The 60,732-nt window shown below is 39.4% G+C and overlaps 4 protein-coding genes and 2 long non-coding RNA genes across 7 annotated transcripts; 2 read left to right on the top strand and 4 right to left on the bottom strand.

Annotated features, from left to right (window-relative positions):
• Positions 1-6,815: 6,815 nt before the first annotated feature.
• Positions 6,816-17,764, bottom strand: samd7 (sterile alpha motif domain containing 7). 2 transcript variants are annotated; one of them, XM_047367571.1, is made up of 9 exons: positions 17,466-17,764; positions 12,602-12,738; positions 12,319-12,442; positions 10,830-10,954; positions 10,648-10,729; positions 9,809-10,485; positions 9,609-9,724; positions 9,408-9,518; positions 6,816-7,474 (listed from the first exon to the last, which is right to left on the bottom strand). In XM_047367571.1, the coding sequence occupies exons 2-9, from the start codon at positions 12,702-12,704 to the stop codon at positions 7,238-7,240; spliced, it is 1,575 nt and encodes a 524-aa protein (XP_047223527.1). In that variant the 5' UTR covers positions 12,705-12,738; positions 17,466-17,764; the 3' UTR covers positions 6,816-7,237. The 2 variants fall into 2 exon arrangements, with proteins under 2 accessions (XP_047223527.1, XP_047223526.1); XM_047367570.1 differs by having other exon boundaries at positions 12,602-12,718.
• A 10,145-nt stretch (positions 17,765-27,909) lies between these two features.
• On the top strand, positions 27,910-29,033 carry LOC124869551 (apolipoprotein D-like). Its single transcript, XM_047367469.1, has 5 exons — positions 27,910-28,030; positions 28,146-28,270; positions 28,388-28,509; positions 28,596-28,681; positions 28,775-29,033. Exons 2-5 carry the CDS (start codon positions 28,151-28,153, stop codon positions 29,014-29,016), a joined length of 570 nt encoding a protein of 189 aa, XP_047223425.1. The 5' UTR covers positions 27,910-28,030; positions 28,146-28,150; the 3' UTR covers positions 29,017-29,033.
• Positions 29,034-30,558: 1,525 nt separating this feature from the next.
• Positions 30,559-32,010, bottom strand: apoda.2 (apolipoprotein Da, duplicate 2). Its single transcript, XM_047367468.1, has 5 exons — positions 31,878-32,010; positions 31,663-31,796; positions 31,417-31,538; positions 31,224-31,312; positions 30,559-31,131 (listed from the first exon to the last, which is right to left on the bottom strand). Exons 2-5 carry the CDS (start codon positions 31,780-31,782, stop codon positions 30,890-30,892), a joined length of 573 nt encoding a protein of 190 aa, XP_047223424.1. The 5' UTR covers positions 31,783-31,796; positions 31,878-32,010; the 3' UTR covers positions 30,559-30,889.
• Positions 32,011-39,325: 7,315 nt separating this feature from the next.
• Positions 39,326-44,842, top strand: apoda.1 (apolipoprotein Da, duplicate 1). Its single transcript, XM_047367412.1, has 5 exons — positions 39,326-39,402; positions 39,533-39,670; positions 40,570-40,691; positions 40,795-40,880; positions 40,968-44,842. Exons 2-5 carry the CDS (start codon positions 39,554-39,556, stop codon positions 41,201-41,203), a joined length of 561 nt encoding a protein of 186 aa, XP_047223368.1. The 5' UTR covers positions 39,326-39,402; positions 39,533-39,553; the 3' UTR covers positions 41,204-44,842.
• Positions 44,843-50,700: 5,858 nt separating this feature from the next.
• LOC124870406 lies at positions 50,701-51,707 on the bottom strand. Its single transcript, XR_007038763.1, has 2 exons — positions 51,345-51,707; positions 50,701-50,770 (listed from the first exon to the last, which is right to left on the bottom strand). It is a non-coding gene; the product is annotated as an uncharacterized LOC124870406 (long non-coding RNA).
• Positions 51,708-54,548: 2,841 nt separating this feature from the next.
• Positions 54,549-57,532, bottom strand: LOC124870526. The gene is made up of 2 exons (XR_007038796.1): positions 57,283-57,532; positions 54,549-55,148 (listed from the first exon to the last, which is right to left on the bottom strand). It is a non-coding gene; the product is annotated as an uncharacterized LOC124870526 (long non-coding RNA).
• Positions 57,533-60,732: the final 3,200 nt, after the last annotated feature.

Raw genomic sequence — 60,732 nt, 5'->3', positions numbered from 1 at the left:
AAGAGACGAGAGTCTAGCTTATTATTCTGGTAAATCGCATTCTAATGTAAAATATGACAAAATACCGGATTCATGAAAGATATTTCTAGTAGCTAATTTTTGATCAGGAATGATTTGTCTAAAATAATCAACTCTAGCAGATATATTATTTAAGTACTTTACATATTCCTATATCAAACATACTGTCCCTGTCGTATGAGAACATATTTCCATTTCCTCTCTTTTAAAAAGAGGGAAACATTTTTTATAGGAACATCAAAGGGGAACAGAATATTCCAACCAGACGCTCACACCTCGTAATGTTTTGTTACCCCATGGGACAGGGATTAACCAATCACCTTATGTTTTGGGTCGATCATTCCTCACATCATACACAACCAGATTTACAGGGGGAAACAGAATATTTCAGCCCTCTGAAATAATCAGTTCCCCCTCTATAACATGGGATCAAATTATTTTTCAATAAGTCCTTCACTGTGGTCATTCCTCTCATCATGGAAAATAAGTCCTGTGAAGTTTGACACATTTCCTCTTTATTTGCCAGAGTTACAGGGGCTGTGAAGCTTTTCTTAAAGGTTCATCAATCATATTTGCTGCTTCTCTCAGAAGCTCTGGACATGATTTTGAAACCTCGCTCATTGTGCCCAGGTGGGGTAAGAGTAAGGAATTTCTCCGAACGCTTACGCTGACAAGCTTTTGTTGCCTATATTCCAAATTTGTGGTAAATAGCGCCACCTACAGAATTGGAGGGTTTAGCAGGTTCTGTGTCAACCCATTTTCTGGCATCGATTACTCTGGCCTTGCTGTGCAGTTTAACCAATTGAAAGTTAGGGCGTGTTGAAGAGTAACAAGACAGTTTAAATTAATTCATGATGTGCTTCCAACACAGGAACATGAAATAATTTATTAAATCATGAAATAATTACTTATGCTTTTTTAAGTGAAATCAATATATTTATTTGAGACACATATAATTAATTCTATGTTTAATAAATTATTAGTGTATTTATTTCCAGTTTTATTAAATTAATGACACATTTAAATAATTATTTTATGACTTATTTATTTATTGTAATTTGGCACTCTGAACCCTCCATACTAATGTCTTCTGTTTGACTCATATTTTTTTTTATTGCAAATGCGGCCAAATGAGCTGGTTAACATTACAATTCATACACTACAAAAATACCTTTAATAAAGTTCAGTAAATGTGGGGCATGTAGGCTAAGTTGTATTTTCTACTTCTGTGTGTGTAAAAATTATGATGTGATCAGAGTATTTTAATTTCTAAATAGCAGACATCTTATCAGTTCTCAGGACTTGTAATCGCAAACATTTTTATTCTATAAGAATAATTTCTGTCATATATCACACTGGCTACATGCAGAAGTATAGATGATTCTTCTTATGATCATATTCTCTGATGTTGGTTTCAGTTTGACTATAAAGATTTTATAACTCATTTTCTGGGTATAGTTGATTCACACTGTAGAATGGTCACTGGTTACTCACATTTCTGAAGATAACTCATTTAGTGTGACCAACTGGGTAAATTTGGCAGTGTAACCTGCTTTGCTACAACATCAGGTTATTTGGTGCAGAAGACATTTTGTGATAAAAGTACAGAGTGATATAGTCAAGACAAACACGTTGTGCTCAGTGTGTAAAAAGAAAAAAAAAGATGGATAACGTAAGTTTCAAGTTTGACTCAGGAAGTTCAGGTTAAAGGCTTGTTGTGAGTCAGAAATCGAACTTTAAATCAATTTACAGGGGTTGGACAATGAAACTGAAACACCGGTCATTTTAGTGTGGGAGGTTTCAAGGCTAAATTGGACCAGCCTGGTAGCCAGTCTTTATGACAGGGGGACACATCCCCTCCGTCCCCCCCCAGGATTTCCGCCTATGGTCACAATGTACGAATGTCGCAGAATTAGGTTTCTGCTTATAGACGGATGAAAATAAGCTTTATTTCTACGTCTCTTTGAGACAGTAATGTAGTTTTAAAAATGTTATTTTAAATATAAAAAGAAAATCAAACCAAATGTTAAAAGTGTTCCTCATTTTTTGGAAAAAAAAAACCTACTCGTATTTCAATTACATATTTTATACTTTATACTTGCTTTATACTTGCTTTTAAAGGTAGAAAACTGGACATGTTTGGGAAACAAAACTGCCAAAACTTTTCTTTTCCTACATCTAAAAAGAGCAAAAATAATTGCAAATAAAGAATTATACCCCTCCTTGTACCGCCACCTTAATGTGGTGGAGGGGTTTGAGTGCTCGAATGATCCTAGAGGCTATGTTGTCTGGGGCTTAAATGCCCCTGGTAGGGTCTCCCATGGCAAAAAGGCTCTAGGTGACGGGTCAGATAGAGAGCGGTCGAAGACACCTTCATGAGGACCATAAAATCGAGGTACGTGACATTGCCTGGTACAGCGGAGCCGGGGTCCCACCCTGGAGCCAGGCCTGTGGTCGGGATTGGTCAGAGAGCGCCTGGTGGCTGGGTTGCTCGTCGATCCAGCCAGGCCCAGCCCGAATGAGAGACGCAAGGCCATCCCCCAGTGGACCCACCACCTGCAGGGGGAACCATGAGGGACCGGCGCAAAGAAGATTGGTCGGCAGACGAAGGTGGAGACCTTGGCAGCCCGATCTCCGAAAGCTTAGGCTGGCTCTGGGGATGTGGAATGTCACCTCACTGGGGGAGAAGGAGCCTGAGCTTGTGCGGGAGGTCGAGAGATATCGACTAGAAATAGTCGGGCTCGTCTCCATGCGCAGCGTGGGCTCTGGAACCCATTTCCTCGAGAGGGGCTGGACTCTCTTTTACTCTGGAGTGGCCCACAGGGAGTGGAAGCGGGCTGGGGTGGGTTTGCTTGTTGCCCCCTAGCTCAGCTGTCTTGTGTTGGGGTTTACCCCAGTGAATGAGAGGGTCGAATCCCTGCGCCTTCGGGTTGGGGACAGGTCTCTGACGGTCGTTTTGGCCAACGGGCTGAGTGGTAGTGTGGAGTACCCAGCCTTCTTGGTGTCTCTGTCGGGCATGCTGGATAGTGCCTCTCTCAGGGAGTCCATTATTCAACTCCCACGTGGGAAACAACAGTGACACCTGGACAGGCGTGATCTGGAGGAATGGCCTCCCGGATCTGAATCCGAGTGGTGTTTCGTTATTGGACAAGCATAAGGGTGTTCATCAGTGCCCTTGGCACCAGGACACCCTTGGCAGGAGGTCGATGATCGACTTTGTTGTCTTGTCATCAGAACTTCAGCCGCATGTTTTGGACACTCGGGTGAAGAGAGTGGCTGAGCTGTCCACTGATCACCTGATGGTGAGTTGGATCACCTGGAAGAGGAGAAAGCCAGACAGACTTGGCAGGCCCAAGCTCACAGTGAGAGTCTGCTGGGAACGTCTGGCGGAGCCCTTGGCCAGGGATGTATTCAACTCTCACGTCCGGGAGAGCTTTGACCAGATTACGGGGGATGTTGGAGACATAGAGTCCGAGTAGACCATGTTCTCTGCATCTATTGTTGATGCTGCTGCCTGTAGCTGCGGCCGTAAGGTCTGTGGTGCCTGTCGCGGCAGCAATCCACGAACCCGGTGGTGGACACCGGCAGTAAGGGACGCTGTCAAGCTGAAGAAGGAGTCCTATTTGCTGTGGTTGGCTTGTGGGACTCCTGAGGCGGCTGACGGGTACCGTGAGGCCAAGCATGTCGCGGCCTGGGCTGTGACAGAGGCAAAAACTCGGGCCTGGGAGGAGTTCGGTGAGGCCATGGAGAAGGACTCCTGGATGGCCTCGAAGCGATTCGGGCAAACCGTCCGGCGCCTCAGGAGGGGGAAGCAGTGCTTCGCCAACACTGTTTACAGTGGGGGTGGGGAGCTGCTGACCTCAACTGGGGACATTATCAGGCAGTGGAAGGAGTACTTCAAGGATCTCCTCAATCCTGCCATCACGCATTCTGTGGTGGAAACAGAGGCTGGGGACTCGGGGTCAGACTTTTCACCACCCAGGCTGAAGTCACTGAGGTGGTTAAAAAGCTCCGCAGTGGCAGGGCCTCAGGGGTGGATGTACCTCAAGTCTCTGGATATTATGGGGCTGTCATGGTTGACCTCTTCAACATTGCGTGGCAGTCGGGAACGTGCCTCTGGACTGGCAGACTGGGGGGGGTGGTCCCCCTTTATAAGAAGGGTGACCGGAGGGTGTGTTCCAACTACAGGGGGATCACACTCCACAGCCTCCCTGGTAGGGCCTACGCCAGGCTATTGGAGAGGAGAGTCCGGCCGATAGTCGAACCTCAGCTTCAGGAGGAGCAGTGTGGTTTTCGTCCCGGCCGTGGAACACTGGACCGGCTCTATACCCTCTACAGGGTACTCGAGGGTTCATGGGAGTTTGCCCAACCGGTCCACATGTGTTTTGTGGACCTAAGGAAGGCATTCAACTGTGTCCCTCGTGATGTCCTGTGGGGGTGCTCCAGGAGTATGGAATCGGGGGACCTTTATTAGGGGCCATCCGGTCTCTGTACAAGCGGAGCAGGAGTTTGGTTCGCATTGCTGGCACTAAGTCGGACCTGTTCCCGGTGCATGTTGGACTCCAGCAGGGCTGCCCTTTGTCATTGGTCCTGTTTATAACTTTTATGGACAGGATTCTAGGTGCAGCCAAGGGCCAAAGAGGGTCTGGTTTGCGGACCAGTGGCTTTTGTCTCTTCTTCTTGCAGATGACATGGTCCTGCTGGCCCCATCTAGCCAAGACCTACACCATGCACTGGGGCAGTTAACAGCCGAGTGTGAAGAGGCTGGGATGAAGATCGGCTCTTCCAAGTCCGAGGCCATGGTTCTCGACCGGAAAAGGGTGGCTTGTCCTCTTCAGGTTGGAGGGCAGTTCCTGCCTCAAGTGGAGGAGTTCAGGTATCTCGGGGTCTTGTTCACGAGTGAGGGAAGAATGGAGCGGGAGATCGACAGACGAACCCAGAGGAGCTCGAGGAGGAGTCTGGGGAGAGGGATGTCTGGGTGTCTCTGCTGAGTCTGCTGCCCCCCGCAACCCGGTCCTGGATAAAGCGGAAGACGATGAGTACGACGACGAGTACGATAAAGAATTATAATTATAGAGTCAACAAATGCAGTTTTTGCCAAGTTATACATAACATTTCAGGACTTTGTATATATTAAAACAAGCAAAATTATTACTTATTAACTGCAAATATTCAAAAGATGGTTAAAAAAGAGAGATAATATTTATACAATCAAAGGTTAATTTAAGTTCAAAATCCTCCAGCATTGATTAATGTTAATCAACACTGTTTCACTTAGAGGTTTGAACCTGTAGAACAGTTTCAGTAATTACATGAAAGAATGCAAAAGATGACAAAGGTTTATATTTTTAAAAGCAATGCCATTACTGCAATAAACACATAGGAGTGTGGACAGGGAAAGATTTTAACAGATAAACTGAAAGAGAATCAGAGCTTCTATCTGATGTTTATTTTCAGAATCAGGTTTGATTGTCTGTTGTTACATCGACGAGGAATTTTATTTTGGTAATTACTGCAGGGGACAACAAGCTAGTAACGGACAGAATATATGTTTTCAACTGCTGTACAGATGCTGTAGAGACACTTTATATTTATTTATGCTGTTATTTCATTGTTTACTGTCATTATTAATGTTTGATCTTCATCTGATTTTAATGAATTAATAATTCTGTTGTTTAGTACTTTTTCAGACTGCATAGATACTCTGACTACAGCAGTGGCGATTGCTCCAAGACTGCAAGGGAAGCTCAACTTCCCCTAAAATGTCAAAAACTAAGTGATCAAATATATACTGTTGTGTGTACATGTCATTGACTAAATATGCGCAACAATGCGCTCAACTTTTGTTCAGAATCAGCTTCTTATCACTGGTAACGACGCGGCTTTCCTCTCACTCATTCCTGCAGCTTCACAGTGCTTTAAACAGTGAGTTCAATAGCGAAGCATAAATGCTGGGATTTGTCCCGCCTATCGGACGTTCAGCGTCTCTGGGGGTCTCTGGGGCAGTGGGTTGGCCTCGGCTGGCCCGGACGCTCAGCTTCTGCATGATGATTGGATGATCTGTCCGAGGCTGAATCCCTTTTTGATTGACAACGAGAATGAGCGAATCAGTGATCTTGAAATTGAGCTTCCCCTCCTTGAAAGGCCAGCATCTGCTACTGGACTAGATGTGGATTTATCCAGCTCCTCGTTCAATCTCATAAAATAAAAAATTGGATTTTTAGCGTGCTGCACAGTGGAGCAGCCTGGCACTGTTGCCTCGCAACAAGAAGGTTTTGGGTTCGAATAACAGCCCGGGGTCTTTTAGCATAGAGTTTGCATGTTCTCCCTATGCATGCGTGGGTTCTCTCCAGGTACTCTGGCTTCCTCCCACACTCCAAAAACATGACTGTTACTGTAGGTATGAGTGTATATGTGTGTGTGTGTGAATGGTTGTTTGTCCTGTGTATCTCTTATTGCCCTGTAATGGATCTATCCAGGATGTATATCACCTCTCCCAGTGTCCGCTGGAGATAGGCACCAGCCCCCCATGACCATGCATGGATAAGCGATGTTGGATGGAGGGATTTTTAGCCATTTCTCTACATCAGATGGTAATCACTTAGACAAAAGTGTAACTTCTGTAACTCAGTAGCTTGGTCTGCTGTTCCATGTACATTAGTTTAGAGCAGTTACAGCAGTGTTGGAGAGTTAAACCAGTGAAATTGTGTGTAACCTGTGATTCAGCTCTATCCAATTGCATTCAGTGGTTTATTTTGACTAATTAATTTGCCCGTTAAGACAGATTCTACTGCAGATTCCTTTGTAAAAAAGATTTTATTCTTAATAAAATAAATTCAAAAAAGTACCAAAGAGATTAAAAATGCACAAGTTATCCATTCTCGGTTTGTTAACTTGGTGTGTTAAATGTTTACCATATGCTTTCTACTGTTCTTAGCTCAGCTGAACAAAGAGAGAATTAGCAGCTTAAGAAAACAATTAGAACCTACAATCGGGGACTATAAGGTATAAAATAAAAGAGACCAATGGTAAAATATTGTATTACCTCATATCTCAAAATAAACACATTTTTACTATGTACATACATGGGCATATTAAATAGAAAATATAACTGCTAACCCATTAATTCATAATGTAAACAAATCCACCGCCGTGGCAGGAACAGCTCATCAGGCCAGGACCTGGTTCAGTTTATATTTGTCCCTAGAGTCTGCTGAGATCAGACCATCTCACTGCTGGCTGAGGGAGGGGAACTGTGTTCTGCCTCATGAAGATGCTCTGTGGATTTGATGACCTCAGGGTCTCTCGGGCTGGCCACCATGTCCTCGCTGTTGCAGTTGACGGGGGAGCCCATTTCTGGCGAGCGGTCCCCGGGCTTTTCGGAGGCCGTCTGCAGGGGGGTGCTGGAGAGAGGCAGGTTTAGCATGTACATTAGGCTCCCCATCCTTCTGGATACCTGCAAGGGTGCGAGCAAAGTAGACATACGTTAGTTACAGAGCGCTGCATATGAAGATGTTAATAATCAGCATCACTTTCCTCCAAAGAGGGAAAATCCATTTCTAAGTTTAGGTTTCAATGGTTCTGGCTCAGAGGCAAGTACTGCATCAAAACTGTTGCAGTTTTTTAGACAAAACTAAATTCCTTTATTGGGTCAAAATTTTGTTTTTAAGAATACATGTGTGCTTCTTTTACAATACTAATTAATGCAGTTAATATATTTTTTAAATTAAATACAGGACCATTCAGAAGTATTGTAATTTTTATAAGATATATAGTTGTTGTGGAGAGTTGGTGACCCCAAGATGCTTCTTTGCTTTAACAGTGAACACTGCAGATTTATCTCCCTCCCTAAACATCCTCCTCACTGTGTGTTGGTGCAAGGTGAACCTGCTTATTGTCCTGTCTTGTTTGTCTCAGTTCCACTTATTTTAAACTTTTAAATCATTGCCTTGACTGTAGATGTGGATGACTTTAAGCGAGTAGCTCTTTTCTCGTTGCCATTTCTTGACTTATGAAGATTAGCAGACACTTTTACCAAAAGGTTGCCTTGGTGGCAAAACTTGTAACACTTGCTTAAAAGGCACGTTCTCTAGTCTTTCCTCTGTTTCATCTTATATTCATAGTCCAGGCAATCAGAAAGTAATTACTTATTAAAAAAACGCATTAAAGCACTGTGCTTTCCTAAATCAAGTTTGACAGTTGAGGGATCAGTAAAGTAAGCAAAAACTTAAAACTTTTCTTATTGGTCTGATGTAATATTCTAATCTTAAATTAGCATTAAGCAGAAAAACCTTCATAATTAACAGAAATAAAAGCTTGACAGCATCAGTATGTGTGTGTGTAATAAATATATATAATATGTTTCACTTAGGGAATTGGTTTATTCAAATAAATGAACCTGTAAATTATATTCTAATTTATTAAATGGGTCTGTAAATGTACATTTAAGCGACATTTACTGAAGAGGCTTAGTCACAAGCAAAGTTTCTATGTCACACCTAATAGAAAAACACATATTTTAAAATATGATCATACACAGGTCTAAATATAAACATAGAACTACACCACTGCTAAAAAGTCATCATCTTGGTGACACTGCAGAAAAGTAAAAAACCTCACATTGAATAACAGTATAAAGTAAAACAAAACGCTTAAGTTATAATTTTTTGCGTAATTGTTAGGTGTGCTACTAATTGTGTCACCAGTGATTTTGTTAAAAATATTTATTTTTTACATTTGATTATTTTCCCCCACTGAATAAAATATACGTATTAGCAGTAGCATAATCTGAGAAAAAATATTTCTGAGATCATGCACTGCAGTAAAAAATGTATTTAAATTAAAGCGTTTAACACATGTTTACCAGGAGAACCAGGGATTGTCGCATATTTCTTGCTTATGAAGCATTACGCAGCCAAATCAGTTTGAGTTAAAATGTATAAAAATAAAAAACAGGAGGAGACTGGTTTAAGTAATACGGATTAAAGAGCTTGCTTTGACTGATCTTGACTGACATCTGAGCTAAATGTTTTTTGGTGTTAGATGTAAGACAAAACACATACAGTAACAATCTGATCAGCTTGTCTCTGTCGAGTCTAACAACAACTTAAGTTTAATCCACTCCGTCAAAAGCAGGAAGACATTTTAAAATGCTATGCAAAACAAAACAATTTATTGTATTGTTGTATGTATTTGTATTCTTTTACAGGAAATTTCTGTACTTTTGGGTCTTCGAAAATTGTCTAGTTTAGCCTTTTTTGTTCATAATCTTTAGCTTTGCAGATAATAACTGAATGTATAAGACAAAAAATTAGCCAGGCTTATTCATGAACATTCATTTCTGCTGAGGTCTTCTTTTGATAGATGATATATTTTTCGGGCCTGTAAACCTGTGAGCGTATTTTCAGAGCTGGTCCTAGCTTGAGCCCCAGTGTGTCCAGTAGGTGCTCCTCTGAAAGAAGTGGCAGCGTTTCTCCGTCAATCATGTGGTCCTTGAACATCTGGACAAATAATTTCAAGTCAGATTGATTAAGGTGTAAGGAAAAGAAAAAAGAGAGGAAACATGGATAGAGATGGATCTCATGACCAACCTGAGCATATTCTGAACATGTTGGTATACTGCTGATGAAGTTGTAAACATCGTTCACCGTCCACTTCCTTATGTCCTCTGGTACTTCCTCGCCGTTTAGAAAGAGACTCGGTGGACCTGGATACCGAAAGTGCATATTAGTAAAGTCATCCCGTAGGTTTAAACAAAGTTATCATTCTCATATTTCCTTCATAGACTTACCAGTTGGAAGGAAGCCGTTTCCTGCAACAGGGAACACGTAAGGCATCCCTGTAAGAGGTCCGCCAGTGGAAGGATAAATGAATTTTTCCTGGAAAGCAGAACACTGACTGGGTATGTCTTTATCATTTGAAGCACTGTTGGTCATATTTGAACACCCATCCTGAGTGGTGGCACAGGTCTTACGCAGGCTGGCTTCTCCCTCCTTGTAGCTCTTCCTGTTTCCTGTGGTCAGCTCAGACTCTGTTTTCACCTGATGGTGTGTCTTACTTGTGCCACACTCCTCTCCCACGTCCCCCTTTGCCTCCAACTCTTTCTCCTCTCCAGACGTGGCCTCTGGACTCTGCTCTACACTTTTGTCTTCAGTTTGACACTTCAGGTTTGGTGCCTGGTTCTCTGTGCTCTTGTGAACGGCGGGCCTCCTTCCAGCCCTCCGACCTCTCTCTCTGTGCAGTGAGCTGATAGGTGGGTAGGGGCTGGCTGACATGAGTATGCTGTTGGAATGCAGCTCATCCAGGGAGGGACGGTGGACAAAGACGTCGTGGCTGTCTGGCATGCGCTGGCGGCCTCTGAAGAGCATGGGATTGGAAGGGTACGACATAGGATTCTCGATCCCCATCAGTCCTTTTTGGTGTGCATTCTCCATCTCTTTCTGGTGCAGGATGGCATTCATCTCCATCCTGAAATTCAGTTAACACAAACATTTGGTGCAACAGCAAGAACAGACTTTCTGCATCATAGAGAACTGAATTAAACCTGAGTTTTATTTAGCAAAATGTTATCCAACCAAAGTGCAGGTGGAATATGTTTGTTAGGTGCTTATGTTGTTCTGGATGCTCTACCTTGCTATGTTTTGCTTGTGTATGAGCTCCTGTCGCCGGGCGACTGTTTCCATTGGTTCTGAGGGCAGGAAGCCATAGCCAGCTGGGAAGACGGAAGATCAGAAAAAAAAAGAGAGCAGGCTGTTAAAGCTAATCCTAATGCCAGATTGTGAAATTCTCTCAGGTAGGATAGTTGCACTCACCTGGTCCTGGGAATGCTCTGCCAGGCATGACATTGGCATGGGGTGGAAGAGGTGGGCCGAGGTGAGGGCCCAAATGCATCTGCCTCGCCTCGGATGTTACCATCTCTGTTTGAGGGACCAACTCCCTGATGAGATAAAAGCAACAGGATGAGATGTGCAGCAGCACCATATTTACAGCCAGCTGACGGTAATTGCTAAGATGTATTCTAGCCTTGGCTGCAAAAACAGATCTTTCATATGTTTCCAACTGTCTATTTCATGGTGCAGAAAAATCCCTGAAGTTTTTTTTTACATTTATATGCATTTCAGGGTTTGAGACATTCTTAAAAACTGTAAAAGTACTTAAGTTATCCAAACTTTAGGGCTCTAGGGCCTTTTTGTTGAATAAGACTGGTCATCTCTACATTGTTTACAAATTTTCAGAAATAAGCACTCTTGTCATCCCTCCTGTGGTTTCTTGTTCATTTCCATTTTGAATTTATTGCTTAGTTTTAAATTCTTGCAGGGTTTGTTCCAAGGACTGACAACCTTTACAATCCACAGAGCCATGTTTGTCCTCAGTCCAACTAAATAGAATTTGTTTAAAGCAGCCAAAGCTAAAAGCTAAAAAAAACAACATAATACATTATAAAACCAATTTTTAGAAATACAACTACAATATTATTGATATTTTTAGGTTTTGGAATAAAGAAAACACCACATTTTTACATGAAGAGAATTAATGCTTTTTTTTCAGAGCAAGATTTATTATTTGAGGAAAATTACCTTAAAGAACCAGTTTGTTTGTAACATAATGACACGCATTTTTATGTTCATTCTGTTTTGGAAATTCCATACAAATATTGCATGGAAATTCGTATGTTTCAATTTTATATTTAAAAACATTGCTTAATTCTTTTAAAAAGTTATCAGTCACTGTGGACTGTCTAAAGAGCCATTTTATGCTCCGGATCTGCAGGTTGCAATCCCCTAATAAAGTATCACTGATGGTTACATGGGCACTCAGACAATAAACTTCAGTATCAACTATTACAAGGTAAATGCTAAGCCATTTAACCACCATAAACTGAATTGTGGTGCAGAGTTACAGTCATGGTAAAAAGAAGAGCTTTCACTACCTGTCAAGCAGCGGCAGCCATATTGGATTTGGAGGCCAGGGTCGAACCTACTCTTACAAAATTATGAATCCAGGAGCCTTCCTATCTATTTTTCCAACTTTAAAGTTGGGAATTCCAAATCCTTTGTGCCATCAAATGGATAAGAACATTATTTACTTTTTTAGTTAAAGGACAAAAGCGCTAAACTGAAAACTATTGTACTACTCTTTTAAAATGTATCTTTGTAGTGCTACTATAAAAACGTAGTATTTACTAATGCAGTAGTTGTGAAAAAGAAAGGTTTCTGAAAAGTTATGCTTGAAACATGCTTGAATTTAACTTTTGGGATGGTGTTGGAACCCTACATTTCGTGGGTAAATTCAGGTACAGACCTCTCCATAAAGCGGGGTTCGAACTGCGCTGGGACCCCATGTAACCTCTGTTGGCCCTGGGCGAGGATCTGTGGAGCCATGGCCATCTGGTTCCTCATTATCAGCTCCTGCCTGTGCCTTAACTCTGCAAGAGCAGAGAAAATAGCAGCACAGGCCAGTGAGATCAGTCTTGAAACATGATCTGACTGTGAATGATTGCCTACAATCTGCCAAAATCAGCATATGATACATGACACAGAGTCATATAATTGGTTTTACTTGAAGTCCAGATTTAGATACTCACCACCAGCTGAAATGCCGTTGACCAGCCGATACCAGTGCTTCTCATCCAGAGTCCCCTGTTCACCCATCGCTGTCATCTTCCTCAGCTGCTCCCGTGGGGTCATCACAAACACACCACCTTCAACCGCCAAAGGAATGCTGTTCATAAACAGAATCAAATCAAAACAAGTTTGTCTTAACAGCTAATGACTTGCTGCTTAACCAGCAAAGTTAATCTCAATAGTAATTGTTTTAGAATGTGTGGAGTTTGCTTTGTGTTGAGTACATCTGTGGTCTCTTCTTCTTGCCACTAGAGGGTAGCAGTTATCTTATTTAAATGCAGGCGCACCTACAAATTAATGGAAATTTAGTGAATCACTAAATACTCAATTTAAAGCTAAATTCTACTGTTTACTATCACAATTAATAAAAAGTAATGTTTATATCAAAAACAAATATCTGAATCAAGTAGGTAGCAATAAATAGGAAATATGAAGTCACTTTCAGCCTTAACATGAAAAGAAATCTGAAAATAAACCTCATCATCTTAGTGTTATGTAAAATAAAAACTATTTTTTTGTGTTTTACTACATACAAATTTGTGTATAGCACCATTTTAACCTTTCACCCTTAATCTCACCTTTTCAACCCAACTAAGCAATCTTAAATCCACCTTGGCTGTAACCTTCATCACAAAATTAATCTGTAAATCCAAATCCTTTACTTATGCAAAGGCTAGCAAATATGCTCTCTTACTGATGATTTTGTCTCCTTTGCTATCCTTGTAAGTACATTTAATCAAGATTTAAGTATAGCAACAATGTAGAGACAAGGATTAAATTGTTTTTTGCTCTGTGAACAGCTTGCAAACATAAATTAGCCTCCTCTTATTAGCCTTCTGTGTTGCCTAAATCCCATTACAAATTATGATACTGTAAACGACTCAATAATCCAGTTCTGCTAATCCATGGCCGGCCTGCGATATGCATCTGGATACATGAATATGAACCATTCTAAAATGTCACTGACCACCCCTTCAAATGAATCTTCTTATGCAGATTGATATGTTTGCCAGTGTAGGAGGAATGTGCTAACTGTGCACTTTTATCATTTCTAAAGTCCTGTTCCTCCTAGACAAATGCTGCCATGAAAAATGCCTCGAGGCATCATGCATTATCCACAGTCCCTCAAGTTCCCCCTGAAAGCCGTGTAATCTGAGGGCTGTAATCCTCCTGTTAGTCCTGCAACAGTCTGCTGCCTACATCTGTTGACCTTCCTGGCCAGTTCCACTCCCCCATCCCCACCTTCCCAGGCCCCTGCTACCCCCAGGATCCTATTAGCTAAGTCCTGGCTATACAGCACTTTAAAGGGATGTGTTAGAGGTAATCCGCACGTTTAGAGTTTTACCCTCAGCAAACCTTGCCAGTAAGCATCCCGGACAATACACCTCTAAGTGCTAAGCCTATTAGTGTCCATTAGCTCCTAGGATGTCCCAAAAACACCTTGGGGATAAATCTGGGGAAGCAATCGGTTTATGTGTAGCTATGTAGCGCGAATACACGCACCAACCAGCTCCTTCCTTATCCGTGTCACAACCACTAACATCAGCAAATCAAAGCAAAGGAGTTTTTTTTTACATTTTATCTCTAAAACCAGAGTAGGAACTATGAGCCCCAGGCTTTAGGCTTCATTTTATTATCGCCTTCACATTCACACACAGAATTGAGGGACATTTGTTGTTTTAGATGTGTAAAATAAGTAGATATGAAGCTGACATATGAAACAATTCTGTCTTAGTAAAGAAAGACAGTTCACATGTCAGCTTTATGTCATTTTAATCAAAATTGTAGATGAAAGAGTGCTCAATCTGTCTTTAATAGAAAAAGTACTGAATCTGAAGAGCTTTAAGATTCCAGCTTTACATCAAACATCAACAAACGAATGAATCTGCAACTCTAAAGGAACAAGAAGCTTACAGTAGAGCTTTCTAAAATAATTTTTGGTATCCCAAGTAACTCCTTTAAACATCTGTGAGCAAAGTTCTTATGGGGTCAAATATAGACTGATCCAGGTCTTGGTTGATTTGACACAACAGGGTTTTACCCAGCTCACCTGGTTAGGTTTTCAATAGCAAAAAACAAGTGTTTGTATTGTAGCTAATATTTTTACGTTAAAGTTACCCATTCATCCATCCATCTAGTCTATCAAATGTAACACAGGACAAACAACTACTCTGGCTGGGGGTGTAACAACACATCCAATTCATGAGGCAATACTCGGTTCGTGAGAATGAGATTAGAAAAGATTTTAGCTATGTTTTTAAAAATAAAAATTCTGTTTTGATTTACGAGCAAAGTAAAACTTTACAAATGTCGAGCTGGGTTTCAAAGAATCTATCTTCAGCTTGCAAGGATCTAATGCAAGTGTGATAATTGCATTTTTTAAGTATAAATGTTACCTTTCAGACTCCAGTGAAAACAGTGAAACAATCCTGTAGAATAGTGTGGAAAGCTCTGAAGCAGATGTCCACTTTAGGCTTGTTACTTGCAAAAAATTAATGTCCTGTCTGTCAGTTTGTCTTTTTATGACCAAAAGTTGAATTGTATTGTAAATTAAAGATGCAGAAATAGTTTTACTATGAACTTTTACATTTTATTTTCACCCACTCAACAATAAACAAAATGCACAATATTTTAAGGAAATTAACAAAGTAGCTTGTTATTTCATTGTAAAGAGATAAAAAAAAAAAAGCGTCTCACACGTTTTGCTCATTAAAAGAAAGACATACAATTTCTAACATTTTTGAGCAGTGTTTTATTTTGTTGTTCTAACAAAAATGTTGACGTATTTTAGTGTGTGCCTTAAAAACATTGGTGCAGATTTTGCCCTAAAAATAATTTTCAAAATTGAATTCTGCTGGTGGGATACATTTGTGGCCAGACGTGGCCTGCAGGCCATCCTTAGGAACTCCTCCTGGTTTAAAAGATGTGAAGGCTTTTTCAATGCTTTTGTGATAAAGTGTTGCCAGTCAGCCTTAACAACGCCTTTATTGGCTGACCTAGCAGTGGCTCAAGATCTACTTCCTGTTATACTTAAATACAAGACTATCAAACACAGATACAGTGTGTTTGTTTTGGAAGACAAATCTCTCTTCGACAAGAAATATTGTTTCTTTAATATTACAAGATCTCCTGCGACCACTAATGCACACGCAAACACATTCACACTCAAGGCCAATTTAGAGTGGCCAATTAACCCAACATGCCATGTTTTTGAAATGTGGCAGGAAGCCAGAGTACCTATAGAAGAACATACAAAATGCCAAATAGAAAGCTTTTAACTGGAATTCTAATGTTTAAGTGAACAAGCGTGAATAATAATTACATCACTTTGCAGAATTCAGCATTCAGTGATCAATGATATTGTTTTTTTAGTCTTTTCCTGATACTTCTTTATTATTTTGACATTATGGGCAATTCTTTGGTCAAAGTGTGAATGTTGAACAAAGCTATTGTTAAATACTTAGCAGCCAATCAAGCTATAGCTAGCTTAATGGATCAAGTATTTAAATTTTTCTAATATTGCCTGTCTATATTGACTTTCTAACAAATCTTTGGGTTGAAAGTGTGACTCTTGAACACAGCTAGCCCTACTTAGCTGGTAAAAGGCTCTTAAGAATACAAAAACTGTTCCAGCACAAAAACTCAGGATTTGGGTTAAAGAATCAATCCGACAATTGTTTACAGTGTAACTACAGTAAACCACAAGCCTAAGCTTTGGAAAATGCTCCTTAAAACAGAGAACATGTTTACGTGTTTGACAGTCCCAATAAACGTTATGTAATTTAGGTAAAATCATCATATAAATACAAGCTAAGCAAGCCAGCAAAGTTCAATGAGTTATGGTTTAGTGATATAGTCATTTAACGTTTTACAGCAGTTTTTCTCTTTACTTTTAAAAAACTCAATGTAATGACCAAATTGCAAACACAACACATCATAGGCAAAACATGAGGACCGACTTGCAGCATTTTACAGTTTAGATGTATCCAGTGAAACTTTAAACTTCACCTCACTCTCCTTATGTAAGCAAATCTCACATTTTAAGCATATTCTAGTTTTGTGTGAGTGAAACTGTCACAAAAGGTGAGCTGCATAGAAAAAAAGCAACCTCTGCCATATTTCCTTTAGCGAGCAGAGGCCACACCGCAGCTGCCAAATCCAGGGATTGGACTCTTTGGATTTGCAGTTGCCTGGTTAATCTCATTACAAGCATGAATTAAAGGGAAAAATTGCTGACAACTTAGATGGAGTCCTGAGGAGGTCATATCAGACAAGACAGAAGCGATGTCTAGTCCTTCCTAATCCCTCAACACAACACACACAGGTTGAAGCCATGTAAATTCTGTCAACTGCATGAGGCAGACTGGATTTCTTGAGACTTCTGTATATTGTGACTAGGATTTCCATTAAAACATGCTTGATTAACTTGTTGTTTTTCATTTTTCTAACGATTATTGCAAATGCCATTTGAAGAAACTGAGCTAATTACTGTATTTGATTAATTATTAGGATTTTAAGCTCTTATCTAATCACATTGGCCTTTAGATTAATTACTTACAACACTATCAGTAGCTTTTTTAAGGTTTCTTGCTGATTTAATACAATTTTTCACGTGAAAGTTCAAACGATCTGCAAAATTACAATCATTATTTTTAGTTTCTTGGATAATATGAATCCGTGTTGTTGTTTTGAGCAGCATGTACTTTTACATATTGCAGCAATAGGTAAAGAGACAAAAACCTATTAAAAAGACGAAGAATGTGAAAAATGAAAGAACAACCACAAAATGAACAATAACAAAATGAGATGTTTTAATTGACTTACCTTCAGGTTAGCAGAGCTTGCAGCTGATGTTGTTGCAATTCAGGTGAAAATAAAAAAAAGCATAAAATGTGCCCAAAATGACCTGAAAGATTTCAAATCTTTAAGAATTTATCTCTTCTCTGTTTCTCCTTCAGCATCCAACTGGGCAGCGGACTGGAGTGAGCACAATCTGCTGCCAGCAAAGTGCCTTAACTAAAAGAGACCTTTTAAATACCGATTCATTTCATCTCCATTAGCTGGCCTTATCTCCTGCGGTAAGCCCTCCCTGTCCTGACATCACTATGATCTCCCATCCAACCGCCCGCTGCACCTTGCAACTGATGTGTAATTACTGAAGCAGCACTGGTCCTTAAGCATGGAGTGCTAAACCTCTTTCAACGTTTACCTCACTAATCCCGTGTTAGCACTTTAGGCCACAGTTAAGACACCTAAATGCTTAGCTTCCTTTTCCAGTGGCAAAATGGCCAGCCCCCTCCTTCGCTGCTTAGTGGCACCATGCAGAGAAACTGCACGCTGCTGTTTGTAGACCTCAACAGCTACACTGATCAGTCTTGTAATCTTTTTTTTTTTTTTTTTTTTTCACATGTCTAGTTTGGGTGTCAGGAGTATTGTGCTCCCCAGGGTGCAAAAGGGCTGACCCAAACATGCTTGGTGGTAATTTGTCAGAAATCCAACTGAATGTTGGACGGATCATCCTCTCAGACCTCCTAATCTGACAGTTTGTGCTAACCAAGCTTAAAGAAGTGGGCTGCACTCTGAATGATGTTTTCTTTAATGCCTGGTGAGGAGCAAGGTGTGGACAGTTGGTGGGCTGGAAAGAAAATTAGCCAAACGGCAGACACAATATTGAAAGGGTGGGGTGGAGGGGGCAACATGGTGTTTCTGCACCTCTCCTTTCAATCTGCAGGCAGTGGACCCTCCTTTCAGAATGTGTACTATCTTGATTGGTCTGCAGCTCACTATGTTGAACTATTATATTTGATGAAAAGCTGCATTTCTGTTAATGGTACAAAAATGTTGCATACATGAATCTTTTATTGTCTTAAACTTTGAAAACTTTATTATGAATGCCTGGATCATCTTCAGGACACTTTGCCCCCTTGTTTCACTTTAAATTAACTGTGAACAAACACGTGATTGTTGTCAGGTCTCTAAAATCAGGAAATCACTTTCCAGGTTCACAAAAGAACCTGCCTGACAACATGAAGTAGGGTGAAAGAAAATTCTGCAAAGAAAAAATCCTCAAAAGTAATGTAAAAGACTTGCCGCCAATTTCCACAAACAGTTGATGGCAACTATTTCTGCCAAGGGTGGAGCAGGCAGTCATTAGATTAGGTCAGTTACTTTCTCACATAAGGCCAGATTGGGTTGGAAAGCTTATTCCCCTCAACAAATGAAATTATCACGAGAAAACTGTATTTTGCATTTACTCTGGTTATTGTGGTCTGATCTTAAAAATCGTTCCACAATCTGAACACATAAGTTTACAGAAATGCAAAAATAGATGAATAACGGGGCAAATACTTTATCAAAGTTTACTTGTCACCTTTGGTGTCAGTGGCATTTGCTTTGGAGTTGGTATAATAACAAACAGTGATTTGTTTTACCCCTTCTTCATTGCTTCCAATGTGTCAGATTTTTTGTAGTTATTTAAAGTAATATTAAGTAAAATTTCTTTAGGCCCTTTCTCTTTCGAAAAGTAGTTTTCGAAAAGTATTTGTGGGAAGGCTAAGAATCAGTTCCTTTAAGCCTGATGCCACGGTTCTCAAAGGGAAAGAGGTAGACTGCTGTATTGGTGTCTTAGTGATGGTAGGACGGAGACAAGACATTGGCCTTTTCTTCAGTAATGCAGGAGCGGCTCTGGCCTGTTGTTGTGAAGAATGAGCTGAGCCTATAAGCAAAGCTCTTGTTTCAACCCTCACTTGTGGTCATGAGATATGCAGTATAACTGAAAGAACAACATCCCACTTACAACCAAATGAAAAGAGCTTCCTAAACTGGCCTGCTCAGCCTTGGAGATAGGGTGAGGAGTTCTATCTTCCAATGAGAGTCTCCATGATCTTGAACAGGGGGGTTTCATGACAGGTGTCAGTGGTAGGAGACCCCAAGGCAGATTCAAAAGTTGCTTAGGGGACTATTTATCCCTCTTGGCATGGTAATGCTTTGGGATACCCTAGAATAAACCGGGGAGTGCCAGGGTCGAGGAGGATGTCTGTGTTTCCATGTTGAATTTGTTACCTTTTGACAATAGATAAATGAATCAATGAGGAAACCATTCAAGTTGGAGAGGTTGCTGTGAATGGTAATAGACAAAAATTAATTAAATAAATGAATAACTAAAAAAACTAATACGTAAACAAGGCAATATGGTGGTACAGGGGTTAGCACTATTGTGTTGCAACAAAAAGGGTTTCAGGTTGCTAAACTCTTTCTGCATGGAGTTTGTATGTTCTCCTCGAGCATGCATGGGTTCTCTTCGGGTCCACTGGCTTCCTCCCACAGTACTAAAACATGACTCTTAGATTAACTGGTTAATCTGAATTGCCCTTAGGTATGAGTGTGTGCATGCATAGTTGTTTGTCCTGTGTGTCTCTGTGTTGCCCTGTGATGGACTGGCGACCTCTCCAGGGTGTACCATGCCTCTCGCCCAATAACCACTGGAAGTTGGCACCAGCCCCCTTTGACCCAGTAAGGATAAGTGGGTATAGATCATGGATGTATGTATGGATGGATAAATAATAAAACTGATTGGTTGCAGGAAAACCCTAAAACATCTCTGTTTCACATTTATAGTAAATATTTTATTATTCTTTGTCACAAAGCACTTTATTATTCTGAACATGTGAAAAGTGCTATATAAATACATTTCCCTAACCTAATTTACTTAAGTAAATTTATAACACTGCACAGTTTTTGGTACTGTACAATAGATTAATTTAACAGTAAATGTAACCAATATTTTTTTTTTCATTCATGCCAGTAAAAAGCATTTTTTTGTCCTACCATCACAAACAGAAACATGAGTTTGGTGAACTCCACTGGGACTGTTTACTGGAACTGTGCACTTTGGTTGGATGAGACTAAGATTGAGCTTTTCGGCAACAAACACCAGACACAAAATAAATGTTTTGCCACAGCCATCTTAGTCTTGCAGAAAACCTGTAGGTGGAGCTGTGGAGAGAAGAGACCCAGGGCTATTGACGCGGTGTGCAAAGAGTAGTTTATTAAAGATTCCTCTAATCATAATCTAAAGCCTTTTGAAAGATTGTAGATACCTGAGTGATGTCATACTGTGCAAAGAATCAACAGCAGCAAAACCAATAACTGTGCCGCTGTGGTGTAAGTGTATTGAAGATTTGAATTTTCTAACATGTTAAGGGCTGGATTTCGCTGCTGCAATAGGATTTAGTTTTTGTCTTTTCTCTTAGGGAGCTGTATCCCCACCAAATCTATTACACAGTCTCCATTTTTAATCAAAAATGGATCACACCATTCACTAAAAACAACAGTGATGGGTTGATTTCTGAAGACAGGGAAGAAGAAACTGGAGTCAGCATTTTCCAAACCATAATGTGAATCAGAGAAGAAGCTTAACAATAATCTGGTTCATTGTGAGCATCAAGTTTACTTTAAGACTCAAATATGTAATGAAATCAGTCATCACTCCACTACAGCACCTTGCTGATTTCTGAAGAACAGTTAGTTTAAATTGACGCATTTAAACTGTCAAAATGAGGTGAGATCCTTCCATGTATCCATGCAGAAATTAATTCAATTCAATTCAATTCAGTTTATTCATATTACGCCAATTCACAACACATGTCGTCTCAAGGCACTTCACAAAAGTCAGGTACATACATTCCAATTAATCCTAACCATTGAACAGTGCAGTCAGAGTTAGTTATTTATTCAAATTGGATAAAAAAAATTTCTGTATAAGGAATTAAAGCCTCACAATTAGATCAATGACATATACAGCAGTAACTGTTCATATTTTAAAGCTATGAAGTCTGGGGGGCCCATTTGGTGTATGTTTTAATTCTTCTTTCTTTTACAGAAGTGTATCACTATGATTGAGGATGCCCAGGATGCCCATCCATGTCCAGTTCATGGGAACTGGGCATGGATGGACGGTCAATGAGCAAGCTTAAGCCATAACAAGCATGGGAGCGAGAAACGAGAAGCTAAGTGCACACTGTTTTTCATCAGTCCGAAGTTTGAAAAACAGGCAAAAGTCATAGCACAAGGACGGGAGCGGGAGTCGTGAAGGCCGAAAAACAGACGGAAGTCATAACACAGGGAGCCAGCTGCGGGCTGTTTACGACTCTGTCTACGGAGGCTGGGAGACAGCACCGAAAAGTTACGGCAACCGCGTAACTCAATGATGGGAAAGCTTGCCCGGCAACAGGGGATGAGCAGTGAGGCTATCTGCAATATAAAAACTGTGCCAACGAAAGAAACGGGGTTGTTTCCTCACAGAAGACCAGTGAACAAGATCGGACGGAGAAAGAATCTACAGATGAATCAGAAGACCGAAGATGCAGCCCCACTGACAATTCTGCATTATAAAGAGGATCAACCCGTGTGCCCTGAGAAGAGCTGCAACTCAAAATTGAGAATCTGAATTTCATCTGTTGCATTTTTACCAAGACAACTGAAGTGAACTTGGTCAGTGAACAACTGATTGCTCTAAGTTTCAGACTTCTGGAAGTCCTGAACCAACCTCAATTACACCTCAACGGTTTCCTTCAACTATTCAGCCTCTGGAAGCTACCGACTTTTGAAACACAACAAAGTTTCTGTTTTTTAAATTTTTAAAATTTTTGTTTTTTTTCCAACATGACCATCGAAACCCCGAGCATCAGCGCCTGTCCACTTAGAGGAAGAAAACTGAAGATTTGCCTTTCACCCAAGAAGACAATCACTCATTGCCTTCTGAAGAAATCATTCCATTCGGATCCATGTTGGGCCTCCATCTCCAAAGCCTCTTCAGCCTTACCAGTTTCAGCATTAGAGAAAGATAGGTTAAGTTGATTGATTTATTTCTATTATTCAAATTATTAAGTTTTGCTGATTTTTAAGCTGTTACTGACCCCTGCAAAAGCATTACTAATTAAAGAAAGCATATAAAATTCTAGATTTATTGTGGACAGTCAATTATTTGTGTCACCTTATTTTTGGGTTTTTTGTTGGTGGTAAAAAGTCTTGTTGCCTGGTTCCAAATGATTTTAGGAGGTTTTTATAGGTTGCCTTAAGCCAAACCAGTTAAAACAGTGCCCTTGGGGCTGGTGCCGAGCCACTTAAATCAACCTAACCCATATACCAATTGCAAGTTGTAAAATAGGCAATGAGCAGCCGTTAACAGAAGTGACTGTCGAGGTGTGGATAACTGCTGTGGACTACTCAGTTGTCCAAGCCACCAGTTGAAGAAAGGCAAGACTTCTGGAAAAGATAGGATGTTAGAGGTTAGGAGAGTCATTTCCCGACACCAGCTTAAACAGATTTTCCAGTAAACCTGCTTAGTAAGACGTTCTAGGTTTAGGGAAGTCCGGACCCGTTGGATGGAGAGCTGGATTGAGCAATCCCCCTAGAAATAGGGAAGTAGAAGGGAGGGGTTAGCTCATCGGACAACGAAAAGACTTAGCCCTTGGCATGAACAAATATCCATGCAGTCTTAATGTATTCTGTAGATTCATATATTATTATGAACATTGGATGTTTCACACAAAGGACACATGGAGCAGTCATACATGCGTTAACTTTGACAAGTTACGTTTAAAAGTTTGTTTGCTCTCCTATTACATCTGACTACTAAGAATGCTGAGAACAACTATGGTCCAGAACAACTAGAAATAGTTACTGTACTTTATACATTACTTTATTTATCTGTATAACAGATCAGTTTTGTTCACAAGGAAGTATCCTCACTGAAATGAATGTTTCCATACAGCTACAAAAGCCTTTTTTTACTCCTGAGCATGGACAAAGAAAACATGCTGATGCTTCTGTATTACAACTTAATGTGAAACTGTGTATTGAAGAACAGTATGTATGACAACCTTCTTTAAAGTACATACAGTCATATTCTTTTTTTTCTACTTATTTGTGGCACTAGAGGCCTTTATTTTTCATTGTTTGATAGTAGGTAAACAGGAAAAAGGGGCCAAGAGAGGGGGAAACATTTGGCAAAGGTCACTAGGTCCGGGACTTAAACCCTGGACAGCCGCACCGAGGACTATAGCCTCTTCACATGGTTGCACACTTAACCCCTTCACCACCAGCGCCATGCCCCACATGCAGTCATGTTCAATACATTAGGATATTTTTGGAAGGAAACAGGAAGGATATTGGTTTGAATATAATTAAATATATCACTTATTGGTATACAGGGTATGGGTTTGCTGTTTTGACATCCAGGGTTAATGGGTGTGGGAATGCTGGAATCGGCCTGGTACTGTTCCTGGGTGGGGACCAATAGGGTTTGGGGTTTTGGGTTAAGGGTTAAGGGTTTCGGGTTATGCCCGGCTGGACAGATGGGTTTGTAGGCTGGGTGCACCTGCCAGGGCCTGCGTGTTGGGGGGACTACCATCCTAGGTGTGGTTGTTTGTGTGACCTCTCTGACCACATCCCGGGATGGTCTCCTGTTGGTTTAGCCAATGGCCTCCGGGAATGTGTCGGGCCGACCGTGGGCCGCAGAGACGATGCTACGGTATGGTGGGCATCTCTATTTCTTGACCTCCCAGTGGGTAGCTCACAAGGTGGGATGGTAATGTGCCCTCCCTACCCTGGTGCTTCACAGTCCCGGCTGCCAAGGTGGGCAGTTGTCTGCCAGGTGTGTTGGGGACTCTGGGGGGGTCTCTCATGCAAGGTGCTGCGCGATCCTGCTGCGGGGGTCGGTCCGGGGTGTTGACTGGGTCCTGGACTTGCCCTGCATGGCTTGAGTTGGCGGTGTGGCTGGGTTGGGGGGTTTGGTGCCCACTAGCTTCAGTTTCCCAAAACACAGCAAGAGAAAAAACATGTTTATGATACTTTGACAGTGAGATTCTTCGGTATCTGAACTCTCTGTATTTTTTGTATGTTTAGCTAATGTGAGACATTTTATGGCCTTTCAACAGGTCTTGGCTCTGTCTGGACTAGGTTTTTGTCAGGTTTATCATGGAATTAAGCATTTACTGATATACTTCTTGGACTGATTATTAAAAGCAAATCATACATCAGACGAATTTTGCAGCAGGTTACTTCTGCGTAATTGAAACAATATGGTGCGCATACTTAAATTTAAAGAAACCTAATTCTTTTTCTGCAATTAGGTTGAATGAAAATATAAAAATGATTTAGATCTGTTGCAGTTTCAGAAGTAAAAACTATATCAGTATTACAAACAGAAGGGATTTAAATGTCTAAACATGTCAGAAGTTATCCCCTTTAAGCAGAGAGTCACAATCCACAAGGATGGTAAGTCACAAGAGGTCATTGCCAAAGATGGTGGCTGTTGATAGAGTGCTGTATCCAAGCATGTTAAGGGAAAGTTGAGTGGAAGGATAAAATGTTGATGTCTATATATCACTGTGTGTAATAAATCTAGATAATAAATGAGTTTCACATTTTGAACTGAATTACAGAAATAAATAAACTTTTTAATAATGTTCTAATTTACTGAGATGCGCCTGCATGTTAGCATACAGAAGTAAAGTGGATTTTTCCGGAAAAAAGCAGAGCAGAAACCACAAATAACAGACTTAGGAATTAGGAGAACAGGGTCTTAGGACATCTAAACCGCTAATTTAAGAATCTCCCAGGTGTAAGCTTTTTATAAGGGATTTCTGTCCGTGTTGTTTGCACCCAGCATTATGGAGTCACAGTGAGGCGAAGGGATCAGAGCCGGTTTAACCTCAACAAACAACCACGGCTATAAATTCTCTCAGTGAAGAGGAGACAACGTCCATCTTGTAAATACAGTAAAAGTCTGGAGTCCGGATCAACTGCATTTCCTGCCACTGTCAAATGACAACCTGTACCTGAGCTGTAATCCCTCTAATTTGGAAGCCTTATGTCTTTCACGCCTTAGGGGAAAATCTTGTTTGGCAGCTGATTATTGTGACAATATGAAGTGCCATGTAGTTTTCTGTTTAGACATTAGTCTATTTCATCACAAAAGGAAGCAATCTTTCTTTTTATCAAAGGGAACCCCTGTAGCTTAATATCTGACAATGTAAAGGATATTTTCAAAAGAAAAATGAATAATAACTAGGCATGGTATACTATTATGTAAAGCGGTCCTTACATTTATTAACAGGCTTGTTTCTCAGAAAATGTTCTCGTAAACCACTTATTAGTATACCTGTCAGTATTATATGTACTAGGTATTTTAATTGTAAAATAAAGCTCTGTGGTAAAGATGGGGTAAAAATCCCTAAATAAAGAAAAAAATACACTTTCAAATGCTTGTCTTTAACAAAATTACTATTGCCACTGTTATCAGCATCCCTGCTTTGTAAAGCCAGCTTTTGTCAGGATCACATCACTTAGTCTTCTTCTGTAACATTTCAGAAAGTTGGAGTATTCAGAGAGACGGATCTGAGTCCGTTCCTCTTTGCACAAAGTCCAGAGTCCAGGGTCATCTCTTCTCTTCACCTCCTTTCACAGTTTTTTTTTTTACAGGACTTAGATCTGTAGACTGAGATGCTTGTGGAAGAAGCTGGATTTTCTGGCGGCAAACCATTTCTGTGTTGATTTGGCCATATTCTTTGGATTGCTATCCTACTGAAACATCCGATGATGATCCATTTACTGGTGGAGGCCATCATACATCTAGTAAACACCTGGCCGGATTTATAATTTGTTTCCATCAACCCTAAAGGCCGTATGCATCTCGGTTCCAGATGTTTTAAACTTCTTAATTGCTTTGAGTGCACATATGGGCAAATTTAGGCAAGCAGCCCTTTATGTTTTTCACTTCCTCAGTAATAAAGATGAACACTCATCTACTGTATTTGAAAGTTCAACTATCTTTCCTGTTGTTACATCATATTTTTGTTCCAGTTAAACAAAAAAACAAGGATTGCTAATTAAAAGTTTCTAGACACCCTAAAAATGTATTTAAAAGTAAAGTAAAAATGCCTTCAGTTACATTCATTTTATAAGAATTGTTAGGGGTGCCAACAAGTGGGGCACTGGTGATTTGTTAATTACAAAATGTTTCTTAATGTGGGATTTTTTTTTCTCCCTTGAATAAATGAGCTAAAATTGAAGGCTGAATTTTTCTAAAACATCCACTCTGTGTTTTAATACTACACCAAACCATTCATGAAATTTCAGTGTTTACCTGCACTTTAAATGGATGTGTAAATATAAATATTAGTAAATTTCTATAATCTTTTGAAAGTTATTTTTCCTCTAATGACTCTACAAGTATTCATATCTTGCCTTAGGACTGGTAAAAAACCATCTATCCATCCATGTTCTATACCAGCTTCTTCCGTACAGGGTCACAGAGGAGCTGGTGCCCATCTCCAGTGGTCTATGAGGGAGATGGGGTACACCCTGGACAGGTCACCAGTCCATTGCAGCTGGTGAAAAACATAAAAGCCAAATCCCAAATAATCTTGTGGACTCAAAAACTAGAACAATTTAATTAGATATATAAAGCTACTCTAAAGTCTGAAAAATGGAATAAAAGTTGTAATTAGCCTCTAGTAATAAAGGCTTGATCACGTTTCAGATTTTTAATTCTGAAAGATTTTATGAAAGTGATATTTATATTTAGTATTGACCAACTGTTATTCATTTTAACAGAATTCTGTTACAAAATAAAGAATTTTATTATTTTAACCCTTTTGGAAATAGGATTGTACTCATCAAAATTAGCTCCTAAACCCTTTCTTGCAAATGTTCTCATTGGGGTTCCTTGCATATTATCTATGTTCTTACAGATTTATTTCTTAAAAATAAGTTTTGTGAGTGTGGCAGTGCCGCAGGGGTAAAATGTGTGACCCATTTTCAGAGGTTTGGTCCTAAACGCAGCCTGTGGTGGCTTCAACTCCTGGCCCAGGCGACCTTTGCTGCATGTCTTTTCCCTCTTTCCTGTCAGCTTACTGTTGAAAAACTGAGAAAAATAAAGGCCACTGATGCTGCAAAAGAAAATATAAAAAAAGAAAACTTTGTTTACCTTTCGGTAATTTTTAAATATCTGTTTATATAATTTACTTTAAATATTTTACTTCTTCCAAAGCTATCATTTAAAATAACAGTTAAAATAACAGTAGAAGGACAGTAAAAGCTATTACATAGTACACACTGTCACACACTTGGCCTCACAAATAATTTCTGTTATCTATACCTCCCAGTTACCTAATGTATTGTGACCATTAGTTCAAAACATATTTGTTCAGCCGCCAAGGTCCGTGTTTAGTGAGAGTCTGTATATCTTCACATGAACAGGTGCCAAAAATCTCACACGTTTCTAAAGAAAACGTTACTTGGAAATCAGATCAAGGGGCAGCAGCAGATTTCCACTATAAATGCATCAGGACAACGCTGAAAGTCACTGCTACCCAGCAAAACAGGTAGGAAAAGAACTGTGATCTAATCCTGCGTTTTTTGTTATGGCATAGCTTAATTTGTGCAGATTTAGAAAAAGTATTTAAGAAAATGGAATAACTTTGTTCTACTTTTTTCTAGAGAAAATGAGTTTCATCCAGGTGTTCTCCTTCACTCTGCTGTCTGTTCTGGCAGCCAACGCTCAGGTCGTCATGCCTGACAGATGTCCCAATGCTGCAGTTCAGGAGAAGTTTGATGCTGCAAGGGTGAATATTAAAGTGCAACATAAGAAATCATTTAGATTAAGAATGCTTGTCCAGTAAGCATAGAGCAGCAGAACATGATGCGGCTTTCTGTTAACTGTGAATACACTTGTTTTGCAGTATCTTGGTAAATGGTATGAAATCCAGAGGATGCCCCACATGTTTCAGGAAGGCCAGTGCAGCACTGCCACCTACAGTCTACAGAGTCCTGGTGTTGTTGGAGTCCTCAACAGGGAGCTGCTGTAAAATTTATTTATTCTCATTTGATCAGCTTTATTTATAAAGACTGATTTAACTCACAGGTTAAAGCTTTTTGTTTATGTTTTAGTGCGAATGGGACTGTTGATGAAATCACCGGTATTGCCAAACCCGACCCCGCTGAGCCTGCCAAGCTGCTGGTCTACTTCTTTGAGGGTACAGACCCTCATTTAGTTTTCACACTTATTGACTGTTTTAAACCTTATTTCAGTTGTGTATTTAATCGTGCTGTGTCTTTTTACTTTCTAGACTCTCCTCCTGCTCCTTACTGGGTTCTGTCCACAGACTACGACAACTACGCTCTGGTCTACAGCTGTACCGACCTCAGTGTGCTCCATGCTGACTTTGTTTGGATCCTGAGCAGGCGGCCCACTCTGCCCGACGAGACCGTCGAGGAGCTGCACAGCATCCTGCTGTCCATCGGAGTCAGTGTGGACAAGCTGCTGACCACCAACCAGGATGTAGATTACTGTAGTGTCATGAACCATTAAATTAATGCTAAACAGGTTGTGCTTTTGATGAAGAATGTTTAATTTATGCTTATTTTAATAAGCACATTACTTAAAACAAACAACGAGGTGTCGGTTGTGTAGTTCTGCATATTCTTGTGAGGGTTGTATGTAATAAGTGATTTTCTAATGGAAATGATTCTGCCACAGTGTCACGTCAGTAAATATTTAATGATAAACTACCATTTACAGCCTTAAAAATACATACATTCACCTAAATCCTTAAATAACAGACACTATAAGATGTGAAATGCCTTTTATCTTGACAAGACTTTTTTAACATATCCTCAGAACAATGGAAAAGGACAAGGAATTCAACGAATGTTGATAAATTACACAAGCTTGGAAAGCATTTCAGATTTCTAAACAGATTCCAAGACCATCAGTTCAAACAATTAAAGTAAATTATTCGTACTTCCAGCAGATTTTGGTTTAAAATAATATTCTCTAAACCAAGAAGTTTGTTTCTGAGAGGACTGAAGTCGGGACTCTGGCTACACTACAACAAAATGTCAATATTACTTCCAGTCGGAAGAAACACACAGGTAAAGTTAAAGATGTCTTCAAACAAAAAAGTTATGGCGTTGTATGTGGAAACTGGTTGTCTTTCAATCTGAAAGTTGTTGGTTCAATTCCAGCTTCCTACTGTCACAAACCCAAAGTTCCCTACCAATCTGCCTATTGGTGTATAAATGTGTGTGACTAGGTGAATGTGGCTCTAGTTTAAAGTGCTTAGAGCGGTTGGTATGACTAGAAAAGAGCTATTTAAATCCAGTCCATTTACAACTTATATGTATTATAAGTTAGCCCATGTGTCACAACCAACCTCTAAAATCAGACTCATACTATCACCCTCAGATGGTAGGAAATTGGTTATGGTTTTTAAGAACAACCCAGAAACCACCAAGGTTCAAACTTTTCCTAAACTGGGCGCTGCTGGAGCACCAGAGTTTAACATCACTATAGACGGAGTGGGTGCTGACCAAAAAAAAAAGCACGTTCAAGTTTGCCTTACATTTGGAGCTGCTCATGTGCACAAGCTAAATGCCTTCTGGAGGGAGGTTTCATGGTCAGGAGAGACAAAGATCGGTGTTTGATTTGGAGAAGGCATCTTGCTGTGATTTTGGTTTATTTTGTGGCACTTTTGTGACCTTTGTTTCACAATATATGGAGAGAAAGAGAAGGTTGGAAGACATGCAACAAATGTCCCAGAGTCAAAAATTGAACCCCGGAGGTCTGCGTCTTGGACTCATAGCCTCTGTTTATGGTGTGCGCGCTCTGCCTCTGAGGTACTTGTGCAGAAATGTAGGTGTGGTTTTTCACTTTGCTTTAGCACTTTGTGGTTTTTATGTGATAAATGCTTTCTAATAAAAATGTGCTTATTTACTCACTTGCTTAATTTACATTGCATAAAGTGGATGGAATAACGGAGGAGGTCTAACAAACAAAATCTTCAACTTCAACAGCCAGATGGTGGAAAGTTAGGTGTTCCAACAGAACAATAAACCCAATCACAAATCAAAACAGCTTTAGAAAAACAATCTGTATATTGTTTTCAATATTTGACATAAAGACATTAAAACTGGCCTGACATCTAGCTTTTACAGTTTAAACTGACTTTCAAATCAAACCACATTATTAGAATTAACTGAAAAGAATTAAATCAAAAATGCTTTTTGGAAAACAAGAATCAGTAGATTTATTCCCAAAATATAAAATGCAAATTAAGCATAAGAAGATACATTGTTTAAAAAATATGATGATCATGACTTTGCACATCATAGGAACAATGACAACCTGCATGCAGCAGTGCTTTTTAACTCAAGCTTGACCCGTCTCACAGGAGCATCTCAGCTCATTCGTTCATGGCGCTGCAGTAACTCTCGTCCTGAATGGTGGGGACCATCTTGTCCACGCTGACGCCGATAGAAGACAAGGTGTTGAGCAGCTTCTCAATGGTCTCTTCAGGCAGAGTGGACTCCCTGCTCATGATCCAGGACAGCTCCTTGTGGAACAGGCCGTAATCTGTGCAGCTGTATACCAGAGAGTGGCCGTCATAGTCGGAGGACAGAACCCAGTATGGACCAGGAGGAGAGTCTGCAACAAAAAGACGAACTCTAGAGTCAAAGCGGCAGGACCCCATTTACAGAGTTATTTCTTAAAGTAGTTTGAAGTTTAAACTTGTTTACCTTCAGAGAAGGAGACCTCCAACTTGGCAGGCTCAGTAGGGTCCTTAACTTTGGCAGAGCCAACAGCAGAGCTGATGGTTCCATCATCACTGTTGGTAAATAATAAAAAGTGAGTCAGTTTTCCTCATTTATAAAGTACCTCGTTTTCTTGTTTTCATGATGATATCCAAAACAAGGAGACAGTTTTACTCACAGCAACTCACTGTTGAGGACTCCAATGACTCCGGGACCCTCCAGGGTGTAGTTGGCAGTGGAGCACTGACCTTTCTGGAAGCTTGTTGGAAGCTTCCGGATCCCATACCATTTGCCAAGATACTGAAGAGGCACCAAATATATCATACACCAAACAAAAATAAAAAAACATTTAGTTCCTGTTACATCACTGGACGTTGAGTTTATCTCCTCTCATAAAATCCAGATTAGGAAATACTTTGCTCACCTTGGAAGCATCAAAGTTGGCCTGGACTGCAGGACTGGGACATTTTCCAGGCTTCAGAAGTTGAGTGCTTGCTCCAGCAACAAGCAACACAGTCAAAGTAAGAGCCTGCACAGCCTTCATATTCTCCCTTCAATCTGCATGGAGTAAAACAGAGAAAAGCAGCTTAAAGATGATAGGCAAAAACCAGCTGAATGAGGAAGATGCTGTCTGCTCACCTATTTGAAATCAGCAGTAGTGCTCCACGTCTGGTGATCTACGACTTTGTGATCGATGACATTGTTGAGCCCCTCCTTGTTTTATGATGAAGAGCGGGAGGGAGAGCTGGCACCTGTTCAAACAGACTCCTACCAAATATATTCAGCTGACACCTCCACAAAGTTGAGTTACATCATGTTCATTATGTAGCCTGGCACACAATTTTAACTTATTTAACTTATTTTAACTCAACAGATGTAGAGCTTTAGACATGTATTTAAAATGTATAAAATAAACTGTAGTTTTTATTTCTCTGAAAGCTGCAGACTTCTGTAAGCAGGATCAAATTTTAGGGGAAACATAAAACTAATTTCCCCCTAAATGTATTTGGTTACTAAATTTGACCAACTGCCTATTTGTATCTCCAGAATTTATTAAACTTTGATCCTAAAACGTTTTTAATACTGTCCAAATAACAAAATGTGAATGGTTCTTGTTATAAAAGCCTTATTATTAAAACACAACTTAGACTTTTTAAAGTCCATGTATAACTCACTACAGTTTCCAATGTTTGTTTGTTGTTTAAACTTTCAACCATGTGATAAAAAAAGGAAAACTTGTTTTGAAGCAGGCCCAAAGGTTGACCCAAAAGACAAAATATTTTAATCTTTTAATTTTTTAAGGTTAATTTTATATTTAGTTTATATGCAGCCCACTAACTGCTGCCAGGAGAGAAATGATCAAGTTTCAACTTTATAGAAACTAATCTAAAATAACTTTACAGGTGACTGAAGATTAATAAAACGTGGAGTGAAAGTTCAAGCAGTTTAATCCAAAAACAATATTATAAAAGGCACAGACACATAGAAACCTGCAGGCGGGTGCTTTTGGAAAAAACATTACATAAGCGCCTGTTACAAAACAGTAGGTGAAAACAACAGCGTTTGTTTGTAAAATCTATAAATTACCATTTATCTATTTGTCTCTTCTCCTTCTGCACTAGCTTAGATAATATATCTTAAATGGTCCATGCAAACTGCAGGTTAACATGATTGTTTCTATCTTAGTTGATGAAATCTCTCTCAGTTCTGAGGTTTCATGGATGTTCAGAAGCTTCATTCTGAACCTAAAAGGGTGAAGGACATTTTTATCTCCTATGGATCTAAAAATGATAATCTCTGTAAAGATGTTGCTTGGTTAAACTATAATATGAAACGGACAGGTTTCTAACAAAAGAAACCACCTTCCAGCAGCATGGTTAGGACATTCAGAACGAACTGAAGAGAAGTTTCATCTGAAGTATGACCTTCTGCTCTAAAACCAACCGGGGGCTGAAAGGCCTTCTTTGTTGGTGGAAACCTACATACAATATCTGCTTTAACCAAACAGTAAAATGCTTTTCAGTTAATGGATAATGAACAAGATGTTACACAACCAAGACACATGATTGACTGGCTTCAAGGTAAAATAAGCTCAGATAACACAAATCTGTTGAGTTTAGGTTTGCTAAACAATTTACTCTTGTTGGACAGATCCAAATCTAAAACTAACAAAACATTTTCTAAAAGAATTATATTAAGTTTGTCTAGAATAAAGAAAGCCTGTTGTGTCAGTAACATAAATGAGTGGGAGCAACCAAATCAATGAAGGCTGACAACTTCTTCAGATATCACCGGGTCTGTAGAGGAAAAGCAAACAAATCTTATTGTTTGCTGACATTGAATCAGACTAAAATGTCCTGTTTTGGCTCATTTATGACTACCAAAAATATTTCTTGTTGCTAAATGCCAGAATAAGCAGACAGAGAATATTTTTTTACTCGGTTTACATACAGAGCTTTACATACATTTCCTTTGCTGGAGGAAGCTTTTAAACTGTGCCTTGGTATCTTCCAGAAGGTCCTCACAATAGTTTGGCCTATTCCCCCAGACAGAACAGGTGTAACTGGGTCAGGTTTGTAGGCTGCCTTTACAGCTCTACCCAGAATTGCCAATAGATCAGACCTTTGTGCAGTCAAATCCAAAACATTGACCTTATTGGATGGGTTATGGTCTGTTTGGAAGACCCCTCTGTGCCCAAGCTTGACCTTTCTCGCTGATGTCTTGAGATGTTGTCTCAATATTTCCACATACCTTTCTTTCCTCATAATGCCATTTATTTTGTGAGGTATACCTGTCCCTCTTGCAGCAAAACACTTGGGATGGTGTTCACAGGCTTGCAAGCTTTCCCATTTTGCCCACAAATGCAACAACATTTCTTCTTTAAAGTTGTTTTGGACTTCATTGTTCATTATTTGAACAATCAACAAAAGTGTAACAAGATTTGACAGATTTTCATTTTACTCATTTATAAGGACATTGTACTGTTTTTGTCCAACACAATTGACAACCACAGATCTTTTACTGATTCAACCATAAACTCCCCATATCTAGCATGAGTAAAATAAACTACAAGGACTACTGTTATGGTTTCCTATCCTATGTATTTAAAAACAACTCTCTTTTGTACATTCCTTGAACAAAGCCATGAGTCAAATCCCTAGAGCGGTCCGTTCAGTTTTGGTGAGAGATCGTCCTTGAGGTTTTGACCCCAGTCATCTCTTAGCAGCAGGAAACATTCTCAAGCTCATGTGCACATGTTTCTGGCCTTTTCTCGCCCTTCTTTAGTAACATACAGTCTATGTATGTGTGCACAGCTGCAGGGGCATCAATAGCGTGGCTGAATATGCGTTGGCATGTGAGTCTTTGCTGCTGCTGTTACACAACATCTTCTTTTAGATGTGCAACTGAAACGAGTCCTTCATTTCGGAAAAGCAACAATATGCTGGATGGAAATCCACATTTTTTGTATAGGAAACATTAATGACCAGACGATGAAATTTACCTCCTTTATTTTTTAACATTCACAACTTTCTTTTTCTTAATGCACACATGAAATAAAGGAGCCAAATGCCTGATAATGGGAAGGAAAGCTCAAAATGAGGATACTGTAATAACTTCATGTTGGGTTATCTATTTATCTATTTAATTTTACCAAGAGTTCACATTATACAGTACCTTTGCAGCCTGACACCCTGAACAGGTTCCTGTGCTGCCCTCAAGTGGAGACAAAAACTCTGAGCAGGTTGAGGAATTGCTAAAAAAATAAATTTTTAGCTCTTTTGTGCTTCACAATCAGCAGTTCAAACTGATTCTGTTGCTTTTGCATTATTAATTCAACACAATAACCCACTTTTAGCAATTCAAACAAAAACCAACAAAAAGCTCTCTTTAATGCTCCTTTAGTGATAATTACTGCTCTAAGTCAGAACAACAGATGCCTTTTGCACTCAATTATGTGTTTGCCTCCACTTTCACTGCAGCAAGAACTAAACCACAGCAATGTACACACAGCACAGCAACCAAATTGTAGATGTTGTAGGAGACGTTTTTAAGTGAATTTCGTTGGAAACATCTGGGGAGGCTTGCTGCTGGAGGCGACAGAGACAGGCAGTGGGGGTTGTTTACAGGACATCTACTCTCGAAACTAGATGAGGACCCACCCAAATACAGGAAGGAACAGGTAAAAATGGATGAGATGTTGAGAAGGAATATATGGGGAAAGGTAGAGACAGTGAGTGTATGGAGGTAGGGTTAAGGGATGCAGAGCAAAGAATTGAGGAGGGGTTAGAGATATGAGGTAAGAATAAGGGATAGGGGTAGGAATGAAGACTGCAGGATTTAGAACTGCAGAAGGAGAGGGACATGAGATAGGAGTTGGGGTCATGGATGAGGGATAAGGATTGCAGGACGTAGAAATGATGGATTATTGGGAAATTGGTAGGGATGAAAGGTAAGACAGAGGGGAGGTAGGGAACATGGATGGAAGAGGTAGAAATAATGGATGAGAAAGAAATGAGGTTGGGATGAGCGGTGAAGCAGACAGGGCTGCGGGATATAGGGATAGAGGACAAAGGACCCACGGTTGAGGAATAAGGAAGCCAGCCAGACCAGACGCTACTGTCCTTGGACGCTATCCTCTTTCTAGTCAATCTATTGGTTTTTAACATTGAGTCAACCATATATTGTTCTTCACAGAAGTTTGTCACTCAGTGTTTTTTGTAAACATTGCATTGTCTGAGGTAATTACGTATATGATGAGGAGTTGATTAAACACTGTGTTGCTACAAGTTTACAAGTCACATCTGAAATGCAATTGAGAAAAGCCTCACTGAATTCTCGTTCTGAGAAAACTACTGACTAATGGAAACATCCATTCAGTTAGATCGCTTTTCCTTGCAGGATCTATTTCCTGTGATCATTGGGCGAGAGGTGTTTACACCCTGGGCAATTCGCCAGTCCATCACAGGAAACAAAGAGACACAGAGGACAGACAACCATGCACACGCACACACACACACACACACACACACACACACACACACACACACACACACACACACACACCCTAACCCTAACAGTCATGTTTTTGGACTGTGGGAGGATGCTAGAGTACCCGGTGAGAACCCACTCATGCATTGGGAGAACAAAACAAGCAATCTTCTTGTAGAAAGACCACAGGCCGGGATTCGAACCCAAGACCTTCTTCCTGAAAGTTAATTGAAACATTGCTATGAATTTATTAACTTGAAGGGACAGAACACCAATACAAATATAAAGAAACTTGTCAGAAGATAAAAAAGGATCAAAAGTGTAATCAGAAATCCATCTTTATATTCTGCAATATATTTCTCAGCTCTTTGATATTTCTTCATTATCCTGCAGCCTGTTTGGCTGTGTGCTCGGTTCTTTCCTTGATCTTCTGACCAGTCGAGCTCTTTGCCTTCATTCAGACAGAAAGCAGTCGCCTCTGCTTTAACCGGGCTTTGATGTGTCTAGCTGCAATTAACATGTCATTCCTCCCTGAAATAGATGAGCCGGAAATTGAGTCTTTTGATCTTTTTTTCTTTTTTAATTTAAAGTAGTTTGTTGCCAAGGGGCTTTGTCTGGAAGCAGACAGCATTTAACAGATTTCTGCATGTACGGTAATTCACTGCATTTAGTTTAAAATATTCGTCATATCAAACAGAGACAGGACCTTTCAGAAATATCAGGTTATTGACTTTGGTTCTAACACCTGTTAATCTTTTGATGTCAAAGGTTTTCTGTGAAAGGACTGAAAATTTAATTTTGTATTTTGCTGCACAACATCCATTCCTCTCAAGAAACAGTGCCTTGTTCAAGTACTCATATCCCTTGAACTTGTCCACATTGTCATGTTGCAACCAAAAACTTCAATGCATTTTATTGGGATTTTTTATGATAGATCAACACAAAAATCCTTGGGCTGGAAAACTAACACTGTACTTCCCCCTGAGTACACCATCTCCAAGGCGAAGTATGGTGATGGCAGCAACCTACTGTGGGGATGCTTTTTTTTACCATGGACAGGGAATTTGGTCAAAATAGACTGGGAGACAGATGGAGCTAACTATATGCAAATCCTTGCACTCACCCTTGCAATCCCATAATTTTCCAGTAGGACAAGATCCTTAACATACAATCAGAGCTTCAATGGAATGGTTTAAATCAAAGCATATTGATGTTAGAATGGCCCACTCAAAGTTAAGACTTAAACCTATGTGAGAATTTCTATATTCTGCTGCTATAGCATGGCAAAGGGGTTAAGAATAATAAACTAGATCTAATCAGTTTGTTACTTACTTTGCAATCAAAATCTTTGGTTGGAGTTTAACTACATCCCCACATATTGACTTGACAATATTTACCTTCTCTACCTTCCAAATCCCTTAGATAGAGGGGACATCTCTTGTCCACAGCCTTCTTCAGGTAACCCTACATTCATGTAAGATTTAGTTCATGGCTCTGGCTAGATTAATCCAAAACGTCTAGTATCTTCATGAACGTTTTTTAGGTCAGCACTGACAAGTATTTGGAATGGGTCATAATTACAATCACCATGACAAAAATCTCAGTTCCTCAGTTCCAGCTGAAGAAAAGTAAACCCAGATCATAATGCTGCCACTGCCATGTTTCACTGTGTGTATGATATTCGTTTGGTACTCAGCATTGTTTTGGTGCCAGACCTTTTGGAAATCTGGCCCAAAGTTTGAATTTAATTTTATCAGCTCACAACCCATTCTCCCAAAAGGTTTTGGCCAATTTTAGCCATATAGTACAGAAAACACATGTTGTCATATCATTCTCTTCATGAAACTGTCATAGAACAGTGTCTTCAGTGTTGTGATTATTAATGTGAATACATTATTTAATATTAATATTTTAATATTTTATTAAATAATATTTCGGTCTGTTAAGGGTTGCCCCCAGTGAGACAGCACACAGATGTTTTCAGGTACCCGTGTAAGTGTGATGTTTCCCCCTCTGAATTCAGATTGGTTTTAATAAACTTGTGGAAACGTACAACTGATCTCTGACTGAGGATTGTCCTTTGGGGTGCCAAATAAAAGTCAATGAGAGTTGAGGAGTAATGTAAGAGTTAATGGACGGCCAGTAAAGTTTTTCTACCTCGACAGTACTTAACTTAGTGCATATGATTGCGTGTTCATATGACACTCTTGGACCCAGTTTGAAGAGTTATGTCTGTTTGCCTGCAAAGAGACATTAGCACGCTGTGTCTCTCTGTCCAGACCCCTGGGGACCCGCGTAGAAGAGACAGAATGTAGCAAGAGCAGTGCTTTTATTTGGACAGTGACGTCACGGGAAGTCCGCTGTTGCCCCTTTTTCCTGGCTGTGCTGGAAGTAGGTTAATGCGATTATTTTGAAAGTTCCAGAAAAGTTCGTACCGGACTTTCATGTTGTAACCATGGCTGGGTCCCAACACCAGTCAGAGTGACAGGCTTCTTCAGACCCTACATCTGACTGATACCGTTGTACAATGACATCATTTTGACCCTATGTAAGCTCTTTGCAAACTATCTGTACACTGGCTTAAACCAAATGATGTAAATGAGCTTTTTTTCATGTCAGCCAGATTCACTGTAGTGCAATGTACACAAGAAGACTAACTGTTGAAGTTGAATGTGAAGCACTTTTAAAAACCATATGTTAAGGGTGTACAATGAGGCAATCAGGTTACTGAAGCTGCTGAATTTTCCCACATTTGTTTGTTTTTCAGTTGAATTTTACAGGGTATATCTTACAATGAATATGGAGAAAGCTTTAAAAAATTTTTATTTTTTTACAACACAGAAACTGGGCAATGTAATGGGGGTATTTGCACTTCCGAGAGTCAATTTAAATGAATCCAGAGTTTAAAAAAAGCAGAAAAATGTGAGCAAAGAAACACAAGTTCATATTGCTGGCCCCCTCAAGCAGGAGAACCTTCTGATAATTTGCAATAATCCTGCTGGTATGTCCCTCATGACTCTAATTTGCTAATAACTGGCTCTGCGTCAGTAATAAGGCTGGAGAAAGACAAAGAATCTCATTGATGACACAGATGTCCAAAAGCCTCGTGGAGAACAACGTCCCAGAGTCAAACCTGTGAGGAGAGAACGCAGATCCACAAAGCCGGACAAAACAGGTAAAATACTTTTTTGTGATTACATTTTATTTCTCTCAAGTTAAATTGGCCTTTTCTTGTGGAATTGAGTTTAAAATCTGTGATGTTTGTACAATAAAAGAGAACAACTGCAACTTTTGTTTTTCTGCAGATAGCACAGACAGTTGTCACCATGAGGATGTTTTCAGCTTCGATTTTTGTGCTTATCCTCCCCATCATTCGGGCTCAAGTTCCCCACTGGGGTCCGTGTCCAGAGCCAGAAGTTCAGCCCGCCTTCACCCTTAAACAGGTAACACCGAGGACTCTCACATGAGGAGCTTTAAACATATATTTATTTTAATAAACAGCTTCCTAAGCAGTTAAGTCTCACACTTTAAGTGGCTTTTTTTTCTACCAAGCATTAGAAATGAATATTAAGCACCTTAACGTCCATTAAAACGTTTCCATTAAAAATAATGTTACAATAGAATATATATCAGTGGTGTTGGAATATTTAGAACCTTTGTTTAAAAGTGAATTTAAAGCACTTTTTGCAAATCTACTCATTGTCTAGGCTAATAAGACTCCAATAATTACATATCTAAATCTTAGTCATGCTTCACATTACAAGAAGCAAATACTGTGTATTATTTATATGCATATTAAAGGGCTAAAATGACAAAGACAAAGTTTTTTTATTGCTTTTGGTGTTTCCACTAGTGAATAGTGGTGTGTTGATAGGAAAGGTGTAATAAGACTGAATACACTGAAGAATCAGTATGTATTTCGTATTAAAAATACATGCATTGTTGTCTCCATCTATAATTTATTTCAGAATGAGTGCAATAACTTTTTTCTCCAATATGTCACAAAGAAGCAACACCGTATTATTTTTGTTGTTTCTAAAGAGTTTATAGCACCAAAAACTATATTTAACTGGTTGATAAAGTTGTTGAAACTGAAATATAAATGTAAATGATGCTGTGAGTGCAAACTAAATAAGATGTTTTACAGTATATTGTCCTTGTGGAAAAAAAAAAAATCAGTGTGCAAAGTATTTAATGACTTTCCACTGCAGATACAGACTGGGTCTGAAAGGTAACCAGTCGTACGTTTCTATAAACCCATTACAGTATGTAGATTTATTCATAGTCTCCTCTCACGTCGCTCTAAATTGCCTCTGAACCCGTGTGTCCCTGGCCTTCGCAGTTCATGGGGAGATGGTTTGAAATAGCCAAGCTGCCGGCCCAGTTTGAGAAGGGCCGCTGCATCGAGACCAATTTCACTCTGACAACAGACAACTCCATTCGAGTGGTCAGCTCGGAAATACTGTGAGTCGCTTGCGAGCGGGTACCTTGTGCAAATGTTAGGTCAGGAGGTGGTTTTTGGCACGGTTTAGCGTGACACAAAACTGTGTGTGTTTGTGTGTGTCAGAAAAGGAGAAGTGAGGAAGATCGAAGGGACTGGGGTGATAGAGGATCCAAAGAATCCAGCCAAACTGGGAATAAGTTATTCCTATGGTGAGTGAGTCAATGTAAAAAACGAATTACCTGCTCGTGTTCACGTTCTGACCTTTTACTCTTACTCTTTGTGTCTATTCAACTCAGTCCTCCCTTACTCCCCTTACTGGATCCTGTCCACCGACTACGTGAACTTTGCCCTGGTGTACTCCTGCACGGACGTCCTCAGGCTCTTCCACGTGGACTTCGCCTGGGTCCTGGGCCGAACCCGGAGCCTGCCGGACGCCACCGTGGAGAAGGCCAGAGAGACCTTTGCCAACAACAACATCGATGTGACTAGGATGATCCCCAGCAGGCAGCAGGGCTGTGACAAAACTCTCTGAGGCTGGGGCAGAAAAGCAACACAAGGTGGCGCCTTTGCTGGTAGAAGAAGAGAAATGATTGCTGGTTTCTTTCCCTCCTGATTTCTACAGAGAGGAGTTTTAATATTTTATTGCAGTTGTAATGAAGAAGGTAAACTCATCTGAAAATTTGTGGAAATGATTTTTACCTGCAGATTTAGGCACATAATCTGATGTGATAAAGCTCTATGTTCATCAGGAAAAATAATTGCTTAAACATTTAGCCTTTTCTAATCAAACACATCACCTCATATGCAAGCCTCAGTTGACTAGTTAAGGTTTCTTAGAAGGAAACAGTGGTACTTTTTAAAAAATGAAAACACATGATACTGACTAATCTATTTTTGTTTCAAACTGCAAACCTGAAGGATCTCATTAGTCCTATTAGTCAGTAAAACATGTGATCTCTGTTGATCCAGAGGCACGTTAAACTTGTTTTGTATTTTAAAGCATTTTCAGGGGATTTTTCACCTCAACCAGATGCCAGTAGTCTTTTTGGTGACTGATATAAAACGTTTGTATTAAACTGCAGGAAATATTGCATAGATGCCTAAACAGTAAAACATGCTACTTTGACCAACCTTTATTCAAAACATTGCATAGCAGAGAGTAAAAATCTTTAGGTTTTGAAAGTAAAAGCCCTGTTTCAAAACATTTGAATTTCAGTATAAATCGTTAAACTTTTGCTGTCATTTTGTTGGTATCAATTATGTGCTGAATGTTTTGCTTTATTCTGTTTTATTTACTTTATTTCAGAGTGTTCAGGCAAGCAATATTAGAGCTAAGTGTTTGATTAGAGACTGTACAATGCCTTACAAAAGTATTCATGCCCCCTTATTGGGATTTTTTTTGAAAGACCAAGTAAAAATCTATAAACGTCTCTAGATGTCAGCATTGCACATCTTGCTGAAGTAAAGCATCCCCACAGCATGATGCAACCTACACTTTCCACTGTGCGGAAGCTGTGTTCAGAGCAATGTGCAGAGTTGGTTTCTCCCATTTATAGTATTTTGCTTGGTTGCCAAAAAGTAAAATTTTGGTCTCATCTGATCAGAGAACCTTTTCCACATGTTTGCTATGTCCCTGCGTTGCTTTGTAAAACTGTAAAAACAGGTTTTGTGGCTTTTTTATAACAATGACTTTCTTCTTGCCACTCTTCTATAAAAGTTATAGTTGTGGACTGAATGACAAATAGTTATCCTGCTAACAGATGCTCCTACCTGAGCTGTGGATCTCTGCAGCTCCTCTAGAGTTATGGTCATCTTGGCTGCTTCTGATTAATGGTCTCCTTGCCCAGCCTTTCAGCTTAAGTCAAAGGTCAGTAACCTTTGCAATGCAAAGAGCTATTTTTGCCCTCACTCCTCAGTAAAACTTGACTACAGGCCCAGAACCCTCCTTTTAAGAACGGTACCTTTTTCAATTTTATTATTATTTATTTTAAATATGTTTTTAATGATTTTATGAAGAACCACAATTTTATGTCTTTAGAATTTTTTTTGCGGCACTAGCGGCCTTTAATTTCCAAAGTAGGCAGACAGGAGGTGGGTTGGGGAGAGGTGGAAGACATGCCTCCTAGGACATGAACCCGGGACAGCTGTGTTAAGGACAGGGTCCTCAGTATATGGGTCGCAGGCTCTACCACCACATGCCGCTCCCCACACAATTTTATTTGTATGCTTGGGCTTTAGAAATAAGGAAAACATCGAACCTTTAAAAGTAAAAGAGAATTAAAACATTACTTCAATGAAACATTCTGTATTGAAAACCATTTTTAAAAGCACATAGATTGGTCATAAAATTCTTAATAATAAAATTAATGAAAGAAAAATAATTGTACTGTAGTATTCATTTTAAAACTTCTGCATTGTAATGCAGAACATCACCTTAAACTTGCCTTCTTTTTTGACCTCTATATTTAAAAACACAGCCCAGTTCTATGTCATTTCTGGCCTTTTAAGAGCCACTGTGGAGGGCTCTCCCACTTTCTCCCTGACCTGTCATCACGATGCTGATGGTTGACTAATGTTCTCTAACAAACCTCAGAGGCATTCACATAACAACTGGATTCACCCTGAGGTTAAATTACACATGAGGACTTTATTTATTATACTGTGACATCTGAAATTATTTGGTGGAACTGGATTTTATTTAGAGGTATCATTCTAAAGGTGGTGAAAACACATACTTGCCACTCTTTCAGATGATTTTTTTTTTTTATCAAGTATTACCTTTCTTCCACTTCACAATTATACACTTATTTATGCTTGTCTATCACATAAAATCTTGTCTATGCACCAAGGATTGTGGTTGAAATAAGACAAAAAGGAGAAAGGTTCAAGGGGCATAAATACCTCATTGGTATTTCAGTTTCTTTATACCCCTTTAATGTACTACATTCTTAGCATTTAATTGCTTGCAGCTCCAGTGATGTAGATGAAAAGAAACCCTGGCAAATAATACTGGAACAGCAATTACATAGGACTCAGAATGAACAATATTCAAACAACAAATAGTGATTTTTCCAATGTTGACTATGAGAACACCAATAAATATGATAGTTTGGAATCATTGTGTCCTGCTAAGCGGCACAGATGCACTACTACTTAAAAATCTAAAAGGTCTTACTTTTAAAACAATATTTGTGCTTTTGAGGCTCTAACTGTATACAGTAACAGATTTGTATCAAAAATGACTGATAAATTTTGTAAAATGTTATATTATCGTTAAAAAAAAAGCTAAGAGTATTGTGAGAAAACTTTAAGTCTATATTGCTCATCGCTATGAGGTTTGTGTCAGATTTCAATTGGAGTTTGTTGTTATAAGTTGTATTAAAGGTTTTGAGTGTTGTAATACTTCCTGTTTTTTCTTGCTTATATCAGCCATTAATCAGTTAAAACCAATTTGTTTTGGTAAGGTTTTCTTTTATGATCAAATTGCTAAACTCTGACAGAATATATGATGACATGGGCATGGTGGTATGTGCTGAAGCCCTTTTGGATCCTTCTACATTCATTTAGGTGATTCTTGCTTTTGTTAAATTCAACAATCAGCAGAGAACTCTAATTAAGCGGATTTCTGTTTGCAACTTAATTTAAACCAAAATATGACTAATATATATATATATATATATATATATATTAGCTCACCGGCCTTAAAACACATACAGGTAAGGCCAAAATAATTCATGCTCAAAGGCAGATTTGAGTTTAAAGTGTCTGTTTTTACTTTATCAATGTGTTTCTTGTTACTGGAAGTAAAGCTAATGTTCTGACTTGAGATTAGGGTGATGAAAAGGAGACCTTTAAACCTCCAAGACTTTAACCTCTGAGGCTCATCGCCAAAGATAAATCCTTAAAATACAAGTGAAAACATGCAAAAGACAGATTGGTTGTAAAAAGAAGGGCTTTATTGTTGTAATGCGGATTTTAGAAAGATGTATTTATTTACTTTGTTTTTATTGATACTCCTTGGAGATTGTTTTCGTTTCTTTTGATAAATCCCTGGATCATTGCAAGGGAAAGAACCTTGCTTTGCTAACAATGTTTGTGGTACATTACCTGCAATAAGCTGTGCAGTTTTGACAAAAATTTGACATTATTAAAATTATAAAAAAAGCTTCAATAGACATCAAAAGTTTATTTATGATAAGTATTTGTAAACATCATGAGTGATAAAGTTTAATTATTGTGTCAAATAACACATCCTTGCACACAGATAATGGGAAAGATTACAGGCCTCTGGCTAAAATTCAGCATTTCTCTTCAGTGCAATGACTCATGCGCCTGTCTAACACATTTGCTGTCTTGATTGTACAAACCAAACAGGACACAGTTGCTTTTTTGCTTTATGTCTGCATAAATTTGTGCTGTATTGTTGTGGCAGTTTTCATTGTTCAGCATAATAAGAAGGAGGTGCTGTCAGAGGCCACGCAGGTGGTGAAGAGCTGCAATGAATGATGCTCTCCAGGATGCATCGTGGTAGTTTTTCAGCAGCGGTGTGCAGAGTGTTCTCACACACCAGCGTTAACATCCATATTTCCCTTTGCCAACACAATAACTACAACTGTTTAGGCTTCATTGAGGTACACAATTACATAACACTGTAGATATAATTAGGTGAAACTTACAGATCATACTCACTAGCTGACCTCCCTTGACTCAATCTGCTCTGTGGGATTTTCATTATAAGCCGGCTTGGGCTGAGTGGGACTGAAGCCTGGATCCTGGGGTGCACAGATCAGATGTGGCACTAACCCCTATAGGGAAGAATGTACACTCCTCAGACATACAAAGAGGTCAGCTTAAGTACAGCAAAGATCAGATCAGGAATCCTGTTAAACAACTTCAGAGTGTTAAAGCAAGCAAATACTGGAACAAAACACAAAAATAAATCTATGGAGACATGAATGTTTTAGCTTCTGAGTCCATTAGAGGTGATGTTATTCATGAGGTGTTTGGATTTTGGTTTTCGGTTTTCTTTTGTGTTTTGATCATTTCCTTGTCATTTTTATGTTCTTAAGGTCTTGTCTTATTCAGTTCATTCCTCTGTGCTTATTATTGATAGAAAGGTGTTGCCTTATTAGTTCCTTTCTTTGTGCTAGGTTCTTATTTTATTCTTTTCTTCTGTTCTTAGTATATTTTCATTCATTTCTTTTAGATCTCTGTTTATCTTCTCCCCTTGGGCTGTTTATTTATGTCTCAGTTCAGCTACATTCAGGTTTATTAGTCTCTCTCTTAGTCTCCCTGCTTTCCTTCTGCCTTAACTATTCTTCATTTTCACCTGATTGACTCACCTGCAGTCTGTCCATGTACTCTTCTCTCAGTATTTAGGCTCACTGGATGACTTTATTCATTGCTGGTTTCCTCCCTTGACTGTATGTTTTCTGTTACCCTGTTCGTTTGGCTGTTTTTCTGCCCACTCAACTCTCCATCACCTGCCCTCCCTGTGCAAAACCAATGTGTAAATTTTTCATATTTTGTTCCATAGTAGCCAGTTTTCACTTCAGTTAGCCTCTGCACTTGGGTCCTTTATAACCACAATCATGACAATGTTGAAGTGTTCACTACTCTGTGAAGGTTGTTGAAGACAGAGAGGTCAAGAGCTTTTTTCTCTTTACAAAATGTGAAAAGAAAGATGTGACATGTTATCTTGTCATTTCTTAGAAACGGTTCTTGATGTGATTTCCATGTACTTTCCACTTGCAATAGAATGACTGCTGCTGGACATATTTTGTATTTTTCCATGTTTTAGCCCCAAACTTCAATGTATTATATTGGGATTTTATATAATAGATCAACACTAAGTTAACTGTAAAAAAGAAAGGAAATGACCCATGGTTTAAAAAGGCTCTTTACTTATTTCTGTCCCAAATTTAACATAGTCACCAGCTTCTCTGCAGTAGAAAAACTGGATGGATAAATATGTGGTCGATGGTTCCTGTGTACAAAGTAGTTCATTAGTTAATTTAGGTGTAAATCAGGAGCCAAATTGCAAAACGTTCATTAAGGAGCCGCTGCACAAAATAACAAGCTGTATACTGATTGAGTCAGAAGCAGAGAATGGCAGCAGGAAGAGTTAATGATGGTTTGCTAAAGGCAAAGGACATTATTTTCCTCCAGTCTGTTGTTTTATTTCTGCTGTTTTTTTAGTTTTTTTTAGCCATATTATAGCAAAGTGCTGACTCTCTTTTTGTTCCTGTAAGATGCATGTTTGCTGTCTGACTGGCTAGGGGAAGCACAAGGCAGCAGATGGGTCTGACAATGAGCAATTCATTCAGAAGTAAAAGCTTATTCGTGTAGGTGCAACATCTCTGAAAGTAAGACACAAACGATTCTCGTCACAAGCCTGCAAATATTAACATATTGGAAAAGCTGAGGGGTTCTTTTTTTTATTTCATGCCAAATATAACTTGAAATAACTACACATATCACAAAATTACTAGTACCTATTTTTACTTATTTAGTTACTGGACCCAACAACAGTATGAAAGACTGGAAGACAGCATGCACATCGTGTCTCAAAGTTAAGGTTGCTCCACCATCTGCTGATTTCTGAACTATTTTCCTAATCTAAAACATTAGTACTGCTTTGTTTAAAAACTATGAAATTCTTTTATTGTGATTCGGGATCTGAAAAGATAGCATTTTTGTTTTTTTAACCATTTGTGACTTACTTCAAAAATGCTCTTAATAACAGATATTAATCAGGATTTGCGGAGAATATACAGTTTAAGTCATTGCTAATATAGATTATATTCAAGCTCAATTCAAAATTAAAAGTTTTATCCATTTCACCACTAATAAAACAATTTAATTATCAATCTGACGTTATTTTTATTTATTTCCTACTGGGACATTTATCAGGACATATTACTTGAATCAGAGTGTACATGGATTATTAATCAAACAAATCTACACTTAGAGGTTTTTACTGACCAAAACATAACTATAACAAAAACAGAAAAGACAAACGATTAAAAGCACTCTAATAAACTGGTGACAATAATGAATGCATATTCGGCAACCTTTCCTCAACTGATACAACAGACTTTTCCCCAACAAAAGTGTTATTTGTTATCCAACTCCTTCTCAGAGAAATGGGACTACATGGAAGGAGGAAAAGATGAGCACTGTTCTGTCATAATGGACCTATTTTTCCTTGACTCTCACTGCGACCAATAACATAAAACAATCCCACCTGTGTGTCTGAAAACGTCATTCTCTCCTCCATCAACAGCAGCAAGCTCCAGCACCTCACTTCTGTCTCTTGAGGTTCGGAAAGTTTATCCCTCTCAGAATAGGTGTTGAAGACTTCAGGACACATTTGGTCCAATGTTGCAAGCAGCGAAATGTTAGGTCGCTTTAGCAAAACCACCCCACATCACAAGGCAAAGCCCAGAAAGTCCCTCTCTTCAGGATGGTCCATATACCTACTCAGAATCCACCACCATACCGGATACAGTTATAACAATTAATCTATATGATGTGATTCACTTAGTCAATTGAGTTATTGGAATAAATTAACTTTTCAATGATATTTTAATTTATTGAATGTGATTTTGTGTCCTATAAGGTTATCATATTGTGCTGAGGTGGAGCAGAACCGAAGTGCAAGCAGGAGGATGGAAGCTGCATGGTGAGTCAAAGAGTTTTAATATTCACTTCAATTAAGAGCTTACAGAGTGGAACCACAGGCAGGGTTACAAGCAGGGACAAGAAGACATGGAACAGGGAGGTAAGCAGTTGGAACCAGCGGTGAACAATGAAAACCAAAGGGTATAAATACTGGGGTAGGGAGAATGGACCAATGAACAAGGAAGGCTAATCAGAAGGAATGGAGAGCAGCTGGTGGGAGATAATGCAAGACAACTGAAGGAGGACGGCTAATTAACTTAGATGAGCAGGGAATCCAGGGGAATACCAAAACATCTAAGTGAACAGAAATTGGTAAACACTGGAACTAACTAAAGAACATAAACAGGGAGGGACCAGATCTACAAGGATATAGAAACTAAAACATCTAACACAGGAATCCAAGAAAGTAATCTAAACACAAGAATGAATCGTGAATTTAATCAACATGAATGAACTGAAATAACAGCAACAGAAGCAAAGAAAACAGACAAGGAACTCAAAACCAAACACAGGCAGATCATGACAAAAACAGCTGTTGATGTTCTCCTCATCTGTCCTTATCAAACAGGAAACATATTTTCAGACTGAATCAGGAAAAAATCCTCTAGGGATGAAGACTGTCATAGTAATAATATTATGGCATTGAAAGTTACAAATCATTCAGTTCAGAGCTGCATAATTAAATTGCACATAACAATAACTTAGCTGAGACACTGAAGCTTCAATGATTTAAAAGTAATGATTTCAACACTGAATTTATCATTTAGGAGGAGATTCGTGCCTTCATGGTCTTAGTCCTGAGCCTGAGAGACCAAAGTTATTCTGCTGCAACAACACAATATACTGAAGGTGACCATGTGAATGACCTGAGAAGGTATAATGTCACATCCTTGGAGTCCCTTGTGCCACATACAAAAGGAGAAGTTCAGATACTAACAGCAATTTCAAGGGAGTGAAAAAGTTACAATTGAGCTCAAGTCAACAACAGCCACAACAAACTTTAATTATTTAAAACAGATTGTACTTGAGTCTACATTTGCATTGTGCATCTAGCATGTCTGTGCAGTTGGATGAAAAGCTCGACTCCAGTCTCTGCTGTAATGTGGTCAGTCAGGGAGCAATATCTGGGTTCTGGAAAGTAGAAACACCGTCAGCTTCTCTGTGAACTTAGTGCTACAGACTCTGGACACAGTGATTAGCATTTGGTTGGAAGAAGGTCATTTCTGAAGGTATATACTGTACCTGTTGGAATTTAGCAGAAGGGGATTCGAGTCCCACGGAAAACTCACTAAACTACCTTTGTAGCAAGTTCTAGATTTGAATGTACAAGTAATTGTCTCAAAGAGTTTGGTTATACTTTACGTGCTGTGAAGACGCTCTCAGATGTAATGTTTGTTAGAAATGTCCGAATGCATGATATCTGTTCCAGTTGGGTGATCTGAAGTGAACTGAGGAGGACTCGGACATGTTCAGATGGGGAACTGTCATTCAGGGCAGACTGAATCTATTAGCGTTCAGTGATTAGCTTCTGGGTGTCAGAGCTATTCTGGTTGCTCAGCAGGAAATCTCTTTACTGGCCTTGAAACATTCAGCATTCCCCGCCCCCCCTTTTATAAACCCGGTTTCATGTCGAAGTGTGATCCCTGGCCTGGGGCCCAGCTTCAAAAAGCCTCAGTTTCACACCATGTGTGACACAGATTCGACTCATACCCTTTAGAACGAGCGCTGTGGATGTGCTCAATGTGAGGCTCACTCGGTATGACAGCTTTTATTCCACTCTGACATACGTGTGCCGTTTTACCGTCCCATCCCCAATCCTCAATGGCCCACATTTTATTCATAAAGAGATTTAAAATGTTCATTAATTTGAACAATCAGGTGCATACTGGCTCGGTTCTTCAACAGTCACAGAAGTAACTGTGGCAGTTTGACCTCATTGTTATGAAATATCCAGGCTACAGCAGCTTTGTGGAAAATAACTTTATTGGATTGTGCATCTCTCTCTCTAACTCTTCATGAGGTTCTTTGCTTATTTTAACAATTAAAACTGCAGCATTTGTGATATTTTACTATGTAAAATAACAGTCCCCTCTTGGAAATATGACTGCTGTATCAAATGTGAGAAACTGACATATAGATTTAAGTTCTCTTCTTGTTTAATTTAGCTGCTTTGGGGAAAAAATATGGGACTGCATGGTGGCCCAGTTGGTAGCATTGTTGCTGTACTGGAGAGACTGTAAGGTGCTAGTCTAGGTTTAATCATCAAGTTCATACTAGGGTGCCAGCCAGAGCACTTCTTAAGGCCATTCAGAGTACGGGTCAGAAAAGGGCTGGAGACTTATCCAATAATTTCTTCTTCTCTTTATTTCCACGAAACATATGAGGAGAGGATATTTGTATGTGTATGTGTGGTTTCCTATAAAACAACAAACACAACTTAGGTTATAATAATAACATATCCAGAAATTAGCTTAACCAATTACTGTCAACAGACTGGTATAAACAGCATAAAACAAATAAAGTTGGTAAATTAAAGATTACAATATCCCTCCTCCTCATTACATCATAAACAGAGCATTAAACTATACATAGACAGATATCTCAAATGTGTCAAGCCACTGTCAATGTTAATGTTGCACTTCCTGTAACGGAAACGGCATGGCGCTCTTATTGTGAAACGCTATGCAAGCGACTTCCGGTTAGTGTTAACAGTAGCTTTGAACAACGGCCGATAAAAGGTCTGCTTAAACTAATTACGTCACATATTTGTGCAGGGATAACACTCTGGGAGCTGTACGGAAACCAGACAATGAACATAAAAGTGTTAGTCAGCATGAACATAATGCATTTACACCCAAGCTGCAGGCGCCGATGTGCTAGTGGCTAATCAGCAGGCGCAGGTAACTGAGCCATATAGGGTAAGGAAGCTCCGTACCTTCATTTGCAGCAGTTAACAAAGAATATTTAATTCAATCCGTAATTATACTCACTTGTCATTCACGCACACGTTACGCTAACTAGTATTCGGGTCTCCCACAACTGTAGCCTCTCATTCGATTTCTTACACGAAGTTAAACAGTGACGTCACTAACACTGCGACCAACCCCCTGAGCGAGCTCACCCTGAAACGATAGACCCTATTCTGATTACCAGTTAACTAGAAGCACTTTAGCAATAACTGAGTACTATAACTGGTGACTTTGGGGCCTTTTCTACAGTTGCCTTGATGCAAGACGGTCCTGAGTTCCACTCCCGGCCAAGGGTCCTTCTGCATGGGGTTTGCATGTTCTCCTCGTGCGTGCATGGGTTCTTTCTGGGTACCCCAACGTCCTCCCACAGTCCAAAAACATGACTGTTAGGTTAAGTGGTCTCTCTTAATTGCCCTTAGGTGTGACTGGGTTTGTGCATTGTTGTTTGTCCTGTGTGTCTTTTTCCCTCTCCTGTTGTGCAATTAAAACACTCCCATAATTGCATACGAGTGCTTATGATGTAAATCATGTTGTGATAGACGTGCATCTATCAACAGAAAACATCCTACTTTAAATGGCTTGCAAAACACCTGCAGCAAAACTATTTTAAAACCCAACTGTACGCTTGGTTTTCTTTTAGGAATTGATACTCCATCAAAATCACAAGAAAATAGTCCCAAACATGTCAGCGGTTGTTTGTGTCTGATATTTTATTTAAAGTGAAGCTAAAACAAAAAAGCATCCAGTGGTCTGCGCTTCATAAAACAACACACTGAACTCAAAACCCAGGACACAAAACATCACTTTGTTTGTGGCCCCCCATTACATTTGCTGATATTTAATTCAGTAAGATGTGTTGCAGGAACGTTGTACTTTAGATACTTCATTTCAGAATAGAAATATTAATTTGCTCCAACTTTAACTTAGTTTATGATCTACATCCAGCTTCAGCTTCAAAATGTTCCACATTTGTTGCACCGTGGATCCATTTCCAATCCCTGATGCAAATCTCTAGTTTCACAATGTCCAAAACATGCTGTATTGAACTGAGATCTGCTGACTTTGAAGCCCAGTGGAATACAGTGAAACAGTCGTGTTCAAGAATCTGGTCTGAGATGCTTTGAGCTTTGTGAGAGGGTGCATTATGGTGTTAGAAACAGCATCAAAAGACAGTTGCATGGTGGTCATAAAGTGATGCAAAGCGATTTTCCACCAAGATTCTGACGCTGCAATCTGAATTGTGCAGCTAAATTCAAGACTTATTGGACCAGGAAACAATTTTCCCTTCTGTTCCTGCCCAATTTTGGTGAGGTTGTGTGAAGTATAGCCACAGTTTCTGTTTCTTTGCTGACAGGAGAGGCACTTGGTGTGGTTTTCTGCCTCTGTATCCCACTTGCTTCAAAGGTTAATGTGTTTTTAGAGATGGTATTTCACTTACCCTGGTTGTAACAAGGCCAGTCTTTAAGACAATTCAATATCCAAGCAAACCCATAAAAAATGCACTACCTCAGACCTAGGTGTGATAATATAGAGGCAATAAAATGTCATTTTACATCCATAATTGAGACAGAACCTGTCAGACAACAACTACAAATCAGTTTTTACAATGTATGGAAGTATCGTTTGGAAAAAAACCGAAGTCTCTGTTTAGGCTACTTCTTCTGAGGCTATAAATAGACTCAACATACTGTTTTTTGTATGGTGCTGTCGAACTGTTTTGTTCTGTTTTTTAAAGAACATGTTAGAAAAAAAGTAGCTTGTGCAAAGCAGACAGATTCTCTGCAGTCTGCTCACGAGGTAACAATATAGACATAATATCCAACTCTATATGGAGCGACAGTGGCAATGGTGGTAGGGGTTCGCCCTGCAACCAGTGGGTTGCTGGTTTGAACCCCCAAATTCTGTCTCAGTTGTTGTGTCCTTGGACAAGACACTTCATCTGCATTGCTTACTGGTGGTGACCAAAGGGCTTGGTGGCGTGGATTGTATGGCACCCTCACCTCTGTCAGTCTGCCCCAGGGCAGCTGTGGCTACAATATAACTTACCACTGTCAGTGTGTGAATGGGTGAATAACTGATTGTAGTGTAAAGCGCTTTGGGGTCTTTGGGGACTTGATAAAGTGCTGTACAATTGCAGGCCATTTACAATTGCAGGCCATTTTCAAGTCACATAGAAATCTATGTGACTTGAAAAAACATAATTTAAGCACTGAGTTGCTGATGAAGTTTTTATGAGGTATCTTAAAAAATATGCACATTTTGTTCTTTACATCAGCTTTGAATTTAAGAGTCATGTACAAAGTATGTTTCTTCAATTTTGAGAAAAGAAAATAGCAGATTAAAAAAATAAAGACAACATTCAGTTTTTATATAAACTAATCACTTTAGTTATTAACTACTTTTACTGTTTTTTACAACTGGCTGATTAGTCTAAGGCAATAAAATCTGTTAGCTATTCAATAGACCTTACATATGTTTACATAAGAGTGGGCAATGTGTATTTTATTAATACAAGGGCCAGATATATATAAATGACTGCATGATGTCAGGAAAACATGTAATAAGTCGATGTAAATTGTTATTAACACACATTAACTAGGCTATTCTCCTTCATCAAGATGTTCCCACCACTCTCTGTGAGTATCTCAGCCTTCAAATCTATCTCAGGTGTGGGCATCAAGGGCAGGAAGAGGCCTTATAAAAAACAAAACATGTTGTTAGCTTGCAGATAATGTGTGCAGAGAATCTAAAATATAATATTGTTCTGAATATTGCATCCAAGCAGTCCTTTGTGGCTACAATATTGTGTGTATTTATTCTAAAATAAACACATTGAAAATGTTCAACATGCAATCAAGTCCATTCAACCACTCACTTCAACCGATGCTAACAATTTCAGATGTAGAGCATGTTGTTGCATTTGCTTGTACTGGTGCAAAAGTGTTTAATGAGTGAAACTTGCTGAAGTGTTGCATCACTTCTGAACCAAAAGGTACCCATTTAACTACCCCATCCAGTGGATCTGGAAAGTAAAAACATCCTTGTCAAATTATTGGGTTTTGAGGTGTAGACAGATCATGATAAATGATTTTAAGCCTTTCTTCATCTTTAAATTGCCACATAGCATGTATAATTCAACTAAAAAACAAATAACTGGACCTCCAGTACCCCAATAAATAAATGTTAGGGGAAAACGTAAAAAATAAAATAGCTGCTACAAACTGGTTGTATAGGTGTGCATGCTTTGAAATACTTTATTTTATTATCCAATTTCATCATTTAGTTTTCTTGGGTACATATCAAACAGTTTATGGTGATTATAGCTCAATTTAAAATAATAAATAAGCTGTCTTAGTAGGGGTTTACTCACATTTACAAAGTCATAGATTGCAGTGAGCTCAGAAAGGATAAAAGGTGAGGAAAGATGTACAAAAAAATTAAAATATACTTTACATACTGTACATACATACATGCATGCATACATACAGGGATATACATATATATATATATAGTCATCAATATCTGGAGAAAATATGGGACAATAGTGAAATTACAAAAATTTGATATTTCTCCCAAATTTATCAAAAGACAAAATAGAAACTGGTCGAGGAGGTTCCAAGAGAATGACAGCAGCACTGAAGAAGGTGCGGGAATTTAAGCAAATGGTTATAATAATATCCTCTATGTTCCATTTATCTAGAATAAGGAGAAGGGTTGCAAGACAGACACATTTTCTTCGAAGGACAACACCCGAGCTGGCTAAAATCTCCCAAATCATTGTCGGAGAAAGTCCTATGATCCTGCTTTCTCTCACTCTCTTGCAGCCTGAAAGAACAGCAAAAATGTCTCAATGTGTTTTAGAAAATGCATTTTCCTTTTAAATAGCTTCTTACATCACTTCATTTGACTTCATTTTAAACACATCAGTGAGACTGAAATAGCTAACATCCTTCATAAGTAACAGCGTCGACTCTAAAGAGAGTTGTTATGACTTCCTAGTATGGTGCGGCTTAGAATAAGATATGATTTTTGAGTTTTTGACTTGCTAGTCACCCTCTGATTTCTCTTTGCATGTCAGAGTTTGATAGTGGAACAAACAAAAACATCCCTTTAAAAATAGCTATATTAGTATAAAAAAAACATTGATCAATGGTCTACTTTAAAAGAACACAAGAAAGTCTGGCTCTGTTATAGCAAAATGCAAAGACATGATTTAGAAGTCATTGTTACACAGTGCTGCACTTTGCAAAGAAACCCACCTTTCCCATCACAGAAAACCTAGTTAAATATGATTGCAGACAGGGAAGAATCTTGAGACATAGCAATGAAATGATGCCGTGGCATTAAACTGCCGCAATCAATTTGCCTTAACAAAATACAGTCAGATGAACATTTTCTTTCCAATGTGTGTTGATGACAATGAACATAACCAATTAAGATACAGTTTAAAGAAAAATATGAAGTTCAATTTGCAAATAGACCCTCATTTTTTTACACAAGGAGTGAATTTCTACTAGCAATGAATTGACTGAAAAAAACAAATTATAGCAAACTTTCCTTGGAGCTGCTTTTTAATGAGGGTTAAATGTCAACTATGCAGAGGATGTTGCACATATTCTGGTGCATGTTGATACAGATTTCTACAGTTTTCCTGCTGACCTATAGCCTCACACACTATCACACCAACAGGAAGCGCACTCCTCAGAGCAGCCTCCCCAGCAAGTGCATTTCTAGATTTGTTCAGTTTAATCACCTTAAAAAGAACCCTGCTACAATAATTTCTGGCTATTGTAAATCTTTGAGATAACTTCATGTTCTCTCCTTTATGAGTTTGTTGTAGTGGATCTGTTGTTGTTTCCACATATTTTGTTTTATGATTCCTGCATCCAGTCCACAAGCACATGAAGATGATGAAAGATATCTGCACTCCACCCCCCACCCCCTACATACTTTGTGGGCAGCAAACCAGGATTAACAGTCTAATACTATATCATTTACTTTGTTAGCGGCACAAGTTTCATTATTTTTAAAGCATGTTGAACTTCCCCAGATGTTGTGAAATTCTTAACATCTCAGGGATACAGTATGCTAAAATTATGAGCTGGTATCCTACTTCTGTCCTCTGCTCCTCCTGGAGCTGGATTGCTGGTTTTAGTGTGCTTGAGAACACCTGTTCAGGGTTTAATTATACTATAGCTTCATATTCTGCACACAGGCTCCATGTGCTGTCACCCTTGGAAATTCTGCAGATGGCATGTAATAAATGATGGTCCGCTTATATAGCTTAAATGATTTCTACATCAGTGAGTTATAGCCACATGCATTTAGTTTGAGTTTGCATGTCCTGCTGAGTCTGCTGAGGCTATTAGCCGGGTTTCAGTCAGGTGATTTTGATGACGCGCGAAGAGGGCGCGATTTCAGATGGAGGGCAGGAAGTAAAATGTCAATGGAGGCAACCATTGCGGAGAGTCCGTATTGTAGGGATTTAGATCCAGTTTCCAGGCGAAGATACAAACAGTTAATTCACAGATATGTTGGATGTGACCCTTATCTCATCAAGATGAGTGAGTTTTCGAGAGAACCTCAAGATTTGCCTTTAATCGAGGCTGTTGATATCACAAAGTATCTGGTACTTCAAACGTCTTACTTACACTAAACAGCAGATGAAAGCCTACAAATGTCTGGAGGCATAAAACTTTTTTTGTCAGCGGGTGGGTCCAGAACCTCGGCAACAAACGGCTCCGCGATAATTATCGTTTGGTCTTTGCCAAGGTGAGTGTTAGTTCATATGTTCATATATTAGTGGAGATGTTAGCGGTTAGCAATAGTGGCTAAAACAAACATACAACGCGTCTCTACGGCTACATTAACTTAACAATCATTACTACATAAATAGGCATTTCACGACAAACTAATGGTAAACAGAACCACAAAAAAAGAAGTGTGTTCTGCTACTTACCGCTGACGAAGTGGTCGCTACAGACACTCACATTAGCAGACTCTGCTCCTCCCGACCGCAGATGTAAATTTGTAATCCACTTTTTAAGTCGTTTTTCGGTTAGTTTTTTACATCTTTCACCTTTATGAATGACAACCTTTGGCACTCGATAATAATGCTTTTCCTTTTTTCTGCTGGAGCGATTGGAGCAGCCGTAAACGGCAAAAAACATGGACGTGTTTACAGATGGCAAATCCTCGGCTACTTCACTTCCTGCCCTCCATCTGCATTCCGCGCTCTCGCGGCATAGCTATGTGACGTCACGTGAAAGCTAGCTAATAGCTAGCTTTCACGTGACGTCACATAGCTAAGAAGAGCACCTTCGCTACAAAATGATTAACTGTGTGATTCATTCTTTTATTATTTATATATGTTTTACTATTTAGAGATTTGAGAGACAAACAGAATGGGGCATGTCAGTGTTGTGGGTTTGGAGGCAGGACCGGGATGCAGAACATGGCAGGAGGCCGCATGGTGAGTAGATGAAGTTTAATAATGAAACTGAAGGTGGACTTACAGAAGGCAGGCAGGCAGAGTACAGGCAGGTTATCTGAAAGCACAAGTTCAGGAGGCAAAACAGAAAACAAACCACAGGTAATCAGGGGAAACATGAAACAGGTGTGGACCAGGCTGCAGGGAACTGAGGGAATATGTTACTATAGAAACAGGAGCTAGAGTCCAAAACAAACACAACTCATTAGGGGAACATCTAGTGTCCAAGAAAACAGAAAATAAGCCACAGGGGCAGATCAAAGTCCAAACAAAACAAAGTCCAGAAAGCGGACGACGGATGAGCTGCCGGTCAGGAAGCCGGCGTCGAAGGAGCTGATGATCTGGAGGCCGGCCGCGCCGAGTAGAGGACCCTCGGACAAGGAGGTCTGGAGGTCGGCCGCGGAGCATAGAGGACCCTCCAGGAACTAGGTCAGGGAGTTGACCTCGGTGGAACCCCGGAGGCTTGGGGTCTGGCTGAGAGTCTGGAGACTTGGAGTCAGGCTGAAAGTCTGGGTCAAAGTCAAGTCTTAAGTCGGTCTTAGCTGCAGGCTGTGGCTCTGGAAGCTTAGCTGCATGCTGGGGCTTTGGAGGCTTGGCTAGAGGCGGTTCTTCCTTGAACCCCTCTCGGAACTTAGGAACTCGGGACGGAGGCGGCTCTTTCTTGAACCCCTCTAGAAACTCTGGATCTTGAACTGGAGCAACTGGCCAACCTCCAGTGGAGACTGGAGGTGATGAAGGTGATAATTTTGGAGGCCTAAGTGAGGCCTTCAGCACTAAAGATGCTGTTGTGGGTTTTTTTGTTACCTTCTGGATCAGTCGTTGATGGACTCTTGGAGCATTTTGGCTGGCTGGCCGTTTGTGGATAATGGCTGTCACTGTGGTTCGCTGGAGTCCCACAGCTCTAGAAATGGTCTGTAACGCCTTCCAAACTGGTGAATGTTAATGACTTTGTTTCTCATCTGCTTTTGAGTTTCTTTACATCGAGGCGTTATTTGTTACTTTTGTGATGTTTTAGCCTACTTCATGTTGTCAAACCGATCTGATTTAATTTCTTAATTCTACAGGTAACCAGTAGGTGTGGCTAACGAAGCTGAACCAAAAAATGTTAATTACAGTAAATTGATGATTTAACATTGTCAGCATCTACTTTTCACTAAAAGGCTAGGCTGGAGAACTTCCCCCTAATGAATAAAATTAAAGCATTTTGTATTTAACAAGATTTTCTTTGTCTCATATTAGAATGTATTTGATGATCTGAAACATTTAATGATCAAACAAGTAAAACCTGAAGAAATTTGTAATGAGATAAACGTTTTTTTTTCACAGAACTGTATGCTTTGCTATTTAAACAGCAGCTCTGCATGTTATTGGATTTTCCTTTTTAGAGATATTTTGGAAATATCAGCACATTCAACACATTTTCAAACTAAAGCTAAAAATATGGGCAAACCAAATGTTTTGTTTTTACATGATTTCATCAGTAACTTGTCAATGCAATGTCATCAAAAATCCCATGAGCATAGCTTAAGCCATCATTTAACAAACTGTGAGGCGAAAACGGAAGTGATGCTCATTAAACACAAAGAATGTTCGGTATAGGGGGAAAGTCTTACAAACAAAACATGTTCTCACTTTTCTTGCAGTTTCCTGGACTTCAAACCAGAATCAGTTCATGGACAGTAGTGTTTCTATGGCTTATATCAGCCTAGGAAAAAATGACATTTCAAACATGCAGTCTGTTGAACTTGTAAAAGAAATGTAATAGTTGTTGTATTCCAACAGAAATGCATTTTTTATTACCCGTTTTTTGTGCAGATGTATGAAGATAGACTGTTGTTTTGTATGAACCTTTACTACTATTCAGCATAATTTAGTGAGCAAAGAGAGCCTTATGAAGAACACTGCAAACAGCAAGATTTTCAAAACAGCCTGTACAGTCTTTGCAAAGCAAAAACGGAGCTATCAGTAATGTCCAACAGATGTTTGAGAGGGACCAGTATTAATTACTCACTGTCTTTATTGCACACTAACCAGTGCAACATATTCTGACTTCAATATCTAAACTAAAACAGTGCATCAACGGCTTGGGGTACTAGAGGTCAAGAAAAAGTGATACACAGTCATGGCCAAAGGTTTTGGCAATAAATGTAATTCTCACTGTATTTGTTTTTTCTAGCACAAACTTATAAACCAATTTCATGTAAATGTAATCATAAGAACAGGTAAGGCTGTGAAGGAGAATCAATCTACCTAACAGATAGTTTGCTGTAGACAAAAGAGAAGATCTTCAATTGGATTCAATTTAATTTAATTCAATTCAGTTTATTTATATAGCACCAATTCACAACACATGTCGTCTCAAGGCACTTCACAAAAGTCAAGTACATACATTCCAATTAATCCTAACCATTGAACAGTGCAGTCAGAGTTAGTTATTTATTCAAATTGGATGAAAAGATTTTCTAAGGAAACCCAGCAGATTGCATCCAGTCAGTGACTTGCAGCATTCACTCCTCCCGGATGAGCATGTAGAGACAGTGGACAGTCCCTGGTGTTGACTTTGCAGCAATCCCTCATACTGAGCATGCATGTAGCGACAGTGGAGAGGAAAAACTCCCTTTTAACAGGAAGAAACCTCCAGCAGAACCAGGCTCAGTGTGAGCGGCCATCTGCCACGACCGACTGGGGGTTAGAGAGAATAGAGCAGAGACACAAAGAGAACAAAGAAGCACTGATCCAGGAGTCCTTTCTATGGGAAGCAAAAGTAAACGGGAATGGATGTAGCTCCTTTAGTTGTTTCATCTAGAAAGAAAGAACAGATAAACTCTGAGCCAGTTTTCAAGGTTAGAGTCTGAAAGAGAGCACATAGAGTTAGTCACAGTAAAAGCTCAGTCAATTGCCATGTCTAGGAGAGAGAAA

The sequence above is a fragment of the Girardinichthys multiradiatus genome, chromosome 6 (genome assembly GCF_021462225.1).
Source record: "Girardinichthys multiradiatus isolate DD_20200921_A chromosome 6, DD_fGirMul_XY1, whole genome shotgun sequence".
Classification (NCBI taxonomy): Eukaryota; Metazoa; Chordata; class Actinopteri; order Cyprinodontiformes; family Goodeidae; genus Girardinichthys; species Girardinichthys multiradiatus.
This window is presented reverse-complemented; position numbering and strand designations above follow the sequence as displayed.

What these genes read in the sequence shown, in the direction of transcription:
- samd7 (XM_047367571.1), bottom strand. Translation starts at nt 12,704, where the DNA reads ATGACCCCACGGGAGCAGCTGAGGAAGATGACAGCGATGGGTGAACAG. An exon ending in GAACCCCGCTTTATGGAGAG is followed by an intron (nt 10,955 to 12,318) that starts GTCTGTACCTGA and finishes TTATCTCATCAG; the next exon opens with GGAGTTGGTCCCTCAAACAG. An exon ending in CACAAGCAAAACATAGCAAG is followed by an intron (nt 10,486 to 10,647) that starts GTAGAGCATCCA and finishes ACTGAATTTCAG; the next exon opens with GATGGAGATGAATGCCATCC.
- LOC124869551 (XM_047367469.1), top strand. Translation starts at nt 28,151, where the DNA reads ATGAGTTTCATCCAGGTGTTCTCCTTCACTCTGCTGTCTGTTCTGGCA. An exon ending in GTCCTCAACAGGGAGCTGCT is followed by an intron (nt 28,510 to 28,595) that starts GTAAAATTTATT and finishes TTTATGTTTTAG; the next exon opens with TGCGAATGGGACTGTTGATG. An exon ending in GCTGGTCTACTTCTTTGAGG is followed by an intron (nt 28,682 to 28,774) that starts GTACAGACCCTC and finishes TTTACTTTCTAG; the next exon opens with ACTCTCCTCCTGCTCCTTAC.
- apoda.2 (XM_047367468.1), bottom strand. Translation starts at nt 31,782, where the DNA reads ATGAAGGCTGTGCAGGCTCTTACTTTGACTGTGTTGCTTGTTGCTGGA. An exon ending in GTCCTCAACAGTGAGTTGCT is followed by an intron (nt 31,313 to 31,416) that starts GTGAGTAAAACT and finishes ATTTACCAACAG; the next exon opens with TGATGATGGAACCATCAGCT. An exon ending in GGAGGTCTCCTTCTCTGAAG is followed by an intron (nt 31,132 to 31,223) that starts GTAAACAAGTTT and finishes TTTTTGTTGCAG; the next exon opens with ACTCTCCTCCTGGTCCATAC.
- apoda.1 (XM_047367412.1), top strand. Translation starts at nt 39,554, where the DNA reads ATGAGGATGTTTTCAGCTTCGATTTTTGTGCTTATCCTCCCCATCATT. An exon ending in GTGGTCAGCTCGGAAATACT is followed by an intron (nt 40,692 to 40,794) that starts GTGAGTCGCTTG and finishes TGTGTGTGTCAG; the next exon opens with AAAAGGAGAAGTGAGGAAGA. An exon ending in GGGAATAAGTTATTCCTATG is followed by an intron (nt 40,881 to 40,967) that starts GTGAGTGAGTCA and finishes TATTCAACTCAG; the next exon opens with TCCTCCCTTACTCCCCTTAC.